General features: G+C 40.6%; 1 pseudogene; it reads right to left on the bottom strand.

Moving 5' to 3' along the window:
- Window positions 1–45,106: 45,106 nt before the first annotated feature.
- On the bottom strand, window positions 45,107–53,211 carry LOC134375882 (RNA-binding protein with multiple splicing-like; annotated as a pseudogene).
- Window positions 53,212–72,089: the final 18,878 nt, after the last annotated feature.

The raw sequence follows: 72,089 nt of genomic DNA, 5'->3' as shown, positions 1-72,089 counted from the left end.
ACTCTCACGATGATTTTATAAGGAAGAAAGGACTGGAGTAGTGTGATCTCTTTATAGATGAGGACATTCAGGGAAATAATTTTAAAATTGAATCTGGAGTCAGATCCATGTCTCAATTACTTAAGGCTGTTCACTAAGAAAGGTTGAGGAGACCAAACCCACTGCCGGTACTATAACGAGCCTTCGGAATGCAGTATCTCGAACACTCACATCTGTGTAGACGTAAGTTTTCAACTTGTTTGGGTAAATACCAAAGAGACTGATACCCGATCATATTGTAAGAGTATCTTTAGTTTTGTAAAACCTGCCAAACTGCCTTCCACGGTGGCCGCACTTTTTGCACCCCACCAACAATAAATGAGGATGCCTGTTGCTTCACATCCTTGCCAGCATTTGGTGTTGCTGGTGTTTTCACATTTATCCATTTTAATGGCTGTGTGGTGGTATCTCATTCTTGCTCTTTTGTATTATTATTATTATACATACCTGTGGGGTACAATGTTGATTTTCAGTAATTGTGTACCGCGTGTGGTGGTTAGATCAGTACAGTTAGCTCATTCTGTGACATGTGACGCTGAGCGTCTTTTCATGTGCTGTTTGCCAGCTCTGTATCTTCTTTGGTGAGGTGTTTGCTCAGGTCTTTTACCTTTTTTTAATTGGGTTATTTGCTTTCTTATTATTCAGTTTTAAGATTTCTTTGTATATTTAGGGTACGAATTCATTATCACGTATACGTTTTGCAAAGATTTTCTCCCAGTCTGAAGCTTGTCTTTTCATTCTCTTAATAGTGTCTTTTGCATAGCAGAGGTTTTGAATTTTAATGAAGTTCAACTTATCTTTTTTTTCCCTCTAAGGGAAATTCCCCCAAACTACCAACACCGCAGACATCCGGGGTCTGCACGTGGGCCCCTCGGCTTCCCACATGTCGTGAAGGCAGATCTGCCCGTGCTTCCCGCTCAGGCTGACCTCTACACACGTCCACTGAGTTCCATCCCATTTGTGTTAATTCCAACAACTCTCCCCTTTCTCTGACGCATTGCTGATTTTTCCTTTCCACTCATTTTTTCTGTTTGCCTGTAAACATGCTATTATTTCTTCCACTTCAGAAATAGAAAGAAAACAACTATCTTACCTTATGACCGTCTCCACCTGCTATCTCATGACTTTAAAGCTCCTGGAAGGAGATGCTCCTGTAGCTGCTGACAGGGCCTCTCAACGTTTTCTCTTGAACTTACCTTCACCCTAACATCCACATGCTCGAGTCTTAGTTTTCACAGGACCTAACCTTATACAAGATCATTCTTACATTCAGTTGCCTACTGGACACCTCCACAAAAATAATGGGTACTCATTTCAAACTTTATATGCCCCAAACACAACCTCTTATCTTCATGCCAAAGCCTGCCCCTCCCACTTCTCTGGAAATGCCTGTCCCGTTTCAAGTCATCCTTGTGTCTTCCATTTCTCTCATGTCCCTTATCCAATCTGCAAGAAAATCCTGTTGACTCTACTGTCAAAACATATTAACAATCTGCTAACTTTTAAAAGCTTTACTGCTGTTACCCCTGATCCAAGCCACAACCCTGTCTCCCTCAACTGTTAGAATTTTAGTAGCAGTCCAGATGATTCTGTGAAACATAAATGGGTTCATGTCATTTCTGCTCAGACTACTGCCATGGCTCCCTGTCTCTCTTTGAACAAAGCCCAAGTCTTGGCCTTAGCCCGAGAAGCCCAACATGATTTGTCTCTACCCACAATACTTATTTGGTCTCATTTCTTGTCACCTACCCCTCCCTCACACTGCAACAGCCAACAGTGGAGAAGAGCTGCCCCTAAACACACATGGCATGTTGCTCCTCATGATCCAGCACTGGCAGTCCTCTCTGTGGAATGTTCTTCATCAGATATACACATAGTTCATGTCCTCACCATTTCCGCTCTTACCTAAAATGTCACAGTTTCTCAACGAGACCCTTCCTGACAACCTCTTTAAAATTTGAATTGCCACTGCGCCCACATCCCTCCTTCCGTTAGTGTACATGGCTATGAAATACTATGTATTTCATTTGCCCTCATTACCCTGCCTTTCATACGTGCTAGGATTTTGGTCTGTGTGATTTATGCTGTATTCCTAGCTCACCGCCTGCACATGATAGGCGTTCAATGCATATTTGGTAAAAATAAATATGTGAATAAATGAGTGTCTTAATAGCCCGATGTAACATCTAAGAGTCTTCTGAAAGCAACCAGGTTGAGAGATGCAGTGAACAAAACAGTGTCTCCATTAGATACACTGACATACACTAAGCCTAGGGAGATCTCCTTCAAGATGAGTCAAGGGAGAGGATTATGCAAAACAGTTCTCATGCTGCAGAGAGAAAAAGACATTCCCAATAGGGAAACAAAAAAAGTTGGACAATTTCTGTGTGAAAGTTGGACTTTATGATGTAAGAAATAAAAAGGTGATATAAAACATATGTTAAAAGACACCTGGCTAAGAGGAAAGCATCAAACACTATAAAGACAGCAGAACATGCATTTTACTGTGAAGACAGACACGGAATAACAACTCTTTAACATATGTAGCAAAAACTATTACACATATGAGGAAATTGATAAAGTTACGTAATAGTGAGAAATGTAAATACCTCTCTCAGCGTGTCAAAGATCAATTCAGACTGGAAGCTTCAGTGAGCCACTTTTGCTTATCTGTGCATTTCTTACTGACTTACATTGTACAACATTGGGACTTAATAATGTTGAAGGAAGAAAGCAAGGAAGGAAAGAAGGAAAGAAGAGAGGAAGGGAGGAGGAAGAGAGGAAGGGAGGAGGAAGAGAGGAAGGGAGGGAGGGAAGGAGGGTAAATAATCATTAATCAATTACATAGAATAGGATATCACAATCAGTAGGGTTGAGCCAAGATACTCTTACTTATCTCAATCTCCATAGAGTCTCAATTAAATATTTATGAATATCATGTATTATGCTGTCGTGCCTTAAAAACTACCACCACCTTAAGTGACATTACAAGCGGATTAACGTGGCAACCTAAGACAGCCCTGGGAGGAAGTAGGGTGGGAGTATCTGCAGGAACCTTACCTTAGCCCTTATTGGCCAAATACGCGCTTCTGCGCTCGTGAACACTGCGTGATTGCAATAGCTAGGCATTGAGACAGGATGCATGCTCTCGTAACCTTCAAGCTGATTGGAGGATGTAACAAACTTCCCTTCCCCATTTGCCTTTAAAAGCAAGTGCTTGTGTGATAATAAATGGAACTGCTCAACAGAACCCCCACCGCGTCTGAGTGTCCTTTAAACCAGGCTGGTTGGGGCCGGTGGCTGTGCTCACCTCTCTTCACGGCTCTTTTCCCCCATCTCCTCCCAAAGGGGACAGGAGGGAAAGAGGAATCCAGGCCATTTGCTCACCCACCAAAAGGAACGAGGCTAGGGCTGTTCGGGTCGGCCCGCGGCGGACCCGACAGAGTGGTGCCCCATGTGAGGCGTTTTTTAAAACTCGTGGGTGAAAGGTGAGCGAGTGAGGCCCCCGGCTGCTCGGTCCTGAAAGAAGGTCGATGAAGGGTGATCAACCAATGGAGTGGCCCCCGCAACCGCAGTAGTCGCTGTGAAGTAATCTGCCTGCGTGTCAGGGTGAGTACCATAACAGGGGGAAGTCCCTGCACTTCTCTGCCCTGTTGCTCCCTTTGTCCCTTCCTCACGGGGCGGCATGGTAGGTGTGTGTGGAAAGAGTGACTAGACCACCCTCAAGGCTCTAAAGTACATGTTAAAAAGCAGAGGCCTAGAAATATCTGACTCCACCACCATTAATGCCTGGCGTCATGTGGTGAAGGTGGCCAATGGGGCACCTTTGTCCATCTTGTTCTCGTATGAGACTTGGGACCGGGTTCAGACCCTGGCCAGAAAGAATGAGATTAGTCACGGGCTAGACCTCCCCTTAGGGTTCTACCCAACCATCTCTGCCCTGAAACTTTGCTGCCATCCCGAGCATCAGGAAGGGGCAGAAAGGGATTGGGCGTAGTTCGATGAGGAGAGGAAAAAGGAAACAAAGCTGTCAATGCAAGGCCCTGAGCCACTGAGTGATACCTCTGCCCCTACCCTGTACCCTCCTCTCCCGGCATACTCACCCTGCCAAACTTTAGCCAAAGGAGAAAAAGTGGCACCTGAAGAAGTGGAGGAGGCTTTAAAAACATCCCCGGCAGAGCTGCAGGTTTTCCCTGTTATGGCTCGCTGGGAACCCCCAGCCATCCGCAGCCCGTGGGGGGAAGCGGCCCCTCAGGCCTGTCCGGTCAACGTTGTAAAAGAACTGAAAAAGGCTGTTGCTGAGGCCAGGACTTTATCCTCAGCCTTGCAGGCTCAGACACAAAACTTAACTGAAGCCTTCAAGGCGTTTACTGCCCTGATCCCCTCAGGAAACAATACTTCCCCACCCTTCAAGGGACAATGTTTTGTTTGCGGAAGACAAGGTCATTTTAAAAGCCAATGTCCCAAGGCTAAAGGCAAAAAACCCCCTACCACACCTTGCCCCGGATGTAAAAAAGGATTACATTGGAAAAAGGACTGTAAGTCCAAATTTGACAAAGCCCCCGGTGGAAATAGGCCGGCCGCTTGGTACCCTTGGGAAGCTCATGACCTTAAAGAGCTGAAAAAGGCTGTCACAGAGGATGGGCCCAATTCCCTATGGGCAGAAGCCATCCTCCAGGGCTTAGTGCACCAACCTTTCACAACCCAAGATTGGAAAATGCTCTGTAAGGCTGTCCTGCCTCCAAATTTGTTTATCAAGTTCTGCACCTTCTTTAAAGAAGAGTGCCATGTGCAGGCAGAGATAAATCAAGCAGTAGAATTGCCCAATGCCACCAACCCCGGACTCACCTTCCTGTGGGTCCTTGGCAAACGTTCCTGTGTAGGTGCCAACAAACTCTTTTGCAGCACTGTGGCAAATTTCACCGCCCCCAAAACCCGAAATAAGCAGACCCGAAACAAGCAGGCCACAGGGGCAGCTGTCGTGGCCATCAGCTCCCTCTTGGGAGTTATTGGAGCGGGTACCGGGACTGCCAGAATAGCCTTGGCACATCAACAGGTAGCTTCCCTTAGGGAGGCAGTGGACATAGATTTTGGCCGCTTGGAAGTGTCTGTATCACATTTAAAAAAATCGCTAACATCACTTTTTGAAGTTGTTTTACAGAATTGACACGGACTAGACCTGTTGTTCTTACAGCAAGGAGGATTATGCGCTGCCCTCAAAGAAGAGTGCTGCTTCTATGCCAACCACTCTGGAGTGGTCAAGGATTCCCTAGCTAAGCTTAGAGAAGGATTAGTAAAGCGAAAAAAAGAACACGAAGCCAATAGTAATTGGTTCCAAAGCTGGCTTTCAAGTTCCCCATGGCTTACCACTTTGCTGTCCTCCCTGCCAGGCCCCCTAGCCATTTTTCTTGTCTTAATCATCTTGGGGCCTTATGGGTAAGGCTCCGCCCCACCCCCGCTTGGCTGGATAGTCAATGACGGGTAAGATTTCCAGAGGGAAACAATGTAAGACAGGCACAGCACCAGAGGGAATGGAGGCGAGGCTGGGAAGGTTAGCCGCCTCCAGCTGCCTTATTAAAACAAAAAGGGGGGGATGTCAGACCTTAAAAACTAACACCACCTTAAGTGACATTACAAGCATATTAACATGGCAGCCTAAGATGGCAGCGGGAGGAAGTAGGGTGGGAGTGTCTGCGGAAACCTTGCCTTAGCCCTTATTGGCCAAATACATGCCTCCGCACTTGTGAACACTGCGTGATTGCAGTAGCTAGGCATTGAGATAGGATGCATGCTCTCGTAACCTTTAAGCTGATTGGAGGATGTAAAAAACTTCCCTTCCCCATTTGCCTTTAAAAGCAAGTGCTTGTGTGATAATAAATGGACCTGCTCGACAGAACCCCTGCTGCGTCTGAGTGTCCTTTAAACCGGGCTGGTTGGGGCCGGCGGTGTGCTCACCTCTCTTCATGGCTCTCTTCCCCCATCTCCTCCCAAAGGGGACCGGAGGGAAAGAGGAATCCAGGCCACTTGCTCGCCCACCAAAAGGAACTAGGCTAGGGCTGTTCGGGCTGACCGGTGGCGGACCCGACATTATGCCACACAAAAGTTTGATGAATTTCAAACTACATTGTCAGCTACATTGTCTCACCACATACACACAGGCACACACACCAAATAAAACTAGAAGTAAATACTAAACATTAAATAAAACAAAGTCAATTGCTTTTTTTAAAATGTGTTTTAAAATTTTATTTATTGAATCAAAATTGATTATACATATTTTGGGGGTTCAACATTGAGATATGTTGATCAAATCAATATTACTAGCATACGTATTTTTCCAGATCATAATTATTCTTTATGCCCCTTGTCCAATCTCTCCCCATCCCACTCTTCCTCCCCTACCCCCCAATTACCCTAGATTTCTTCTCTCCTCCTGAAAGGATAATGGTTACTCTATTGATTTGTTGCCTAGATGATCTGTCCAATGCTGACAGATATGATCAGGTCCCCCAATATTATCATAGAGCAGATGCTTCTCTGTCACTCTGAAATGGGCCTTGTGGAGAGAGACATCCTCTTCTTTATCTCTGCTCATCACTCTCCTTGTGTCAATGCACTCCAGTAGCTGGTGGACCATTTGTGTGGTGGCTGTGGTGTCTAGCCACTTTCACAGCAACTGTGGTCATTGTGGTGTCTGTGGTGGGCCACCCACATGGAGGTGATGTTTTTGGTGTGCTCCTTGGCACTGGGAATGTGCCTGGTTGTGGGGTGTGTCTGGTCTCTGGCTCCATACATACCTCAGGACCCTGGGCAGGCCCGGAGGCACTGGCATGGTGTGCCTGGTTATGGGAGAGGGATCCAGTCCCCTTCTCCATGACTTTGGTCCCCAAGCAGGTCCCGAGGCACTGGCATAGTGTGTCTGGTTGTGGGAGAGGGGTTTGATCCCCTTCTCCAGACTTCGGGACCCTAGGCAGACCCTGAGGTGCTGGTGTGGTATGCCTTATTGTAGGAGGGGGGGTCCGGCCCCCTTCTCCATGCCTTGGGTGCCTAGGTGGGTCCCAACACACAGGTGCATTGTGCCTGGTTGTGGGAAGGGGGTCCAGTCCCCAGCTTCATGTCTCAGGTCACTGGGCAGGCCCTGAGGCCCTGTTGTGGTGTGCCTGGTTGTGAGAGGGGGGCCTGGTCCCAGCTCCAAGCCTCTGACTCCCAGGCAAGCCCCAAGGTGCTGGTGGTGTACCTGGACTGGAATTAATTTTTTGTCCTTTGCTTACTTCTAAAATAGGGGAACTTCCTGTGGGAAGCAGTACTTGAGCTCAGTGGTTGAGCTAAATTGGTGCTTTGCTGCTGTTTCCCTAGGGATGGATTTTTGTGCAACTCAGGGTTTAATGGTTGACCTTATAGGTACTTCCAGCTCTCCTGAGTCCCAGTAGATCTGGGTTGTGTAGAAACTCTGATCTGGGCCTGAGGTTTTTCATCAAACTGCACCCCATACAATTCTGCTTTCCTGACCAGTCTCCTCTGAGTGCTCCTGCGCTGATTGGGGGGTGGGTTGGCTGTCCTTGCTGTGCCCCAGTGTTCCCCCAGTGGGCCTATCTCCCCCACCGCCCTTGCTCCAAACACTTCCCATGGGACGGGCCCTGCACCTGTCCCTTGTGATGACTCACTGGCCTCAGAATGGCTCCCTTTTTACAGTTGTTCTGGCTCCTGCTCCTGCATGGGTCCATGGGAACCCTTATAGTGGTCTTGCTGACCTGGGGGCCACCAAGGCCCTCTTCTCCCCTCCCGCCTCTATGTAACGCCATCTGAAGCGCACAGCTGTGGCTTCTGCCTGCTCCTGGTTCAAATGTTCTGCAGTTCCAGCATTAAAGTGGTCACGGCCTGAAATGCTCAGAGCAATTTTTTCTTTCTCTCATCATGGTTTTTCCTGCCTTCATGAAATCCGTAGGTCTCTCTACCTCTTCTCCTGAGCTCCAGCAGCCCCAGCTTGGCTGATGTTACATTTTTATAGATGTAAATTGGTTGATTTGTGGGAGACAGTGACGCTGGGAACCGCCTATTCTGCCATCTTGACCAGAGCCTCCAAAGTCAATTTCTTAGACTTGTGGTGGGGGTCGGGGGGTAAGATCACTTTCCCACATAACTGAGAAAAGACAAATTCAAGCTACAAGTACGGAGTGTACAGAAATTAATGAGGATGCTACATGTCTGAATATGGACAACACTAAACTCATATGGTAATTCAGAAACATTAAAAATATTCCTCTTTAAACAACATTATATATATATATATATATATAGACACCTAAATAGTCAAATCAAAAAGTAAAACAAAATGAAAGTGGCATCATAAGGGAAGACATAGATTGATATAAAACAATTTAGAATCAAATAATAGTTTAATTAATAAAAAATCCAAGGCAGTACTTTCAACTGTTAAAAAATCAACTTCTTCTGTATATAATCAAGAAATAAAGAGCTTTCAAATTCATGTATGATTAGGAATAAAAAGACATAAAAAGAAATACGTGAGGTTTAAAAAAGAACAAAATAAGCATGTAATTCTGTGTTAATTAAATTTATCAGTTAAACATATATTATCAAAGAGGTCTACAGAAGATATAGTAGGCTTAGATCTGGTCCCAAGTTTTCAAAGGCAGAAAATATTTTCCAACAAAGATACAAACTTCCAATGATTATATTGTCAATTTCTTTTACAAGTCCAAAAAACAGACTCTACCCTTGATATATAAAATATCTCAGAATAGAAAAAGATATTTTAAGAATATGAAAAATTGAAGCAAATATAAATAATTACAGGCTAATCTCACTTATCAATATAGATACAACACTGTTAGCATAAGTCAACAGATTATTAATAGAATAATAACTTATGAGTAATAGGATTTACTTCAAAATTCAAGAGTGCTATGAAGTCATAAAATTAATGCACGATTCATCACATCAATAAATAAAAAGAGAAAAACTATAGTTTATTATAATGAATGACAAAAAAAGCCCTGCTGGATAAAAGAAGCCATTTAAAACCAACAGACAAAATATATTTCATAAGGTAACATTATGAATACACTTCAAAAAGTTTGTGGAAAAATAGAATTAAAACTTAATATGAATCTTTCCATGAACTTTTTGAAGTACCCTCATATAAGAATTCGATTACAGTTACACTTGAGTTAATAATGCCTGCTTTCATCACTATCATATTGTATTTTTGATTTTCTAACCAATTCAATAAGACAAGAAAAAAGGAAATAAAGAAAAGGAGTTGAAAAAAATACAAAATTATTTTTTCTGGTGACATAATAGACTAAGAAAACCAACAGTCAACTGAAACCAGCAAAACATATTAAAACCAATAAAATAATGGTAACAATGATAAATAACCAAAAAATGAAACCATAAGATGACTGAAAATATACATTTAAATGTAAAGAAATTTGAAATTGAAAAGCTCTTTCTAAGCAAAAGGAAAAAACACAAAATCATGAAAGAAATATCTGACAGATTTGACTGTGTCCAAAGGCACATACTATCCAGAAAGAAAATTGGTAAATTATTTGTAATGTAGGACAAGGAATTCCTAGATGTAATATATAAAAATATAAATAAATACAAAAAAACTTCTTCAATTTAAAAAGTGGACAAAAGTCATGAACTGATGATTCAAAAAGAAGAAAAAACAAGTGGCCTACAAGCATGTAATTATCAAAAGTTTTAAAAACATGCTTTCAATTCGATCTTATAAGTCCCCTTTGAATAATCTGTACTGAGGAGTTAATTAAAGATGTGTCAAAGATTTGGCCACTGGAATTTTATACTCAAAGCTCTTAGTAAAACTGAAAATTAGCAACAAGCAAATTTCCAATATTAGAAGACTGAAAAAAATAAATGATGTATATCTTGCTCATGAGAAGTCCAACATACAAGATTTTCAAGATCTGGTTGAGTAAAAAAGCAGGTTATAAAACACCATTCACAGCATTAGCCCATCTACACACACATTAATTTTTGAACCAATATACAGTATTAGCAGTGATCATCTTTTGACTTAAATGAGGTCCTAAATTTTTTTCTTTATTTTGCTCTTTTGCAATAAATGTAGTAGTTTCATAATAAATAGTTATTTTCACTTACAAGAAGAAACCCATCAACTTTTGTCAAATATGGTGCAGTAAATTCTGGCTTTAATTCAGCATAGTTTAAAAAAGCATAGATCCTACATTAAAAATATACTTGTATGTATATTAACGATAAAGATGTCACAATTAGTATAGAAATGAGATAAATAACAGTTACCAAATATAGAATAGAAATGGAAAAAAAAAATGAGCAGGGATAAAGTCACAGTTAACTCCTGGGAAATAAAAATGATTACATAAAAATAATGTGCCTGGCATGTTGCAAGAGCTCAAAAAATGGTGTTTACCTTGTTATGGGGAATAGTTGATCATTATTATTCTGGCAACTGATCTTTAAATTTTTGAAAACTCAGTACATATCTCTTTCAGTCTAAATAAATTTAATCCCTTGTATTCTCTCAACTTATTTTTTTATAACAAGTTACCCTTAATATTCCATTTTTTCCCCCAAGTTCATTTGATTATGTTCTTTTGGACACATTCCAAAGCTTCTCTTAAGGGGATGCCTAAATCTTACACCAATGACTTCACATGAATCTGGGTTACCAAGTACATTGTTCACGGCCTGTGTGCATGGAACCACATGGGTTGGCTCATACATAATTCCTTGACCTACAGTGCTGTGGCCTCTGTAGTTTTATGGTTAGAAGCAAAAGTTCTAGAATCAACTCTCAGCTCTGTGCTTTCCTTGCTGTAGGACCTTGGTCCTCTTCGTTGCTTAGTCTTGCCTCACTTGGATTCAAAGCATCTAGAACCACACTTGGCACATTGTAAGTCTTAACTACTACAATTCACATGCACTTTATAGCCCTAAGCTGGATCCAAGTAGGTGCTTCCATACATGTTTTATTATGGTTTTCTATCTTATAATTATTTTTTATCCCCAATCCAAGTTCATTATGAATTGTAAGTCTGTAATCAAGGGTGCTAGTTTTCCCCAAAGAATGACCTCATCAGTAAAAGTAATGAGCATTTTTCCATCCTAGTAAATATCATTGAATGTTACATAGTCATTGTACTAACCCCAACTGGGTACCAATATTTATGTTCTTGCCTGTGCTCATTAAAAGCAGATAATGTGTCAATTAGGATGTCTTCAACCTCAAGAAGAAAAACCCTAACACAAACTGGCTTAAATAATAAAGTAGCTTAATTTTCCCATATGACGAGAGGCTTCAAGGGTGCCAGTGCTAGTTATTTCATGTCCTTGTTCAGCCACACTCAGGATGCCAGGCTTGTCTGAGTCTCACCCTGGGGTGGCCAGAGCAGATCAGGGTCATATGTGGGCAAGGTAACATCTAGGACAGCAAAGCAATTATTTTGTATTTTATTAGCACAGGTGCAATGAAACTCTTCTCAAAGCCCCCATCCCAAAGAGAAGTTCCATTAGCCAGACACAAAGGGCACCACCATTTCTACACCAAGAGTAAGACATGTAATGTGAATTCCGTGATTGGCACAGACAGATCATTTACCACTAGAGCTGTACAGGATGTACCTCCCCTGAAAGTCATGGAAAAGCACAGACCCACAACCTCATACGCTCTTAAAATTCTCTCCTCCTTTGGCCTAATGACACTGGATTTTACATCCTGTTTCCCCTTCAAGCTCCATGTCCACTGTTTTTAGTTGCGATGCAAATGTTCAGCACACTACATGAAGAAATACCACCTTCCTGGCCCCTGAGTGGCAGAGCAGTTGTGACAATAAGTAAGTGTGCTTCAGCACCCTGGTGTCCTGACAGAAGGCGTTCCTGGCGAGTCTGGCATTGGAAAGCAGCCTCTGATGGAAGGTGGAGGTTGTTTCAGACCATCCCAGGACTAGAGGCAAAAAGATGAGCAAGAAGGCTATGGAAATACACCCAGAAATAACAAAGGTGTTCACCAAAAAACTTCAGTTAAAAGTTTAGAAGTGGGAACAGAAGGAAATGGGAACTGTGAGAACTAAGATGGGGTTGAGTGACGGGACCTACTGCGAGATTGGAGGTGGGAGATGCAGCGAGGGAGGGAGCGCGAGAGGCATCGCCCCTTTCCAGTTTCCTCCCTGGGACCACTTTCTCTGAGACAGGACTACAAGGAGGAGCATTGTGGATGAGATCACGGGCCTGGGGAAGGAAAGGGATGCTGTGAGAGGCTTTCGGGGTCTTCCCCCTGCGGCCCCGCAGCCTCATCTGTTGCCACACTCCGTCCCCGTCTGTGCTCTGGCCTTGCTCTGAACATGGAACATCTCCAGCAGTACAGCAGGAAAGCAAGAAAGCAGACTGGAAACTGACGTGGGAATAAAACTGTCGGCCTGCGTCGTGGACGTTATGACAAGGCTTCCTAGTAGGAGCAGGCATAGAAAAATGCATGGATATCGGCAGATGAAAATGGTTATGGTCACAGAGAAACTGTGAGAAAGAATCGAAGGCAAAACATGGAGCTTTTCAAGGAGGAGGGAGAAGCCTTCCTTGGAGGAGACTAGTGGAAGTTAAAATTGGAAATGCTGCTGGGGCCAGCTCCTGGTGTAGGTGGTGTGGGACCTACAAATGCCAAGGTGGCACTCTGAATTAACTTTTATGGCTTCAGTTATCAAATACTGCCTGGCACAGCTTCTCCAACCCACATATCCAGGCCACACCTCCTCCATTAGCTCCAAACAGGTCTATTTATACGATTGTTGACCCCCGCTTCTGTGCCATTATGGCTACGGTTGTTATTTTGGATCTTCACAAAAGTTGAATCAGCCTTTTACGTGCCTTGTAGCATTTGAAGAGCAAGTGGGTGTCATTTTAGATCTTCATGAGCTTAATTGTGATCTGGATTTAATACCTATTCTTAATCACTTCCCAGACTGTTGAAATTAAGTGACTACTTTGGCTAACAACAGGTGTCCCTTTGCTCCCCATACCTTCGACTCACCAGAGTAACAGAAATATTCATCTCCAGACCTTAATAAAAGTTTTAACTATTAAAAAGAAATACATTGGAACTTGACATTAAAGGCCACAATCTGCATTTTGATTTTATTTTCATAGAAACAGTGATACTGTTGGTTGTGTTGACTGGCCTGCAAATTCCAAGTTTAAGATGACAGTTAGGTTACGGGTGCAGCAAACATTAGTTTGGGTTTCAACTGGAGTTTCATAAGATTTTTGTCAGCATGCTTTTCTTCCCCTCTGTGTGGTGAGACCTGCTGCTCTGGATTTTAAAACAGCAAAGATTAATCTTAACCTCATTTCCATAAACACGCTGGGCACATAGGAAACACTGAAATGCACTGCATTCCTGGCTGAGATGCGGCGGCTCAGCCCAAGGAACAGTCTGTGCTTATTGTGAGGTTTCCCACGAATACTTAAGCTTCAGCAAGGCGCAACTTCCTTCAAAAAAGACTTTGGTCAACAGATTTACAGTGAAATAAACTTCATGAGTTGACATGAGCTTAATCAGAAAGTGATAAATCTCCCTCCCCTCATCTATCAGCTATTTTTAAATGAGGAACGTCAGGTTCTCGCTAAGTCACACTATTTGGCACTTCTAAGCACAATTTCCATGATATGTTTTATATCTGAGGAACAGGGAGCCCATGCATTTTTTTCTTCAAGAAAATGTTAACTGTGTTTTTATATATTATTTTCCATTGTTTATATTATTCTTTAATTCTAGGGAACATCTTGCTGATGAGTAAATGCTGGGTTTACGTGATTTTAGTGTTATGTTCTCTTCCCTACAGTAAAGTGAAATGACCTGAAAAACCTAACTTCTAAAGTTCTAAGTATATAACAGTGTGCCTTCTCAATGCAACAATTTAAAAAGCTCAGTGCCTCTTATGACTGTGGCTGACACCTCAAGCCATCTGAAAGGCATCTTCATATATGGGAAGGGTCTCACGCACGCCCCTCTTAGTCTTGCAAGAGCAAGTGCAAGAAGATCGGCCACTAATGGTGAGAAGACTCCAAAAGCAGACGGCAGTGTGTGCAAGTGGCCTCATAAAGGAGCTAACTTTTCCTTCCTCGTGATACGGTGTTTATGAGGGTGGAAGGGGTGGCAGGGTAGAAAGAACGGTATTTACATCCTGAAAGACACTGGAACTGGCCCCAGCCTTGTGCGCTTAGGGCTGTCATAAAATGTGGAGAAGTAGCTCGAGGTGCCATGTTGTGATCCTTCCTCCACCCTCCTACATGCCACCCTCCTGTGGTCTTCAACCCTTCAAAGGGCCAGGTCCCAATGAGGATCTCTTCCTGGGATCTCACTGTTACACCTCTCCAAATTAGAGAGAAAATTCTCATAGCTTCAGCAAGTGGCTCTTAGGTCATCTCATATAGCCCACTTTAGAACAAGCTTCCCTCTTGAAATTCCAGTCTGTTTTTCAAAGAAGGAAAGAAACAAGCCCGTCTCAAGTGCCTGCTCGTGCAGCTGAGAGCATGGACTTCCAGACGTAACTTTGAACCTCAGAACCAGGAATCCTTGTTCTTCTACATCTGTTTGTGCTTTCGTTCCCATGAGAATACACAGGCACTTCACAAAGGTCGTGGAGAAACAGAACTGAAAGATAATATAATCATTCCAAGAACTTTCTGAAGTACCCTCGTGTGTCTGTCTCATGTACTACCTTTGATGGAGGGAAGGATTAGAATAAATGGAATTACCTTTTATAAAAGGAAATATTACATATTTTAAAACATTCCCCTGTACAACTTTATATTTAAGAAAGTGAGATCTTGGTGTATGTAACTTAGGTTTGGATAACCATGAATAGCCAAATAAAACACAAATAGGTTCATATAAATCAAGAATCTTCTCAGATGTTGCCTTCTCCCTTCCCTTTAACTTAAATCAATTTGTTTTATAAATTTAGAAAAGTTTAATTATCTTATCTCACTTTGTTCCACGGAAGGAAGAAAAATAAAGATCCAGCAATGCCAGTTTCCAGATTCTCTGGGTGCTTGTCTTTCTGGTGCATTATCTGTAGTCATATTTACCATACATCTGAATACAAAATCACTATACATAGTCTAACAAAGCATTTTTCTCTCATTTGTCAATTTGCTTATATGAAAATTCAAATATGAAAAGCTATAAGTTTATTTGCTTTTAATTTTAAGCAGATGAATTACACTTGTTGAGATTTAATTTATCAATAAAGTTCTGTGATGTGTGGTTAGTTTCCCTACAGTAGCATTTCATGGTGTTCTGAAATAACATAGCTGACAGAAACAACACCGCTCTTCCCTAGCCTCATTCCTTTCTCTCCTGCCAGGTCACCATCAAAATAAGCATCATGAGGTTATATTCTACAGATATTAATTTTAATTACTCTTGTGTATCAACTGGATTTCTTTAGAAAACATGAAAGAAGATCACAAACCTTTATGACAGATAGTAGGTGATGCAGTTTCTTAAGTTAACATACTTTATGGTTTCTTTATACATACAAGAAAGAAAAAAGTACTGGCCCCTTTAATCTTCCTGTGTATTGGGTGGGGGTGAGTGAAAGGCAGTTTCAATCTTCCCAGCCATGCTAATAGAAAGCGCAAAATGATTTTTCCCAAAGAATGAGTTCCTAGGATGCTAAAAAGGCATTAGGACACTGTGATGTTTTGATGTGCAGAGTGGAAAATTAAGCTGTTGTGCAGATTTGTGATGTGGGAAAGAACGCCGAGCAAAGATATTTAGTACAGAACCAGGTAAGTAATTTTCATCCCCTTCCTTCTCTTTGTTATAACAAAAATCTTCTTTAAATCCAATTTTACTAATGGAAATTCTGGCAATGGCAGTGTAAAGAGGCTGGCAAATTGTCTTCCATGTACACAAATAGGAACAAGTATAAAACAACTAATACAGGGCCCTGGAGATTGACCATATTTAAGCAACAAACTGAAAAGTGTTTAATCATTTAAAAAAACTTCTAAAATTGGGTGAAACAAAACAGTAGTAATGTCTACCCTCTTGCCTGGGACTGCTTCCACTCGCTCACCCACACCCAGCTCATGATATGCTACTTTTACCAGGGCTGGGCTGGTCCTGATAACCAGCTACCTTGCCCCTATGGGTGGTGGTGGGGGGGTGCGGAGTGGCAGGGGAGAGGGAGTTGACTTGGAATCAAGTCTAAATGTTTGAGGTTGCATTGTCAGTAAATGTAACAAAATTTATAGGAAATGAATGGAGAAAACCCACAGTTCTTCCATCTTGGTGTTGCAGTTCCAGCTGGGATAAAGTTTAACTGGGAGATCCTGAAGATTACAGGCCCAGAGAGGGACAGAGCTAAGCCTTGCACTGATGCCTGGCTGACATAAACAATGCCTATGTGCAAGGAGACCTGAGAGAGCTGAGAAGAACGTAAAAGAGGAGGCATATGGAGAAGTGACTACACTCTGAATGTGCTCCCAACCCACACCCGGGTCAGTCAGCAAGTACGGAAACCCTACAGATGCAACGTATTTCAGTACAACCTCTGCCCAAACCACTGAATGATCACTAAGCCATGCAGACACAGGCGTGATTCCACAGGAGCCAGGCTAAAAAATAATAAAGAAAATAAAGAAAACCTTAATAGAAACATCAGTGGCCACACACACCTCAGGAGAGAGAGACTTCACAGTTTTATACCACGCAAGTTACTGCAAAAAGAGAGAAAATAAGAAAAAAAATCTGAATAGCTGCATTCTATCTATAATTGAAATACTTCTATCTTTAACTCACTGCATGGTTTTATAGCTCAGAAATGGTTTTTCAAGTTCATTAGAAAGTCTTCATTGTTTTCTGGCCAAAAAATGGAACAAAACAATACAAACCAGAGAAGTATTCATATAGGCCCAATACCTCCTGAAAAGAGAAGGCTTGTGATCCACATATATAAATATAGGGAAGATTAAAGGAAAAAATAAAAAAGCCTCATGGGAATTGACCCATTAAGTGAATATATATTGGGGCACAGTGAATAAAAATGCTGTGAGATTTTAGTTAACAAGAGCTGGCTGAGACCATAAAGCCAGGTTCTTCCCTCTCGCACTTCTCCTTCAGAGTTGGCTTGTTATCTTCCCAGGCTGGACAGTACACCAGCAGGTCTGTCTCTCAGTCTCTTCTCCTCAAAACAAAGATCAAAGGCTGCATTTGTAAATCAAATAGTTGGAGAGTTTTGGCCCAGTTTGATGAAAGCCCACTTCAGGTCTCTTGGGAGATATTACCTTCCTCATTATTCCACTGATTGACCTTATTTCATCCAGATTGCTGCACATTCTCCTGATGGCTGATAAGCAGCTTTATGAATATACAAAATAATCTGGAGGCACTGGCCAGTGCTGATTCCTATTGTGAAACTCCAAGGAGCTGCTTCAAATGAGCTGCTGGAGATGGTGGAACTCTTCCTTCCCATTTTCCATCTGAGTTAACCACGGGTGAGACAGGATAGGGTTGGCCGGTGAACCAAACCAACTCCATTTTCCCTGCAGAGGACATTATATCATTTTTCCTTTCTCAGTCATGGGACCCCTCAGGGCACATGATTACCCCATGTCCTGCCCTGATGAAATAAACTGAGATAAGAAGGAACAGATATTCACTGACTTGCAAAACCCCTTCCCCAAGCCTTGTTCTTTATTTAAAACTTATTGTTATCTACCCATTTTTTATTTCCCTGTGATTGTAAAAACTAAATTACAGGTTAACCTTGAGGCCCATTTGGGAGTTGCATGCAGGACACTCCTGGAAGTGACACCTCCCCCATGACCATGACCATGTGAAGATATCAGAAATCATCAAAAGAAGATACTGATGTCAACTGACGGGCAGCTTGCTTTTAAAACCCTTCCCCAACTTCTCTCTCGGAGAGACAGCTTTTCTATTGTTGTCTCTTTTGTGCATAAGTCTGTCTCTTCGTAATAAAGTATGACTTGCCTTAAATTCTGCTGGGTGCTTTGTTCATTTTGATGCTATTGTGACCCAAGAGCCTAATTCAGTAACACAAGGATCCTTATTAGGCCATTTTTTACATGTCTGTAAGAGAAAGACAAAGAGAGAGAGAGAATGAACCTAGTTATAAACAATGAGGGAATTCTGGGTACCAGAATTTTTGCTTAATATTGCCAAGTGCTTTTTATTAGGTTACACTGAGCACTTACTAACTACAGTTAAACTGCTTTGCTGAAATTCCAATGGGAACAGTGCCCTAAATAGCTTTCCTGTTTTTATCTCTTCCTTTCCTTTTTGTGCACAATCTCTATTTGTACGTGCTTATTTGTGGTGGCGTGTGTGTGAGGGACTTGATATGTCAGTTGAGAGAGGGGAACTGTGGATATGAAATTATCAAGGAGTATAATACGCTGACCTGAAATAATTTAGCATCACACTGAAACCCAGTCTCTTTGGGCAGAGAATTTGGCTAAGGTGCTAATGAACATTAATGACAGAGGACAAAGTTGTTTATTTTCAGATTCAGTCAGGCTGAAACAGCTTAGACACAAAGTACCTCTGATGGCTCCAGTCTCCTCTGATGGGTTCAGACTTGGGTTGAAGCTACTTGTTGGTACAGAACCTTTCTCTCCTTTATGCTGATTGTGACAAGCCTGTGGGATACTGTGGAGAGAACTGCCATGATCCCCAGAAAGCAGCTTCTCTAGAAGACTAGTTTGGAACAGTACCATGGGACCCTTATACTTCATTCCCAAAACATTATGGTAGAAAACAAATAAGAAGGCAGGCCTCTTGTTGCTTTGTGTTGCTTCACCCCCCATGGAATTGTCACCCCTCTTCCCCTGGGTGACGGAGACGCGAAGGATTACTCAAAGCCCATCTCTTCCGAGCAGTGAGAGGCCCTGAAGTGGTTAATCTCCCTGGGAACTTGAGAGAGCCAACCCTTCCATTTGGGAAATTAACACCAAATTGGGGTTCTCTTCCTGCATTTATTTTCCAGACCAGGAAGTTACAGGAAGAGAACAAAGGTGGGTTATAGTTTAACACTGTAGGCTGGTAACTTTCAGTGAGATAAGCCAGATGACATTCCAGTAGACAATTAAGTGGTCCTATCAACAACAGTTTGATCTTAGCAAACATTCCTTCTTAACAGCAATTTATCGGTATCTTTACATAACAGTCAGTAACTAGTCTGTCTTTGAGCCAGCAACCTGCTCTGCCACAATTCTTATCTTGCAACAGAGACTTATAGCCTGAGAAAAACTTCCTGTCCTTGCAAGGTCAATATTTGAAACTGCAAGGCTTTGGAAAACCAGGCCCTGTGAAGTACATATGCTTTATAGTATATTCCACAGCCTATGATTGGCTTCTACTTCCCTTTAGACCAGTAAGAATCCTTGATTTACAGTATTTAACAATACAATTTCATATAAATGAGGTCTTGTGATTGTCATTTATAGCTGAACACACTTGTTTTTATTGATTGTGAACTGCTGACCTTCCCTGGGCAATAAATGTCTTATCCTGCATTCTGTAAAATGTCAGCTGAAATAAATAACCAAATGAGTGACTCAGCCTCTTCCTACCGTGGTGGTCAGAAAACTGGTCAGTCAGATGTATTTTCAGAGCAAAGGAAGAGAAATCTGCCCATCATGATTGACAAAAACAAGTTTGCACTGTTTTAACTAAGAGGGAGATACCTATTGGTGGAGACAGCAGTTAGTGAAAGGTGAGTACAATCCAGTTCTAGATGAGACTACAGTTGGCACAAACTTATTTCACAAGGTTTACTTATTCTGTTCACATGGTTGCATCTTTCCCAATCCATTCAACTCTGGAGATACAGCTATTCTGGTGATACATGTGAAGCATTTTTAAACACAGGAGACAATATACCCATGTAAGGTATTATCATTCTGATTATATCTACATCATCATTGATACTGGAGAACAACCACCCATTACCATTTCATACTGAGAGCAAATCCTATGTAAGTTTTCAGAAGCATTTGTCTGGTCTTATGTCTGGAAGGGGTCCTGTAAAATACCAGAGTCCTAGACAGTTTCTGGTCCAGTCAGAAAACATACTTGTTCTTTTAAACAGAAATGTCTTTAGCGTTGGTGTTGGGAGGAAGCTGTCAGGAAGACTGGCTCTGCAGCGTGTTGATGACTGAAGCTGAGCTACATGTTCAACCAGGCTCCATGGAACCACCCAGCACAGTAACTTAATGAGTCTACATTTCATGACTGAAGTGATAAGGAGGAAACATTTTAAGATACCCAAAAGGCAGACGCTCCAAAAAAGCCTGATAAAACATTAAAACATTAAATGAATGTAGTGTAACCCATTATCTTTGCTTCTGCACATCCAGGCCTTCCCTTCCTTACTATGTTCTAAATGATCATTCTGGTAAATACTCTAATTTGCAGGGCCTGAGATACACTTTTGGTAAAGTGCAAGGACTGATTCCTAAGTTTACACATCCACTGCCTCTTTCCTTAAATTTCCTGAATTTCCTTTACTAACATCCTCCACTGGTCTCCATGCTGCTATCCCACCTCCAAAGCCTACCATTGGCCTGTGCCATTATTACTTCACTAGAAATTTGGCTCAGGTAATGTTTGACTTGATGTAAGATGATGGCTCCTGACTAGACAGTTATTTAGAGTGAGTTGGGGGATATTTCACCACGTGGTTACTATAAAGCAGCTCAGACAGCGGGCACGGTGCTGTCCATTTCTGTTGCTATAACAGGACACCTGAAACTGGGTAATATATAAAGAAATTACATTTATTTCTTACAGTGTTTATGGTCCAGGGAACACATCTGGTGAGGATCTTCTTCCGGGTGGGAGCTCTCCACGGAGTCCCATGGCGAACATATTATCACATGGTGAGAATGGGCCGAGCAAGGAGCTAACCTCTTCTCTTGCTCTCCTTATGAAACCACCTGAGCCATGCCCACTTTGCTATGAATGGATCAGTCCATCCAGGAGGGAATAGTCCTCACAACCTAATCACTCTTAAAGGCCCCATCTTTCAAATACCTCAGTTGGATTTCCCACCCTCTTCACACTGCTACAATGGAGATCAAGTTTCCAGCTCATGGACTTTTGGGGGACACATTTAACCCATAGTGTTGCCTAAATAGAGCCAATGTGGTCCTAAAGTCATCAAAATTGATGACGCTCGAGATAATCTTTGAATAAACAGTCCTCTTGCCTCTCACGTGATTCAACCCACTGTCATGCCACTCTTTCTCAAGAGGGTCATTTTGCCTATCTGGAGATAGTAAATGAGAGAAGCCCTGAGAAATCATAGAAACTCATGAGTGTAATAAACATACATTTTAAGCTGTGCAACACCATGATTTATTTAAGGGATTTGATCATAAAGGTCATTATTCTTTTTGCTTCTGTTTTGTGGATATTTCTACAATATACGAAATAAATAATTATCCCAGAACTCTCTGAATCTTCTTTATCACAGGTGGCATCAGAAGGTTATGAAACTAAAAGAGAAAGGAGAGATTTTTGAAGTAGTATGTACTGAATCTGGGATGAGTTAAGGCGGAGACAACCTCTCAAGTAAAATAAAATTTGACAAGGAGAAGAGCATCCTGGCTTATGGTCCGATGAGGGTCTTGGCACAGAGAATACATTTTCTACCCAATTTCTAGCCATATCTCCTATCATCTTCCTGGCTAACACAGAATCAAATTTTGTTCACCTTCCAAACCCCCTATCTTTTAAGATTGGGAAGGGAACATGGTCTTTTACTTAGGCAAAGCCAATCATTGTGATCTCATTCTAGTTGTCATGATTGATTTAGGTCTCGGCATGTGGTACAGTCCCGGCCACTACTAGTCTGCTGGGGTGGGGGATGGTTGGGGAGAATTATCTCATCCCTAAAATGGGGGCATAATCAGAACACTCTATTCTTATTCCTCTGGGCATTTTCATCTGCATATGTTGTCTGGGTTTGTGAAAACCATCCTGACCAGGTCCACAACATGAGGATGTCAGAACAGAAAGACTGAAAGGACCTGGGTCCTCAGTGATGTCCTGAAACCACCCTGCAATGAACTTCTTGTTATGCACAATAGTAAATACCATTATTGCTTAGGATACTTTTAGTTACATTTTCTGTTATTTGTAGCTGAAAGCATCCTAAATGATGCAGGTTTATAACAAGAAAAATGGGGGCTGACTAATAAGATGGAGGAGAAAGATTTCAAGTTAGGGAGGATGAATGGAGAGAGGCAACTGAAGCAGGTAGAGTAACTGACAGGACAACAAGGGTGAACACAGAGTGTGGAAAGATTGGGAAACCTCCTGGAAGTTCCCTGCACACCTCTCCCTATTCTGCTGGATTGGAGTACCCTCAAAATTGCTGCAGAGGTCCTGCAATAGGAAGCTAGTGGGATTCTTGATCTTATCTTGGAGATGGTGATACATATGGACACATGTAACTGTGTCTTGCTGAAAACGAACTACATATTTCCAATTTGCAAAATATTAGTGCAAGTAATTTCCACATAAAGAAAAAGGCTCATTGGGATTAAATGGCACATTGGAAGTAGAAAAATAACTCTTTGTAATTGGTTTGGGTAAACTTTCTGAAGGAGGTAAATTTCCCAAAGCTCCGCAGAAAACCAGCACCTCTTTCCCCAACTTGCCACCTATTCATCTGTTATAGATTACAAACTCCTACAAGGTGTGCAGGTGTTTTGTGATTAGTTTCATGCAGCCCCCAACATATATATGTAGCCAAAGCCAGTCTTCCTAAGTGCTGTGCTTCTTTTCTGTTTAATGATGATAACCTGAACAAAATCCCATAGACTTCTGGCTTTTTCTCATTTACTTGCCCTGTTCTGACCACAGCTTGCTACTCTTAGGGTAAGCAATGAATGGTAACTAAGGAATGAGTATCAGACACTGCTTCTGCAGTGCTGGACACCACTAGGGGTTCTATTTCCTGACATTAAATCTTTAAACTGAGAGTACTTATTGAGAAAAACCACCAAGTCTCCCCAAGAGGCACAAACAGCAGAAATTCATCAGGGATGGAGATGGAGGATTTGCCTCCAGCTCCTCTGAGAGGGGCAGGTATAAGGCAAAAAGGTATCCACAAGTGAAGTTTCAGCTGGTGGAGGGTGCATGATGTGGTAGAAAACATGCTGTACTAGCACATTAGTACTTATGAAAAAGAGTCTGAACTGAAGATCCAGGGCCACTGGAAGACAAATGCTATCTTACAAATCAGTTTGAATGTGACCAAACAATACATATATGGAAAGTACTATCCCTATTATTTTGCCCTGTATTTTCTAACTGTGCATACCCATAGCCATTGGCTGATGCCTTCTTCCCATAATTTTATGTAGAGAAACCTGATTATGGATTGGCTGCCATTTCCAGTCATTGCCTTTATTCTAAAACTCAGCCAATGCAGCAGACTAAAGGATATTTTCCCTCTCTGTTCTCCACCAGAATGTTCTGAATTCAGGAGAAACCCTGGAACGTTTTGTCTAGGACAGAATGAAATGCCTTATTTTCTTTAGAAATTGAGGGCAGAACTGCAGTTACATTTCAATGTTTTGAGCTAATCCTAAAATTGTGTTACTTCCATCTTCTGTGTGGTTTTCTATTAACAAAACTCCACATGATGTCATAAGACAGTGACGTAGAGGAACGTGTGTGGCCCAGGAATGATAGAATCTGCCTTCTTGCCCTGCCTCTTACCCTCTGTGTGATCCTGAACAAGTCATTTAACCTCTTAGTATCTCATGAACTAACTAGCTCAAATCTAGTATGTAAGAAAAGGTACTTGTCTTTTCTTTTTTTCCTTAAAAGTCAAATTGAGTTGAATGCAAAGGATTACCCTGGCAAGAAACCTACTACTGGATTTCTATCCCCCTTACCCAGGGTTGTGTAAGAAAGAGTCCCTGCCAGTGTTTGGTCCTTGGTTTACCCATGACACGTACAATGAATAGCCAATGCATTCCTTTGGAGTGGTTTACTCTGCAGCCTCTGGGCACCCCAGGGACACAAAACTCTACAAGAAGTTTGGGGAACCCAGTATCCAGAGCCTAGCCACCATCACTCTGAGTTCCCATCACCTTCCTGGAGTAACACCAGAAACCCAGAGGACATCAGGCCAGGACACCCTATGACCATGCCTGGCTCAACCTCCTCCCAGTCAGGGGAACTCTCTGTCTGTTCTTGTCGAGCTTTCTTCAAGGGCTTTACTTCTCTCCCCTTGCAGCAAGAGAGGCCTCTACGCAACTTGATAGCCCCATTACTCACCCCTCCTTCTCTGCTAGCAAGAAAATGCAACAAGGGTGGGACTTCTGATCTTTGCCTAAAATAGTATCTAACTCATAATAGCATTAAAAAAAAATACGCATTAAAAAAAGTGAACTAATGAAGAGGACTGGAAACCTAGGGCAACAATAGCCAAAGAAATTCTGAAATATTGAGGAGAACATATTTAGACGGACTCTACAAGTTGTAAGGCATTTTAGCATATATCACCATTTAATCATCACAACAAAATCTGAGAAATGTGTTGTTACTCTTACATTACAGATGAGCAAACAGAAGCATAGGAAAGTGAACCACTCGCCCACAATAGCTGATGTAGTCAGGGGCAGAAATAGAAGTGATACTAAGCCAGATTTCTTTCTACTACTCTACCACCTATTTCAAAACAAGAAAAAAGCTGGCTCTTCCACCTTGCGGAAGGGATACAGAATCGTGTGAAACTTTCTAACTCAGCACAGAGTTAAGAAAAGAATCTAAAATACTTAAACTATGGAAACATTCATATTTTCTCCAAATCTTGTGCTGACAACAAGTACATAAGTAAATATGATATACTTACTGGAATTTAAAATGTGTTTCTCAGATTTCAATACCAAGTCTAAGGGAGTGCGGATTATGTATGAAAGTGAATATTTGTAGCATTTTTATTCATATTTCTAAGTACGATTTTTATTGTTTGTTATATATTAAACTTTGAATAACCAAGTGGTTTGTAAAAGCTTTTATTAAAACTCCCAGCTTCTGGATGGATAGCCAAATTGAATCTGGACCCTGAGACAGCTGAACCATAGGATGAATTATTTTCTGACGTAATCTCATTTAAAAAAGTGAGTTCTATTCTGTAGAAGGCAATTTTAGTGAAATGCTCAGGAACCGGCATTCTTTAATTACCTTGACATTGTCCTGCCGAAAGAGACATGATTAGGAAAGTAGGAAGAAGGGAAAGAAGGAATATGTTTAGAAGGAAAATTGAATAAGAAAAGAGACTGCTTTTACTTCTTTTTGGAAATAGTCTGTGTATGAATAATAAATGAATGAATGAACAAGAAAAAAAAAAGAAAAAAGAATAGAGTACAGTGGAACAAAGAGGAGAAAGGAGGGAGGTGACAGCAAATCAAGGAGGCTACAAGAGAGGACTTTATATTTAGCGATTCCCTATAGCCAAGCTGGAGAAAAAATAAGAGCAACGCGAACTCATTTTATTTTCTCCTATGTACCTGGGATCAGGTTCTAGGAAACCAAACCAAGGAAGAGAGAAGAGAGGAAGAGGGGACGGTAGAAAGGAAATTAGAGAGGGAGTAAGGGAAAGAAATAAAGAATGAAGGGAGAGGGGGCTGGAGGGACGGAGGGTGGAAGCTGATTTGGAGACTGAGGTAACTTCACATGCTTTTTATCACTGTGGAAAGATGAGGCACTTTGCATAAGCAAGTACGAATTTTATAAAACTAATCTACAAGTTTCAATATTTGGGCTGAAATTTAGAAAGATTTCTCATCACAGACCCACTGTTTTGGTGAGGAAAAATCATTTGAGTGGCTAAACCTCCATGTTTCTCAGGTCATAGCGCCAAGGTGTCCAGAACGAGCCTCCCCTGACTCTTCTCAGAACCCGACCCTCCCCATCTCTTAGGCTCCCAGAGCTTCCTCCACGAGCCTGGCCTCACCCTCATGTCCACTCTCACCCAGGGCAGCCCTCACTGCAGCCGTCTCCATCTCATCATTCTGCTCTTCCTGCCAACACCGCGCTTCCTAAGTATTTTGAGCATGGGTGGTTTTCGTGTTTTTAGTATATTGCTCATGTTAGACTGTAAGATTATGAAAACAGAACCACATTTGACTTATTTGTCATTGTTCCCCAAGTGCCTAGCAAGATCTGGAATGTACTAGCCATTAGTTAAATACCTGTTCAATACATTTTGACATTTATCAGGGAAAATTACACATCTAAAATTAAAAGAACTATTTTTTCTTTTTTGCATTATTGTTGTTACTATTATTATCATCATTGTCATCATCATTATTAACAAGACAGATGATGGAAAGAAAAAAAAATACTGGATCTTACTCACCTTCTATTCCTACATCCACCTCAGGAGGTACTCAATACATGTAAAGAAAAGAAGGAGAAAGTGAAGAAAAGAAAGAAAAAAGGAATTGTGAGTGGGAGGAAAGAGAAAAATGAACGAAAAGTTTAAGGTAGTTAAAATACCATCAAAGAGCAAATCAAATGTGCAGAATACTTATTAGCTACATTATATGCCAAAAGAAAATGGAACAGTATTTTTAAAGTGCTGGTAGAGGAATTTGTCAACTTGAAATTCTGTACTCACTTAAAATATTATATGCAATTAAGGGCAAGTATTTTCGCATATGCAGACTATAAAAAGTTCTAGTATGCACAGACTCACTGAGAGAACTACTAAAGGATGAACTTCAGACAAAATGAAATTGGATTCCAACAATGAAGAGATGTGCATACTGCAAAGGTACACAAATGTACACAAATGAACTGGTCAACATAATGGCAAATTTAAACAAGCATTGACCATAGAAGATAATCATATTGAATTTGGCAGGGTAAAAATAAGGTAGAACTAAAATACTGAAAACTAAACATGAAAGACAGAAGGTGGCAGTTATAGTTAAAGCTTTCTAAGTTTCCTCATCTTGCTCAGGAGGAGGATAGAGAAATAATTAACTTTATTTAATAATAAATTTAATAATAATAATAAATTCTGATCATTTCATTTCTAATGTTTTATGGTTTAAAATAGATTGGGGCAAATCTGGAAACATTTTAGCATTCTTTAGTACTTATATTGCTTACAGGTGTTTGTTATATTGCCTCCACTTTTTTCTATTTTGAATTTCATATAATTAAAAAATAATCCTTTGCACATTAGACAATTGTTTCACCTTTCTCTCTGCACAGACTTTTAACACCTCTTCCCCCACTCTCTTCCTCTCCCCCATTCTCTCTCTCTCTCAGCTGGCAACTTTGTTTCCTGCTCCACTGAGAAAATCCAAGCAATCAGAGCAGCACTCGCACAGACTCCCCCTTGGCACACACTCACCCCCAGTGCCTGGCTGCTTGGCAGATGCAGGCCGCGTGTCCTGTTCAGAACCTGTCCTCTGCCTCTGGACTGAATACACCCTCCGTTGCCCACTCAGGCCAACGCTCCAGCACCCGCCCCCTCACTCTTCTGCATCATTCCCAATGCACAAAAACATGCCGTTATTTCTCCCATTAAAAACATAAACAAAGATGACTTCCTCTTGCTCACACCCCCCCACCTGCTACTGCTTCATTCCTCTTCTGCCTTTTGCAGCAAAACTCCTAGAAATAATTGTCTGCACTTGCAATCCCTGGTAGCCCTCTCCCCCAGTCTGTTTCAAACACTCTGTGGTCGCCCCCCTATTTCCACCACTGACCTGCTTTTCCCATGGTCACCCAATGACTTCCACCTGGCTAAATCCAAATCTCGACCCCATCTAACCTGAACTCCTATACTCCAAAGTTCAGTCCCTCTCGTCTCCTCTCCTCTGTCTCTTCTCACAGCCTTGACGATCCCCAGTCTCACAGCTTTCATTATCATCGTTCAATACAACATTCATTTACATCTCCAGTCCAGAACTCTCTCCTGGACTCAGGAATTATATATTCAGCAGCCTGATATCAGGCGTGGACATATGAGTGTCCTAGTTCTGCTGTAATAAATCACCAACCACTAGGCGGCTTAAAGCAACAGAAACTATTCTCTCACAATCTAGACACCAGAAGTCTGAAATCCAGGTGTCAGCAGGGTCATGCTCTCTCTGGAGGTTCTGGGGGAGAACCTGTTGTAGGCTTCTCTCCTTGCTTCTGGAGTTGCAGGCAATCCTTGGCATTCCTTCACTTGTGGACGCATCACTCTGATCTCTGATCCTGTCACCACGTGGCCTTCCCTTCTCCTCCCTGTGTCTTCACCTTTTCGCCCTAATCAAGTATGACCTCATCTTAACGTAATTACATCCGCAAAGACCCTGTTTCCAAATAAGGTCACATTCACAGGTACGGGAGGTTGGAACTTGAATATATCTTCCTGGGGGACACAGTTCAACCCACAATATATGCCTACTAAGTATTTTCAAATTAACATGTCCAAACGGGAATTCTGATCTTTCCAATTCAAGTATATTCCACAGGTAATTCTTCTTCATGTTTGGTGTAAAGCCTATGTAACAGTTACCCTGTTCAAAACTCTTGGAGGCATCTTTGATGCTTTTGTTTCCTCAAATCTCGCATCCAATTTCTAAAGAAATCCTGTTCAAATACATATATAATATATATGTAAAATATATATATTTCGAAAGGATTCCTATATTACATGTTATACGGATTATTTACATATTGCATATACTTGTATATGTATTTTATATATTACATATTGATATTGCATAGTACACATGTATTACATGGATTTTATATATATAACATATTACAAATGTATGTATTTTAACATATCTCTATTTATATCTATTATACACACATACATCCTGTATTGGACTCCTCATCCACCTCCGTTGTCACTGCTTTGGTTCAAGGAATCATGTTTTTTTAATTATTACCTAATATCTCATGTGTACCCATACTGTAATTTATATAACTAGTCTCCTAATGGTCCATTTTTACCGCAAATTTTCAGTATTGTAAACAGCACTGTAATGATTATCCTCATGCAAACACATGTTTTGTGTCCTTAAGCAATTATTTCCTACAAGTTAAATCCTAGAAGTGCAGTTGCAGAGCCGAGGGTAGGCATGATTTACATTGTGCTATATCTCACTGAATTGCCTTTCAGAAAGGTTATGTGAACTAGTCCCTTTTACATGATCAATCAGTAATTCACAGCAAGATAAACTTCCTGGCTTTCTTGCCTTTGGAGAAAATGGAATCCATTTGCTTCTTAGATTTACTATTAAACTAATATTTATTGTGTGCCCAGCAGTCATCAGGCACTGCTATAGACACAAGTTCCTGCCATCATGGAACTTGAGTTTTAGTTTGGAAGACAGATGGTAAATAATGAGCATAATAAGTAAATCCATTCTATATTACATTAGAAGGTGGTGTTCACCGTGGACAGCAAGGGGCAGGTTTAGGAAGCTAGAAGTGCAGGAGGCGTGGGCTGCGATTATGGGTAGGAAGGTCTCAGTCTCACTGGGAAGTCTGTAACTGAGCAAAGACTGAGGGAGGAGTGAAGTGAGCTCTGCAGCCACCGGCGTGTGGGGGTGGTGAGGTAGACTCCAGGCGGAGCAAACACCAGGGCAAGTCCCTGAGGTGACAGCATCCCTGGCATGACCAAGGAAGAACAAGGGGACCAGGCGGCTGGAGCTGCGGGGGGAGCAGCAGAAAGTGAAGTCAGAGAGGTAAGGACCCTCAGTTGTAAGTTATTGTAGGCTTGATGAGCCAGTAACAGGACTTTGGCTTTTTCCCACGAGCCACTGGAGGGTGTCAAGCAAAGGAATGATGTGATCATGTCTTAGAGTTGCACAGAGAATAGGCTCGAAGCAAAGGTGGAGGGAAGGAGGACCTGGGGCGATTGCATGTCTTGACTTCCGCTGGCTCTAGCAATCTGATTTCACCTTCCACACTTTGCAGTATACTTCCTGCTGACATGCCAGTAACCTTTATGTCACTAAATGCAAAGGTGAGTGTTCGTTTTTCTTTTTCCCTGTCCTCCAGCAATGCTTGGCAACGTCAACCACCCCCTTCTTTCTGAAGCAATCTCCTCCTCCAACTTCTGAGGACTGCCCTCACTTTGGATCTCCTTCAACTCTCTGTTAACTCCACAGTCTGATTTCCAGGCTTGGTCTTCTCCGGTAGGTCAGTAATTATGCTGGAGTTCTTTACAGGACAGTCTTTGTACATCTGCTCTTTCTCAGCCATCATGCCCAAGCCTAAGGCTTGGGTATCGATAATAATTTCCAAATGTCTAACTCCAGCACCAACTATTCCTCTGAGCTTATCACCTGAGTCCAGCTATTATGACCCCTACACTGGGCATCTTGGTGGAACCTCAGACCTGCCCTAAAGTGCACTCCTCATCTTCCCCCCACAAACCTGACCTTCTCCATGTGTCCCCACCAGCAATCCAGTTGTGTAAGTTAGCACATGTATGATCATTGATATCTCCCCCCTAATACTTCACTAATTCTGTCAATTTTCCCCTCCTAAATATCTTGAATGTGTTACTACTTTTCATCTCTACAGTCAGATTCCAAATCCCAGTGATCACCGTCTTCAGCTGAATTACTCAACCCTTTGCCTTGCCTTCATCATCCCTCTTTGCTTAAAATAGATGGATAGCCTCCAATCACTTTTTTTTAATTTTTATTTTTTATTACTAGCATATTCATTATTAAAATTCGTAATTTTCTTTGTGCCCTTTACCCTGCCTGTCACTCCCCATGACTCCTCCCTTCCTCCCCCCAACTCTAGTATCCTTAGGTTTGTTCTCTCCTTCTGAAAGTTCAACTTATTATTGTGGTCTTTTCTTTCTTTCTTCTTCTCCAGGCTCCATCCTAGGTGAGCACCCACTTGCCACACGTCTCGGCACATGTTCCTTCCACTCCCTTCTGTGCTCGTGCTTCCCCATCCACAGTTAACTCCACTCACCCTCCAGACCCCAAGCGTAGGATAGGTATTTTTGTTTCATGTTGCCTGGAACTTCCCCCATTCCATCACAGGTTTTAATTTAGTTTGTAATGATAGACACATTTTAGTAATTACTGGATTAATGTATGGCTCTCATAGAAGACTGTTACTCCCAATAGCAGGGCCTGTGCTAGGTCTGGTTTTTCCCACCCCAATACCCCCAGTGCCTCTAGTGGTGACTGGCAAATAATAGGTGATCAATAAATATTTGTTCATTGAACACATAAATTTCTCTTTATAGATAAATGATGGATAGAGAGGTCTTAAAAAAATCCACCAAAATGTTAAGAGTAACTGGTTAGATTTAGGATGATTTTAATCTTATTTATATTCTAAATTGCGTTATTTGAAAGTTTTACAGTGAACAGGCTATCATTTTTATAAAAACAGTAAGATGATTTTCAAAAAATAATGTTGACTAAGTGGTACTTATTTAGGTAGAATAAGTAGAAGTCACTGGAAGAGTTAGTGAGTTGGACGAGGAAAGGAGAATGTATGCTCTATGCTAAATCTAACTGGTAAAACAGTACAAAAATTTACTGCCTTCCACTAACTCCATTGCAGTTCTGGGCAAAGGAAGAAATAAAATGTCATATGGAAGAAAGTTACTAAGTTCTGTATACCCAGTATTAAGAAAGTCCATAGATTCTTCCTTGTCTTGATATTCAGTGGTCACTCCTGGAAAATTCCCACCAGACTTTCTCTCTCTCCCTTTCATAGATCTGGACATGGACTTGGCTGTGAACCTGTGAACCATCCCCCACCTCCTGAGTTTCCCCTACTGGTTCTGTTGTCTCAAGCCCCTCTTTTTTATGCACACACACTCACACACTCATTCACACTCACACACATGTGTGCATCACTAGAGTTCCCTCCACCAAGTGCATGGGATATGGAGGGTATGACTCTTCCTCTGTGAAGCCATCCCAGAGATGTCAGAGCCACAGGTGCCTGCCTACCTTGCAGCCGTTTTAAGGGCATGGGCATCTGTTCTAACCTCAGCTAAGGAGGCCTGAAGAAAGAAGGGGAATTCTCTCATGGCCCAGAACTTCATGTCTTTATGTAACACCCTTCCACACTGCACACCCACCAGCTGGGGGAGCAGGGCCCCAAGACACACAGGGCATCGCAGCAGAAAACTGAGAAACGTTTGGTGTATTTGGTTGCATGCCACTCATCCTCTTCTGTCAGATGTGGAAGGACACTAAGAATAGAACTACTTGATGCCAGAAACACTGGCTACAAATGAAATTATTTAAGGAGACTTCCTGCTACTTAGCCTGAAACATTTTTCAAAGCTGGCTTTATTGAATTGAATTAAGAGAAAAGAAGAGGAGGAGAATTTCACAAATCGGCTTGTGTAGGGGATGTAAATATGGCCTGAGTGGTTCTCCCTGGCATGCACTGCCATCACCAGCACAGGAGTGATGTTCCCATGGCCATCAGGCATTTCTGTTGTATTCTTTAGCCCGTCAGATCACATGGGTCAAACTGGTGAACTGTCACCCAATCAAACCTAAAGACAGAAAACCCTATTGGCCTGATCCTTCTGTGGGCAGACCAAGTGCTACCTGTAGAAATGACTCGTTTCAGAGGAACATGTGCACCAAAGAACACTTGGGATGGTCCTGGGAGTGGTTGAGGTGTTGTGTAACAAGGAGATGAACAGAAACTGGCATCTGTCTTGTTGACGAGGACATCGCATATGTTCAATGAGAAGTAGAAATTAAAGGGGGTAAAGATTTTGGAGAACTCTTCCTCAGACTTTGAGCTTCATCTCCAGGGCACTTCATCCTCGAAGCCTTTCCCATTTCCCGTTCCCTGGGCAGCCCTCTCGATCCAAAGCACTTTGTCCCCACCTCTCTGTTCATATATGAATCAAGTGTGTATTTCATGCCTCGGCCAGAGAGGGAGCCTTTCAGGTAGGGACTCCATTTTTTCATCACTTTTACATTCCCAGAAGAGCCTCGCTCAGAGCTTATCACAGGGAAGCTGCTCAAAAAATGTTGATTGTAATGGATGATAATTCATAATAACATAAACAAGTTTAATAATATTTTAAAATATCAAAATTCCCAAATATGAAAGAGAGACACCAATAAAACATGGTAAAAAGGAATTATTCTTCTATGAACTAGCAGAAAAAGATATAAGGAAGCAAGACCAATTACAATAGCCATCAAAAAAAATAAAATACCCAGGAATAAATTCAACCAAGGAGGTAAAAGATCTCTACAATAAGAACTACAAATTACTACTGAAAGAAATTAAAGAGGACACCAAAAGACGGAAAGATATTCCTTGTTTATGAATTGGAAGAATCAACATAGTGAAAATGTCCATATTACCTAAAGCCATCTGGAGATTCAATGGGATCCCTATCAAAATACCAATGACATTCTTCACAGGAATAGAAAAAAAAACAGTCCTATCATTCATATGGAACAACAAAAGACTCCGAATAGACAAAGCAATGCTGAGCAAATAAATTAAAAAATAAAGTCAAAGGCTTTATACTTCCTGATTTCAAGTTATATTACAAAGCTATAGAACCCAAACATGGTACTGGCATAAAAACAGACACATGAAAAACAGAACAGACCAGAGAACCCAGGAATAAACCCATATATTTATAGCCAACTGATCTTCAACAAGGGCACCAAGAACCTACAATGGGGAAAGGATAGCCTCTTCAATAAATGATGCTGGGAAAACTGGATATCCATTTGCAGAAGAATGAAACTAAGACCTGTACCTCTTGCCGTATACCAAAATCAACTCAGAATGTATTAAAGACTTTAATATAAGACTTGAAACTTAAAAACACCTGAAAGATAACAGAGGAAACACTCTAGGATGTAGGGCTGGGCAAAGGCTTTGTGAATAAGGCTCCAAAGTCACAGACAACAACAAAAATAAACAGATGGGATTGTATCAAGCTAAAAAGCTGCTGCATAGCAAAGGTAAAAATCAACAGAGTGAAAAGACAACCTACAGAATGGGAGAGAATATTTGCAAACTATGCATCCAACAAAGGATTAACATGCAGATTATACAAGGAACTCAAACAAATAAACAGTGAAAAAACAAATAATCAGATTTAAAAATGGACAAAGGAGCTGAATAGACCTCTCTCAAAGAAGGACATACAAATGGCCAACAACTACATGAAAAAATGCTCACTAGTCATTAGGGAAATGAAAATCAAAACCACTTTAAGATATCATCTCACCCAAGTTAGATGGGCTATTATCAAAAACACAGAAAATAACAAATGCTGGCAAGGATGTGAAGAAAGTGGAACTCTTCCTTCTGCACTGCCAGTGGGAATGTAAATTAGCACAGCTATTATGGATAACAGTATGGAGGTTTCTTAAACAATTACAAATTGAATTGCCATATGATCCAGCAATTCCACTCCTGGGTATATATCCAAAGGAATGGAAATCATCATGTCGAAGGAATTCCTGCATTCCCACATTTATCACGGCTCTATTTACAATAGCCAGACTATGGAACCACCATAAATGTCCACCGATGTATGACTGGATAAGGAAAATGTGATATATATGCACAGTGGAATACTACTCAACCGTGAAAAAAGAATGAAGTTCTGCCATTCACAGCAACATGAATGACTCAGAGAAAATCATGTTAAATGAAACAACCCTGGTTCAGAAAGAAAATATTTGCAAACTATGCATCCAACAAGGGATTAATATCCAGATTATACAAGGAATTGGGAGCTGAATGAATAAATAAACAGAAAGAAAGAAAGAAAGAGAAAATGAGAGAGACAGAAACAAAGAAACAACAATCACAATAATAACGTTGCACTTTTAGAAGGAGAGAATGGAATCGTGGCTGCTAGAAGTGGAAAGGGGGTGGGGTGGTGGAGGAGGGAGATTAATGGGTAATTAATAAAAAAATGATTAACAGACAGAAAGAATGAGTAGGTATTGTAATGGTGAGTAAACTAACTATCCTGATCTGTCCATCACATATTGTACCCAACTATTGATAGTCAACTTTGTACCCCATAAATATGTATAATTATTAATTTTTCAATAAAAAACAAATAAACAAAAAAGTAGATATTCTTAAATGTCATCAATGAGGGTGGATTGTTTTTCTAGGTATTAATTTGTGGCTCTGGCCCATTTACTCCCAGTAATACTAAACAAGAAAAGGAAGAAAATGCTATGAATTGAATGTGTCCACTCCAAAATTCAGGTGTAAACACTTAATGGCCAATGGGGTCTTTATGAACCGATGAAATCCTGAAGGCTCCTCCCCTCACGAATGACATTCAGGCCCTTATAAAAGAGGCTTCATGCAGCATCCAGCTCATCTGCCCTTCTGCCTTCTGCCATGTGGGGACACAGCATTCCTCCCCTCCAGAGGATGCAGCCCTTACCAGCCACCAAACCTGCTGGCAGTGGGCCTTGGGCTTTCCACCCTCCATAACTATGAGAAAATGGATTTCTGGTTTTGATAAATTATCTAGTCTCAGGTATTTTGTTGCAGCAGCAGAAATGGACTAAAACCAGCAGAAAGACTGACAACACTACACGAGTGGAAGGATCAGTTGCACCCCTGCAAAGACAGATTCCCCAGAGACTAGACAACACCAGCTGATGAGACGGGACCATGTGGCCCTGAGGGAAGGTATGGACGGCCCGGCAGAGCTCTAGGGAAGAGGATTTTCCACCAGAAATGCCTGGGGGCTGACTTAATACCAAGCAGACAACATGATACTGCTGTCCAAAAATGACTGCCGGCTACTTGCACAGGCAGCCATGTACTCACTGAGAATCAGGACTGGGGGGCACTCATCAGGGCTCTGTACCTGCCTAGGACACTCTCAGAGCATCCTCCCAAGGGTATGACTTGCAGTCCTGGGCCCCATCAGGGTCTGGACACTGCGCAGCACAGACTCCGAGGGTACCTCCCAAGGGGACAATCGACTTTCTGGGTCCTAGACGTTATTAAGCCCCAGAACTGAAGTGGGGACTTGGATTATCTCATAATTTGATGGCAGTATGAAGAGAAATCCTCAGCCAAACAAGAAGGGGACTCAATGGGACAACCTTATCCTTACGCACACCAAAATCACTCAAAGAGGATCATGAATAGGGCTCTACAGTCCGGACAGATTTCTGCAAGTGTGAATTTTTTTTTGATGTTTATTCTATAAATTCATTCATTTTTACATGCTAATATATATATAATAAATATAAGGTTTATGGGGATTTTCCTCCAAAACTTTTAAGTAAAACTGAATCTCTAGGAAGATGCATCATTTTTATCTTGTATCTATACTTGAGTGGTACCCCTTCTGCCACTCACTCACTCCATGGGAACATCTGTAGGGAAGGGGAGTACAGAGCTCTGGGCTGTAGTTCAACAGAAGCCCCAGAAAGTAGATGGTGTCTGGGTGGGCAGCTCCGTGGGTGGGGTGGGCCACGTACCTTCAAGAGCAAAACAGCCTCCTTTCATTGCAAGCTCTGCTCAGTGTATGCCAGATGCTTGGTCTACCACATGAACTAGCTCAGCTGAACCAATTGAATCAATCTGTCTATTTCATCAAATAAATTCACCAAACCCAAAATTATTTTAAACGAATTTTTGTAATGGAGCAATTATGTGGCCAAGTGTATTAGAGTTGTTAAAAAAAAATAATGGTACCAAAGAATCTTGCACTCAAATTGTATTTTACAGCATCAAAAGTCTCATAGACATATGTAATCTAGTTGGATTGTCATAACATCCTCTTAGGGTGGTCAAGGAATGTGTTACTGACTTCCTTTCAGAGATTGAGAAATGAGTGGCTGAGCAGCTTTTCTAAAGTTAGCATGTAGCAGAGCCACCCTCAGACTCCATTGTCCAAATACATGTCATGTGGGCCTTGCCCCCCCAGCCCAGGTTTATCCATGTAGAAACTCTCTCAGTGTGGGGATGATCCCACCAGAGTAACTGTCTGGAAAATGTCGTGGGCCTGTTCATGATTACAGTAGTGTTGGAAACCCAAAGAATTACAAAGTTCTTTGTGATGACTGTTACATATACAAGGGGAGAGAGAAACTTCATTAGTTTAATAATAAAATTGAAATAGCTTCACATCAAAGTCACGAAGCCAGATCCACTCTGGAGCCTACCTGTAGATGACAAATGTGCTACTTTAAACTGTGTTTTCCATACCCTTCTCGTGTAGCATATTGAACTTGTAAACATTAGTCATGGCAGGACTGGGAAGTTTAGTCAAAATTCCTGCCACAGCCCTCTTTGGCCAAGAAACAGTTAGTGTGCTCTGTGTGTTTTCTTATTCACAGTTGGGATGTGGGCTCAATTGAATTGTATTTCCAAACTTCTTCCTTGATTACGTGTTTCCAAAATAAATACATGGAAATTGCAATATACTGTCTGTGGATTAAGTTCAACGTAAAGAGTAGACATGGGTTATCCAGATTGACAGATTTCATGATAAGAAGGCACAGCACTTGTTCATGTGTGTACTAAACAGATCTCACCATAAAGCATTTTCTTCATCATTGACAACTTTTATTTCTAGTCCAGCTTGTGTCCCACATAAATTGCCAACTTGGAGTAATCCCTTCTTACCACACTCCTGTGTTTGGCCTGTTGTTTGTCACTCATTTGGTACTAAACATATGGCACTTATGCTGTTGTTCGACCCCTGTGGTAAATGCAAGTGGTCTTCATTTAATGGGCAGCATGGATTACTTACCAGGAGCAGTTCTTGAAGTCATAGCTTCTATGCACCAAATGCATCCAGTACCTTGCCAAACTCAGAACTATTTAAATAGAAGGACTCGTTTTTCTTGAAAAGTGGCTTAGTGACCTCTTTTATTGATTAAGCACGTCCTTAGGGTGTTGCCTCCCATCTCAAACATCCCATCAAACTTTTTCCATTTCCAACAACAGCTATATTGAATAATATCTCTCCATCCCATTGTACTTGCAGGAATTATGGTGTGTCCATTTTTGTCAGTGTCCTAAATTACACACCTATGCTAAGAAAGCCCATTCTAGACCTGTGTACCTGGACTGCGTTTTCTCTCCCACTCCCCGATTCTGATTTGAATTGCATCTGGGGTGATGCTTTGGAACAGCATTGAGGTCCCTTGTAATCTAGAATCCATGGGACCTACTTGTGTACTGACATGGGGAGGGCATTGGGCTTACATAGTTCACTCTTCCTTTATGAGGAAACCGGACAGACTGGGGGACTCAGGGACCTTCTTTCTACTCTTAGTGTTGAAAAGACAGTGCTTCCTTAGAACGTTTGTATTGCTTTTCTTTTAGGTATTGACTTTTTTTCAATGGTCTAAATTTCCTTCCTTGCATTGTCCAATAATCAATTTGAAAATAAATTTGTGTGTGTCCTCCTTCATCTCCTTAGTATGCTATCCAGCTCATATATTTGAAAACCCTCTTAGACTTTTCTTAGAACATGGTGGGGTCTAAACAAAGATACCAATGGATAAACTATCTATGAATTTATCACTCTTGTGCAAATGCTGCTTAGATGGAATCCCTGCTCCACCACTAGCAACTCAGTGACCTCAAGCACCTGTACTGCTTCTAGGTGTCATATCTCCTATATTTGCAGACTAAAATAAAATGTACAGCAAATCTCTCACAGGTTTTTTTATAGGAGTAATTAATCTAAAATAGTAAAAGTTCTGAGCTTACTGGATGATACATTAAATAAGTCAATGAGTGTTGGAGAAAATGAATTTTAGGCAAATCATATCCCCTCCTTTCCTTTTATTTGCTTCCACTTCTACTTGTTTCTCTATTTCTTTCCTTTATTTTCTATTTCTCTTGAATCACCCATTCAATTGTCTTTCCTGTACCTGCTATTAAGGACACAGACACTAAACACACACACGCACACATGCTCATACACACACGCACACATGCTCATACACACACGCACACATGCTCATACACACACACACATACCCAGTCTCAGATCTTAAGTACCTCAAAGAGAAAGAAACGTAATTACAATACAGTGTGATAAGCCACAGGGTAGCTTTTTCATTTATCTGATAAAAAATACATGGGCACAAAACAGCAGTGGGAAAGAGGAGGAAATGGTTCTTTCTGTGTGAGGGTGAGATGGGCCCAAGAAGTTTTCATAAGGGAAACTTTATATTTGTTCTGGGTTTCTAAGCATAAGTGGAGTTCTCTGGGTGGGTAGAAGAAACAGCATAGGCAAAAGCAAGAGATTCTAAGGAGCATCTCTGGGAAAGGTGAGCAGTTCCCTGCGGCTAGAGTGAAGGGTTCAGGCAGGCCAAGGAGTCAGGGCTGGGAGGTGGGCAGGTGGCCGGCCCTGAGGGGGGGTCTAGGCACAGCAAGTTAATCTATATAGCACAAGCTCTAAGGAGCTTGCACCCAGCCCAGGACTCTGCTCAGTAGGGTCTCAATAAGTGCTTGGAGATGATAATGACTGTCAAAAAGTGATTTCCCTAATAGGATCAACAGAATCCATTGATAAGAAAACGCTGATTTTTTTTCTTTCCTGCAGAAGGGAGAACACCCTCTCTGCAAAGCTTTGCATCTCTGAGGGAGGGAAGCAAGATCGGAATTTGTTGAGAATTGAAGTTTTGGTTTAAGGTAGCTCTTTCAACACAGGAACTTAGTGGAGATTGGGTAAGAATCCCAATACAATAGTCATGGATTTGTGGGAATGGCAAGGTGAGGATTTTGAGGTGAGGCATTGAAAGAATCTCAGGGCTGGAACTGTTTGATGCTATCCATTGAAGAGCTAATGGATCCTTAAAGATGTTCATTTAATAAATAATCATACTATTTGTCTGGGCAAAACAGTCCTGGAAAGGAAAAGAAATGCCAACGAAGCAGTGAAAATAGCAAAGTCACCATGTAGACAGTGGGGGTGGCTTCGTCCTAAGTGTCCACGCAGAATGTGAGGTAGATAATTTTGGTTCTCATGACATTGACCTTTACATGCCCGGGACATTTCTTCTTATATATATTACCCAATTTATTCCCCAAATACCAGTATATAGGGTAATTGAGAGGAAAAATTCAGCTTGGTCTATCCTAACTTTTGTATATCCAAACAGAATGACTCTTTAAGTGATACAAAAGGCAATTAAGTTATCTTATTTGTAAGACTATTCATGGTTTTATTTGTGCTTTTTTTAAATGATATATTTTTTTTTATCTGCGGCTGCAAACTAAATGAAAACTGTTGTACAGAATGGCATTATACAAACCATTGGAGATACTAATTATCTCAAAGAAAAATAAAACTTCTATCTACCTGGATATTTCCAAATATACAGTTTTTACTTTACATTCAATGTTTTCTATTACACATGTATAATCTCATAAAAGAAAGGAAAATTATTATAAATAATCTAAATCAGAATCCAGTTAAAGAGAGAAAAATCTGTACAAAGGTTTAAGTTGTGGCAGACTGATTAAAGATATGCTTTCCTACACATTTTGTTTTGCTGAGTTTTGTCATGATTTACTCAACAAAGTTACCAAGCACAGAAAATTACACACAAAGACCTTAGAACCTGGCGTGAGATGCTGGTAGTTTCTGATACAAGATGTATGGCACAATTGCCAAAATTTTAAACACATTTTCCAAATCAGACAGTAATGCAGCGCAGCCTCCATCCAGCCTGGTGCATCACAAGATGAAATGCAGCATAGGGCAGAGAACCCAGCCTTTGGAGACTATCGGCTTGATGCAAGGCGATACCTCTCGAGCTTCAGCTTCTGTTTCTGTAAAATGTGGGTGATGATACTATTTATGCATTATCTTGGCTTCTTTCCTGTGTCCCTGTGTAATCACAGGGGAGGATCAGAGTCAGAGAGAGCAGTTGGGGCTGGGCTAGGACGGGAGCTATGGAGTTTCATTTAGCCTGTAGGACTGAACTCTCGGGGATGGGAAGAAGGGACTGCAAACACTTTGGGCCTGAATGCCCAATGGCTTGTGGCAAATTTGGGGGGACTCTGGACTGTAATTATTATCTGCTTTAGTCTGTGTTGTGCTACTTTAAAAGAATATCTGAGACTGGGCAATTTATAATGAAAAGAAATTTATTGGCTCACAGTTCTGGAATCTGGGAAATCCGAGATCAAAGTGCTGGCACCTGGTGAGGGCCTTCTTGCTTTGTCATAACATGAAGAAAAGAGAGAGAGTGAGACAGAGGGTGGAAGAGAGAGAGAAAAGAGGGCCAAACTTGCCATTCTGTAACAAACCAACTCCTGCAATAACGGCATTAATTCTTTCATGAGCGCAGAGCCCAATGACCTCTTAAAGGCCCCGCCTCCCAATACCATTACATTGGCAATTCAATTTCAACATAAATTTTGGAAGAGATAAACATTCCAACCATAGCAGTATTTAAGGGTTTGGTCTGGTGAGTGAGCAGGAGTAATCCTTCCTGGTCCTTGTTGCATCCTTTTATGTCAAAGGCAAATCTCAGCTAATCATTAATTGGGTAGGATTTGGATTCATCTACTGTCTCTTTCCATGATGCTTAAGTTCCCAGTCCTGTGAGAAGGTGAAATTTTCTTCTTGTGCAGCTCCAACTGAAGTCCTTCAAATGATTCTTGTTGACTGAGCAAGCCAAAAATGAAAAAATCACAATGAAAGGCATCCAATCAAAAATTGCCAGGTGTGGAGAGAATAAGGAAAATACAACGCATAATTAGGAGAAAATAGTCAATCAGCACTGATCCAGAAATGACTCAGGCAAGTCAGTAGACAGGGATATTAAAACTATTATTATAATTTTATTCCATATGCTCAAGATGTTACAGGAAAAAATAAACATCTGAAGTTGAGACTTGGCAGATATAAAGAAGACCTAAATTAAACTTGTAAAGATAAAAATATATTAGCTGAGGTAAAAAAAAAATATAACTGAATGGGGTTAACAGAATACTAGAAATGAAGAGAAGATTAGCAAATTGTAAGACATAGCAATAAAAACTGTCCAAAATGAAACACACAGAGAAAAAAGAATATTTTAAAACAAGAAACAAGTATTAGTGAGCTATTGTGCAACCTCAAGTGGGCTAATATACATGTAATTTAAGTTCCCGAAAGAGATGGTAAGAGGTGAAAAAAAAGTATTTGAAAAAATACTGGATGAAAATTTCCCAAATTTGATGCCAACTAAAACCCCATAAATCTGAGAAGTTGAATAAGCCCAAGCACAAAACATATGAAAGCAACTAAATCAAGGCACATCATAATCAAATTGCTTAAAACAGGAACAAAGTTTTAAAATGAGACAGAGAAAAAAGGCACATTACATAAATAAGAACAAAAATGAATGTGATGGTAGATTTCTCTCTGAAAACAACGTAAGGTAGAAGACAGTACAGTGGCGTCTTCAAAGTACTGAAAGTAGAGGTGTCAACCTGGAATTCTTAGTGAAAATATATTTCAAAAATATTTGTAGTAATTATATTGCTGGTGGTAGTACTTGCATTGTTATTCTGAAGCTTTTGCATGTGTATCTTCAGATAAAACAAGTAATTATACTGATGTCACTAAGAACCAGCATTGTCAGCATAGATTAAAAGGGAGACATGCTACCAATGAAGTCCTGAATTTGAGCTGGTAGTATCAGTAAGAGCTCCTGGAATATTTTGCTTAAGAAAATACATGTTTATAGCCGTGTTCAACAGAAAGACTTAGATCAGTGTAATAAAACTGAGAATCCAGAAATAACCCATACATCTCTACTCAACTGATTTTGTACAACAATGACAAGACCACAGTAAAAGGAAAGAATAGACTGTTCAACAAATCATGCTGGGACAACTGGATATCCACACATAGAAGAATGAATTTGGACCCCTACCTCATAACATAAAAATAATGATAACATAACAATAATGAACACAAAAACGAATCAAAGTACTAACTGTAAGAGCTAAAGATACACAACTCTTAAAAGAAAAGAGGCGCAAATCTTCATGACCTTGTATCAGGCAATGGTTTCTTAGATATTACACCAAAAGTACCAGAAACTTGAGAAAAAAAAATAGTTAAATTGAACTTCATCAAAATTTAAAACTTTTGTAATTTAAAGGACACACCAAGAGAGCGAAAAGACAACCAAGAGAATGTTTGCAACTCAACAACAGAAGGACAATCTAAACAGGTAATTCCCTAAATAAAATATACAAATGATATGAAAAGGGACCCAATATCATCAGTCATCAGGGAACGCTTGATAGGCCACTATTTCCAGTGGTTTGCTATTATTTGACAATGCCTCAGAATTAAGTTTAGAAGTACAAGATGGTTGGTGTAGTCGCCAAGTGAATATTAGTTTTAGAAATGGGGGTATGAGCATGGCTGCCTGAAAATTACCAGGGTTGTGGCTGTACATGCCTTCAATTTTAGAAGACTAAGCTGACCAGCAACTTATATTTTTTAACAAAGATACTACTTTCTCAGAGTGAATAATATGAAAATCATTTTGATCATCTTTTGTCTTACATTTCCTTAGCATTTCCTGTTTGGGATTGGGGGTGGGTTATGTTTTCCAGTGATGTGTATCATGGGCAACTGAACCTATAAAGTTTACCTGACATGACGAACTTTGAGGGGCTTTAGCTCTGGAAAGTTTGCTACTGTAAGTTTGAGGTTGCTGTGACCTACTAAAGCAAGGTCTGATGGAGCAAGTACTCATTTGGGATTCCTGTGGGCAACAGAAAAATCCCAAACCTCCAAATTCTGTTTCCATTCAAATTGGGAGTTGAAAGGCTCTAAATACATGAGAATGAAAGAAAAATCAGGAGAAAGAACTTATCTGTGAACTCTCATCTCTCAGTCCTTTCACAAAGATTTTATACAAAAGGAAAAAAAAAATTTTAAAGCTTAGATTGATTAGGAATTAAAAAGGAAAACATTTTTCAAAAGTACTGTAAAATACTAAGTGTGGGGACTTTGGGGAGACACTTGCCTGTATTTTGCCTTCTCTTAGGAGATGGGCGAGGCTGTGGTTTACCAATTCTTCCCTCATCAATCACACATTGCTGGAGTGGTGCTCGTGGTTTCCTTCCAGTCTTAAACAAGAAGCTGTAACTGAGAAACCCTCGGCTTTCCTTATTAGCCATTGAAAGACACGCTTTCCATGGGCATCGTCAGTGTGACCATAGCTAGGGGGTTCGTGTTATCACCACAGGTCCCAATCCAATTTGGAGAGAGTCTTCACTGCCGCCCAATCATATTCTACTAAAAACACAGTAGAAGCTTTTGGCTTGAGTGCGAATTTATTAAGATTACTCTGAAAAACAAACAGCCTTAGATTAGTTAAGGCTATGCTGAATTAGGTCATAATAACAGAACAGTCTCTTATGGATTTAACTGTATTTGGCCAACATTCTAGACACACACACACACATACAGAGAGAGAGAGAGAGAGAGAGAGAGAGAGAGAGAGAGAATGAAAAGATTTTCTTCTAAAAGGAAAGTCATTTTTGAATGTAGTGATTCTCAGTAATAAGGACAATAAGCTCATCTGTTGTTTTTGAAAATAAATTTCAGTCGTATTCTAATTTGAAAAAAAGCCCACAAATATTCACCGTAGTTCCACTTCATTTTCAGCAAGTATTGCCAACATCACATGGACCCTCAATTCACTGGTTAAAGGCAATTCTTATATTTAAAAGTATAAACTATGGGGAAAATATTTTCCATGTAAATTGTAAAACCGTGTCAGTGAATTGTTCTAAAAGAGAGTGATTAAATTATATAAACACATTGAAAAAAATAACTAAAGTTCCAATTTGAATGATTTATCATTTGTTACCTAGGAAAAACCTGCAATAGCAGCAAGACATAGCAAAACAGATATTACCCCAGTTCAGATATTAATACCTCCCCCTTTTTATGTCTGATTAAAATTTTTACTGAAATCTCTCAAATGTGCCAAGTAATAGTTTTGGCAAAAGGGGGGAAAATAGCTAACAAATTAAACACGGCAGCTCCCTCTGCTGGTCTGCAGCAGGTTGATAGGTTATCCCAGAGACAAATGTAACATGCTGGAGAAGTGGACAAGACGTGAGTGCTGGGCTTTGCCTCAGGAGAGACACACTGGCCATGCAGTGAAGAGGGGCAGGTGGAAGCAGCAGGAGGCAGAGCAGGCGGCAGCCCCGCTGGGTTCACAGGGTACAGGCCGCACTTAGGGCTACTGGGTAAAGTGCAGTTGGCTCTCTGCCAGTGAACTGAGGTACCAGCGCTGGGCAGAGCAGTACTGGGGTTTGCAGTGCTTACTAGTTTGTTCTCGGCCATCTTCGTGTTTGCCGAATTTCAGGATCGAAGCGGATGCCACTCGAAGCATTCCCTGCAGCTTCTGCTTCTGAGCGACGGTGAAAACTGACGGAACCCGGGTGCTTAGACGTGAGCTTTATAAGAGCACCCTCACGGCCCTTAAATGGTCCGAAAAGCAGACAGAGCTCCCGAGGGCTGATATCCAGGAGGAGAAACACAGGGTGCGGCCCTCCTGCTCCTGAAGGCTGGCCCTTCTCAGCTCTGCCGCCGCCGCGCATCCTCCTGGTCCTGCCTCGCCGGGCAGGGCTGGGGCGAGGACGGGAGTCTCCGGAGTGAGCCCAGAGAGGAGGGGACGGGGCTGCGGGAAGGAGGGGACGAGGGGCGCCCAGAGAGCACGGGAGGAGGTGCGCGGCGCGGGCGGAAGCGGCCGACACCCCCCTCCCACCCCGTTTTTATATGTAGAGACACAGATGCACAGAGAACTGAACTGTCCAAGGTCACATAGCCAGTATGGAAGGGTAACCTGGATCTTTCAGACTCGTAATCCTATTCTAAACAAAACAAAATCCTCCTCCGTATCCCACCATGGTTAAAATCTCAATCCCCGAGATAGGTCAGACTCACATCAGACCTGATTCTGCCTTTTATTCTGCCATGATGTGGACTCACTTCCATTGTCAAGTTGAACAGACTTCACCTTGACAATATGTATACTTATCATATATATACTTATCTATATATATAGAACGAAATTGACACCTTCTTCACTCTTGGATTCTTAGGTTAATTCATTCTCCGGCTGGTGGATCGTATGAAACCAAGCAACACTGGAATGAATTGTCCTGCGACCCAGAGAAATTAATGTGATACACTTGATCATTGGAAAGTGCCAAGGAATATATGAGCTATGCCTTTAGTCCTCTTTAGAGAAAAAAAGAATAAAAATGTAGCTGTAAGACATATAGACCATGGATTTTAAAAATGGGATTGATTTTCCTAATCTGGACCAGAGTAGAATAGCTCGGAGAAATTAAAGAATTAAGAGAACTCAGTACAAATGACCACTAACAATGGGAATTGTGGGGAAATTTCTAAAGCAATCATTAACGAAAATATCAGTGATAATACCCCTTAAATTTCTGACCATACAAAGGAGTGGAAGAGCTTGTTATGTGGAAGATAATAGTGAGAGTAATAAAACGATTTATTTATAGCTTTGACACTCAGCAAAGCGTTTATCCATTATTTCTATTTAATCTTCACACCAACCATACTTGCATGTATTTGTCCCATTTTATAGATGTGGAAACTGAGGTTTAGATAATTTATAAGACTTTGCTAATGTCACAAAGCTAGTGATAGTAAGAGGATTTGTACCTGCTCTAACACCAGAGCCCATGTTTTTAATCCTAATGGCCTGCTAGTGTGTAGGGCAGGACCAGTGAGTTAAGGACTGTGCAGAAATTTCACACTCACCAGGCTTTTATTCCCACAATGTTTTTGTCTGTCTTGAATCTTCATTATCCAGTATTTATTTATTTGCCTTAAATTTTGTCCCTACTTAAAAAAAAATACAGAAATATACAACATATTAAGCTTCATTGTGCCTTAGTATAAATTAATTTCTCAATGGGTTTTGGTTTGGGAGAAAACAGACAGAACCCATGGGAGTCTAGGAGATTAATTGGAAGGGCTGCAGAGGGGTAGGAAGCAGTGGAAGAAAGGTATTAAAAAGATGGTATGAAGACAAATGGAAAATAAACATCACTTTCCATATTAAGGAAGATGGGCTGATATTCTGTAGAAAAAAATCCCATTATCTCAATAGCTTAACATTAAAAATTTATTCTTTTAAAAAGTTTTAAAAAACATTTTAATTGACAAATAATAATTGTATATGTTAATGGCATACAACATGATGTTTTGATATAAGTATTAAATCAATCTAACTAACATACCCATCGTCTCACCTATTTTTCATTTTTTTGTAATGAGAACACTTGAAATCTACTTTTTCAGCAATTTTCCAACATGCAATATGCTATGGGCTAAATGTGTCCTCAAAAAGTTTATGTATTGGAAACTTGATATCTATTGTAACAGTGTTAATAGGGTGGGTAATCCAATTATGGTATTAGAAAGGTAGGGCCTTGGAGAGGTGATCAGATTGTGAAGACTGTGCCCTTCTGAATGGATTGGTCCCCTTGTGGAATAATGGGCATGGTTCTGATGGCTTTACAAGGAGAGAGAGAGAGAGAAAGTTACTTCTCTTTTGCTCAACAAATTCTCTCCATGGGGCACTCTGCATTGCTGTGGAAAAAAGGCCCTCACCAGTTGTGTTCCCTCAACCTTGGACTTTGCAACCTCCAAACTTTGAGAAATAAATTTTTTTTCTTTATAAATTACCCAGTTTCAGGTACTTTGTTATAAGCAACAGAAATGGACAATATGTTAGTACTAACTATGGTCACCATACTGTGCAATAAACCATTAAAACTTATTCTTTTCCCCATCAAAATTCCAAGGAGATTTTTCTCAGAAATGGAAAAAAAAAAAAAAAACAATCCTAACATTCATATGGAATAACAAAAGACCATGAATAGCCAAAGTAATCTTGAGCAAAAGTATATAAATAAATAAAGCTGGAGGCATAAAACTACCTGACTTTAAACTATACTACAAAGCTGTAGTAGCCAAAACAGCATGGTACTGGCATAAAAACAGACACATGGACCAATGGAACAGAACAAAGAATCCAGAAACCAACCCATGTACCTACAACCATCTGATCTTCAACAAAGGCACCAAGACCACACACTGGGGAAGAGACTACCTCTTCAGAAAATTATGCTGGGAAAACTGGACATTCATATGTAGGAAAATGAAACTAGACCCATACTTCTCACCATATATGAAAATCAACTCGAAATGGATTAAAGAATTAAATATACATCTTGAAACCATAAACTTCCTTAAAGAAAACATAAGGGAAACACTCCAGGAAGTAGCATTGGGCACAGACTTTATGAATACAACCCTGAAAGCACAGGCAACCAGAGGAAAAATAAACAAATGAGATTATATCAAACTAAAAAGCTTCTGCACAGCAAAAGAAACAATTAACAGAGTGAAAAGACAACCAACAGAGTGGGAGAAAATATTTGAAAAATATATATCTGACAAAGGAGCAATATCCAGAATATAAAAGGAACTCAAACAACTTAACAGCAGAAAAACAAGTAACCCAATTAAAAAACGGGCAAGGAGCTGAATAGGCATTTCTCAAAGGAAGATATATGAGTGGCCAACAGACACATGAAAAAATGCTCAACATGACTCAGCATTCGGGAAATGCAAATCAAGACCACTCTGAGATACCATCTTACTCCAGTTAGGATGGCTAATATCCAAAAGACTGAGAATGATTAATACTGGTGAGGATGCAGAGAAAAAGGAACTCTCATACACTGTTGGTGGGACTGCAAAATGGTTCAGCCTTTATGGAAAATGGTAATGGAGGTTTCTCAAACAATTACAGATAGATCTACCATATGACCCAGCTATCCCACTGCTGGGTATACACCCAAAGGAATGGAAATCATCATGTCGAAGGGATACTTGTACTTCCATGTTTATTGCAGTGTTATTTACAATAGCCAAGAGTTGGAACCAGTCTAAATGTCCATCATTGGATGAGTGAATAAGGAAAATGTGGTATATCTACACAATAGAATACTACTCTGCTATAAAAAAATGAAATACTACCATTCACAGCAACATGGATGGACTTAGAGAGCAACATCGATGGACTCAGAGAAAATTGTATTAAGTGAAATAAGCCAGGCAAAGAAAGAGAAATACCACATGCTCTCACTTATTTGTGGGAGCCAATAAAAATAAATACACACAAACAAATAAATGGGGAGGAGGAGAGAAGATACAACAATCACAACAATTCCTTGAACTTGCTAAGACAGGTGCATATATATGATGTTGATAGGGGCGGGGGGGTGAAGGATGGGCAAAAGGAGGAATTGGTAAAGGGACATGAAAATCAACTGCATTGTATATTGATAAATTTTTTAAAAATCTTATTCTTCCTAACTGAAGCTTTGTTCCCTTTGACCAACATCTCAACATATTTTCTTATTCCTATTATACATTTATCATGGTTTGCAAGGTGGGGCTGTGCTCATCACTTTAGGTTCCTGAGTGACAGAGGAGCCACAACCTCAGACATGTCCAACCACCATGGCAGAAGAGAACTCCACAGGGTCTTACCCAGGGCACTCAGTGCTCCAACCCAGAAGTGAAACAGCTCTCTGCTCCCAATTCATTGACCAGAACTCATGGGTGCTGATCAACCTGCGGGGAGAGGTGGCAGGACGTGCAAACTTATTGAATGCGCAGAAAGTGGGCAGCCAGAAGAATTTCGTGATGCATTCGTGAATATTCTCCCCACGAATATGTCTCAATATTCACCCACTTCTCAGCATGGCCCAGATCTGGCTATGCTCTTTCCTTCCAACACATTCCACTTCATGGCCCCATTTGCCGGTCACATTCCTTTCTAAAACTGTCATTTTTCAGAAGGTCAGCTTCTCTTCCATCACACAGACACATCATATAACCAAAGTAAGTCAAGACTATGTCTTTTAAATTTGTTTGGGATGAGAATAGCACAGGGAATGATGGGTCCCCTACTTGTGATGGGAGGGTTTTGTCATCTTCATTAAAGGGAGAGTCTAATGTGCTGCTTCAATTATGTGCTTTCCTTATACATTATCTCATCAGAGGCATCTTATACACCTTAGAATCATGAATTTCTGAGTGATGTGAATGATTCATCTTATTGTAATTTTCTGTGAATATTATGATAGCCACGTGCAAAAGGCAATTCATTTGTATGCTCTGAGATCTTTGAAAAATCAAACTTTACTTTAAAAATAAATTTTTATTGCCATAAGGCATTCCTTTTGTGTCATTCCTAAACTTGATGATAAAGTGATGGGCTCTTTGTAATGAGTAATATTTGAGTCATGCTGGAAGATGTCAAAATAAAATGAAGATTTCCAAAAATAATAGCTTTACATCATTTTGTAAAGAAGAAGAAGAAGAAAATAGTAAATCACATCTCGGTTTTAGTAATCAAATATTTTATTTCCTGTGATACACAAATATATAATCATTTGAAGTGTGTTAAAATGATCCAAGGATTGTGTTGAGACTCTAATGGTTGTCTACTACACCTAAGCCTTGTACTGCACATAATGATTAAAAACTTAAGAATTATAAGAAACCGTCTCAGTTCTCTAGGGTCTTACATCCTGGTTAAGAAGAAAAGACAGTGTCATAGATGAGTTTTGCCAGAAGCAGAGCCTGAGATAAGGCTTCAGGTGCAATGATTTATTTAGGAAGGAAGGATGTGCTCCCAGCAGAAACTGATGAAGGAGAAAAGGAAGCAGGACAAGGAAGAGAGAAAGGTCAAGCCAGGATGTGATTTCAGACAAAATCCTGTAGTGGGTAGATTCAGCTCGACCTGAGGCAAAGGAGCTGTGTTTTTGTGCTCCCGAACTTCTCAGTCATTAGCTAAGGTCTGCATTGGGGAACACAAACTCCTAGACACTTTCGACTCTCTGCACATGTAGTAAAAGTGACTCCAGTCAACCAAGGGCCATCCTCCAAAGAATTTTAGGCAGTGGTCATTGAAGGTAAAAGCAGCCAGATGCTGGGGCGGGGGGTGGGGAAGGGTGCCAGACAGGACAGAGATTCTAGAGAACATCGGGGGGAGCACTGACACTAATGGTTTCACTCCATCCCTTGTGCCACTCAGGTCCACTCACATCTAGTTTATACCATCAGGACACCTTCAAGATGGTTGTTAGTCACCATTTCTGGGAGAATTTACAAGGAGGTTAATGGGATGACCTGTAGTTCCCATTGCTGCAACTGGCCCCCAGGCTGCAACTTACATTCGTCATCTGCATGCTCTGGAGAATTTCCTTTTGCTCCCCTGAGCATTGTTGCTGTGCTTGTCCAACCTTGTGATGCCATCAGCCAGAAGCAGGTGGCTCCTGATGAGCAGCTCTCTTCCCACGGGCAGACACTCAGTCTCCACCAAGACCCCGAACAATGCCGACACATGCTTTGCACATGGTCCTCTGCTGTAGGCAGCATGGCTTTGGTCCAGAACTCTAGGTAGGGGCGCTGCAGTCCTCAAATTGGGACCAGCCAGAGAGTCCTCATGTATCTGTATCTACCACGGATGTTTCCAGCAGCACAGGAGAGAGTGAGTTACATGACCCAAGTGACAGGCTGTTTGTACCACAGCCTGGACCTGCTACAGAGCCTCTGTTGCTCTGGAACTATTCAAGACTGTTAGTGCTGCAAGTCATTTGATAAATGGGCCAAAAGAGTATTTCCAAATATAACGTATGCTGTTCTCAAATCCCTATCAGCATAACAAGCCTGGCTTCTTTCCTAATGGTGGAAACACCAAGGTGTCATAACATGTCTTTTACTTTAGAGCAAATGACCTGGCCCACCCCAGATTACTGGATCTATAAAAAATCACCAGCAGGGCAGAACCCTAAAACTTTGTAGAATTTTAGGGTTCCTCCCACCCTCTAAATTTAGGGTTCCTCCCACCCTCTAAAGCAAATCCAGAGTATCTGCCACTTTCTGCTCTTCATGCCCCATCAACATGTCATCAATATAGTGGACCCACAGCATATTTTGGAATGACCAGATGGTTCAGCCCCGTCAGACTGGATTGAGCCAGGATAAGAGAGTTAACCTAGCTATGAAGCAAGACCATGAATGCAGGTTGCTATCCATTCCAGGTGACTACAAACTAACTCTGATCCTCATTCTTGACGGGTATTGAAAAAAATGCATTCACATAGCACAAATCAGAGTGTAGCAAGGATACCACATCTACTATGTGTCTGAGGTTGTAATTGCCACTTGGCTAAGTTGATCCACCAGGTTTTTATACTGGCCAGATTGAGAAACCCAATGTGTGTAATGAAGAACACCACACTACATCTTTGAGAGTAGCAACAATCCAGCATTTCACTCAGGTTGAGGTCATTTTTCTCCTTTACTATCTTGGCCTGGGCCAAGGAGAGTTGACGGGCTTCTGCTTGGCCTTTCCAATATGGTACCTCTTACTCCTCAGGTCAAGGAACTAGTGAGGGTACTGTATCCTGCTACTGATGGCCATCCTAATTATGCATCCGAGAACCAGGAAGTGACCACCTGGGTTTGTGGATCCATTAGTGTGTCAGACCTGAGTTAGGACTCCATATATCACCTGACCTCCTCTGACAACCTGTGATGGTACTTTGGGTTCCCTGGAGACAATATCACCAAAGATCCTATGTTCAGTAGGCCATAAAAGATGTGGCTACTCCTTCTTCTAGATGGAATGTTATTGAGATAAATGTCTGCGAGTCCCATTGGAGAAGGACCATGCGAATCACTACCGCATTGTCTTGTGGTGAGCAAGGTCTATCCTCAAGAACAACCAGCTTCTCCTTCAGTCTATGAGTTCTGGTTCTGAGAACTAACTCAGGTCTGAAAATTGGATGAGGGGTCCTGTCTTTACATTGGGGCTGCTGGCATTACCTGACTGTCCATCATCCCTGATTTTTTTTGATTATGTAAAGTAATCTAGTGTTAGTTGTACATTTATCTTACCTGCAGGAACACTATGGTCTGTCATCCACCACCACAGGCGACTGAAGTTGTTGTTCTCTGGTTGACTTCTGCTTCTGCTGTCTACTGCAGCAATCATGTTCCCCTTGACTCTGATGGGCAACAGCTGCCTCCTGGCCACTGCTATGGGGGAATCCTATCAACCCCACTGATACTAGGAGGCCCAACTACTTAAGAGCAATCCCTATCATCAACCATACTGGAGTTTCTCAATGATTCTGGTCTCTGTTACCAGTGCATTCCTCATTACCCAATTGGAAAGAGTGTCCTCTGAGTTTCCCAAGAAACACCGTTGGCTGGAGGGTTCTCAAGTCTGATATAAATCCATCTTAGCACGCCCATTTCTGTGGTCCTTTTGATCCATTTTTTCAACATTCTGCCAAGTCAGTTCTGGTAGCCCAGTTATAATAGGCAGTCATTTTTTCCAAACTTCCTAGAGCCAACCTAGCAGCACTTCAGGACTGATCCAGGAGTCCTTTCCAGGGTATTAAATCCTGAGTTAAGGATGCATATGAAAAAAGTCCCCCATATCAGTTTTATGTTCTGCCCCCCCCACATACACACACATACACATACACAAACACACACATACATGCACACATATGGAGGTGTACACACAATACACACAGACACATAAACACACATACATACACACACACAGGCTCAGAACACTCAATATCCATTTTGGGCAGGCTCTGCCAGTTTCTGTCTGTACAATTCAGCAGTCCTAAAAGTCCTTATGTGAATAATCTCTGTTCTCCCATCGTTGGGCCACTATTTCCCCCATCAGGCCATTAAGCAAGTTGGCTTTAGACATTGCTCTAATGGTCATGGTGGGGCAGTGGAGGCAGGCCATGGGGAGGGTGAGTGTTCTCTCATACACCATATGCCTTAGCTGAGGCCCCCACATGGTCTTCAGGCTGGGAGGGTTGCAATGAAAGAAGGACAGGGCACATTCTGCAGGCTCAGGAGCTTCCAGGGAAGTGGAGCCCTCGGCTCTGGAATGCATGTGCCCTCATTCCAAGTCTCCGACTCTCTCTCTTCCCTATTCTGGCCCTGATATTGGTCGAGACTTGCCAAGGCTGAAACTGCAGACATCCTCAAGGCTCTAGTTCTCTTAAAATTAAGTCCCGATCTTGTAGTTCAGCAGTCTTCTCTGCGACTACCAAAAATGAGTGTCTTTTATATGTTCCTCCAGCTTCCTCTCCCTTTCTTAAGTTGGTACTTGAAATCCATCAAATCTTCTTTGCAATCCATCAGTATTACACAAACACAACAAATTACACTTTCATTAAAGAGATCATTTCCTTCATCCTTCTTAAATGATAGAGATATCACAAAAGTCGGTGCTGACTCTTCATGTATATCTCATTGAAAGTCATTGCTCATGAAAATCTTAGTAATTGCAGTGCTAGCACATGCCACAGATGATGAATACTCCACTTACTGCCAGTGAGAAGGTACTGTTACCCTCTGGCCTGTACATGATCAGAATCCCATCCTCAGAGTCAGTTTCCAAGTCTACTCCTAGTACCAACTGTCCTTGTTTGAGTTCTTCAGAAACAGAGCCTGAGATGAAAATTTGTGTGCAGGTGATTTATTAAGAAAGAGCTCACAGGAGAAAGTGGCAAGGGATTGAAGGTAAGCAGAACAAGGAAAAGAGGAAACCAAGAAGGGATATAAGTTCAGACCAAGACAGAAGAGTAGCTTAAGCCCAACGCTGCAGGGGCATTCTGGAGTGTAAACCATGTCTTACAATTACCTCAATCTGAGGCAAGAAGCTGCAAGGTGAACATGAACTCCTGGAAACTTCCAGGTCTCTTCACGTGTGGATAAGAAACCAGTAGTGCAAGGACAATCTTTCAAAAGGATCTGAGGGATCTGGGAGGATCACTAACAGTGTCCACTACAAGTAAAAAATGGTTCAGTAAGAATACAAGCCATTTCAAAACAAATAATTACCATGGAAGTTCAAAGTAGACCACGTGAAATACAGTCAAAATTTGAGGGAGAGATGGAATTTGAGTTGGGTCAGGGAAAATGAATAAAATTTGGATGGATGAAAAAATGGAAAGAGGAACATTACTGCTGTAGAAAGTACACAACAAATAAATTCTTGGAGTCACAAATAAGATGTTTTGGGATGCCGAACGCAAGAAAAGATGTTCAACATAACTAGCCAAATCAAAACCATAGTAAGATATTGCTACATACCTATTAAAACAGCTAAAATAACAAATGGTGGCAACACCAACGTCTGGTGAGGAGGAAGGCAAACGAGACCTCTCATACACTGCAGTGGGAATGTACAATGGTACAGCCACTCTGGAAAAGTGTTGGTAGTTTCCTGTACAGCTCAACATGGCTTTATCCTACTACCCTACAATGGCACTACCGGGCATTTTTCCCAGTTTATGGTGACATAAAAATTTGTACATAGAAGCATTATTCATAGGAGTCCAAAACTGGAAACAGCTCAGATGTCCTTAAACAGATGAATAATTAAACAAACTGTGGCATATCCATGCCATGGAATAGTACTCAGCAAGAAAAAGTAACATATACTGTGTGATTCCACTTACTGACCTTCTCAACGTGGTCAAACTGGAGATAGTGAATCGACCAGTGACTGCTGGGGATGGGGCTGGTATTGCTATAAGAGGGTGTCACCAAGGCAGTATTTGTGGTGGTGAAGAAGTTCTATACATTTATCACTGTGGTTGTTACATGAATTGGCACATGTGATAAGATGACATAAAACTATACACACACATTGTACTAATGTCAGTTTCCTGCTTTTGACAACATGTGATAGTTATCTAAGTGTAACCAATGGAGAAAAATGGGGAAAGCGTACACAGACCAGCTCTGTGCCATCTTTGCAACTTCCCGTGAGTATACAATTATTTTTTAAAAATTGTTTTAATTAGAAAATTGCAATGCTCTTGAAGAATGTAAGTCATCAATCTGGCTGAAATGAAAGATGCTTGAGAAGAAATAATAGGTTGTCTATTTAGATAGGTAAGGTGGGATTGGACAACTGAATACATTTTATATCAGACCAAGGAGGTGACTTTAATGCTGAAGGGAATGATTGACTGCTGCTGACTTTGAGCATGAAATTAATGAGATGATATCAGAATCATAGAAATATTAAATGTGGAACGGTATGAAAAAGGAGGCAGAGAAAGGTGAACACCAAAAAATTTAGTGAAGAGTTGAGGTACAGACCTCAAAAGCTGAAGAACTGGAATAGGCAAAGGCCAGTGGGAATGGGAAAAAAGCACCAGATTCAAGAAATATTTCACGGAATAATTTATAAAATTAGAGAGTCAATTAACTGAATATGGTGTAAAGACAAGAATTGGTGTCACTTCCTGATATGTTCTATATAAGCAGAATTACTTCATTTTATTAGCTGTGTGACTGAAGTTATAAACTTACCCCCTGAGGCTCAATAGTTGCATTGATTGCTCTTCTGTTGGTTTCTCTGTAAGCCATGAGATTTAGGGAGAACTGCTGACATTAATTTCTATGTGTAAAAAACAATTTTGGGGGGATGACAGAGTTATGAAATACCTTCTTGTAATCAGTGTGAGCCCATGTGAGGCTGGAACCAGGTAGGCATATCCTTTCCCAATTCTACAATCAGTAATATCTCCTTGGTAGCTGGAAATCAGCCACAGTAGGAGTATTTACACCACTAGAATTGGCAAACAATGTAAATGAGAGCTTTCTTTTATTTTTGAGAGTGGGCTGTTAAACATTCAACAGTGTAGCACTGGCAAGAATTCAGAATGAGAGAATGTTATATCTGTTAAAGGAGATCTTGCAGATTATACATGATGGGACCTCAGATCAGATAGGACACCCATAAACATTCCAAAATGTCATTGACATACAGAACTAATGTTCATCAATATTGTTCTTCTGTTTGTCATCTAATCAGTTGAAATTAATAATGAATGGAATCTGAATTTACCCTTAAAGGGGAGCTAAACTAGGAAGTGTTCTGTGAATTTACACTTAGAGTATTTTACTTAAATGGACATTAGCCCAGCAATCTTCCACCCTTGGCCTAAATTTAGTTTTCTCTGCAACTTGCTGTATAAAATGCAACCCTGAGGACAGCATTCCCATCTGCACCATTGACCATCGTGTCCACAATGCTTCAACAGTGTCTGGCACTGAGAGGGTATCAATACACCTTTGATGGCTTAGCATTAGTTATTTATTTATTTTGTTTTCTTTTTATTATTGAAACAGAATTGATTATACATATTTATCTAATTGGTATTAAAAGCTCTTTATTGAAGCTGCTCCATGTATGGTGGTGCCCCAGAATCTTGCTCAGGCCCACAGTTGCATGAGTGTACCAGCAGGCCAAGCACTGGAGGGAAATGCTGAGTGTTGGAGCCGCAGGTAGCCAGCTGGAGCAGTAGCCCATTTAGAGAATCAGGCTCTGTGACCACCAGAATAACAGAAGCAGCAACTGCTCTACCAGACTACTAGACATCAACATGGATAGACTAAAAATATGATAAAACAAGGAAATACAACACCACAAAAGGAAAACAATAATTCTCAAATACCAGATCCCATAGAGCAGGAAACCTTTGAAATATCTGAAAAGGAATTCTGAGTAACAACCTTAAACAAACTCAGTGAGATAAAAGAAGACTCAGCTAGACAACACAGTGAAGCAAGGAAAATAATCAAGGACTTGAAAGAGAAAATTTACAAAGAGACAAATAAAATAAAAAAGAATGTGGCAGAACTCTGGGAACTCAAAGACTCATTCAATGAGATAAAAACTACAATTGGGAGCATAAGCAGCAGGCTAGTGCATGCAGAAAAAAGAATTTCTGATCTTGAAAACAGTCTTTTTAAAATAACCCAAGCAGAACAAAACAAAATAAAAAGCAAGAAAAAGAAACAGGAAAGAAAAAGAAAAAAGAATAAAAAAAAAATAAAGAAAATCTAAGACGGCTAGCAGACCAACTTAACAGCACAAACATTCAAATCATGGGCAATCCAAAGCAGGAGGAGAATCAAATAGTGGAAAACTTTCCCAGGTATTGGTAGAGATATGGACTTCCAGGTCCAAGAAGCTCAAAGGTCCCCAAACAGGTTCAATCCAAAAAGGGCCTCTCCAAGACACATTATATATATATATATATATATATATATATATATATATATATATATATATTTGTTTTTTTTGTGACCGGCCGCACCGCAAGCGCACCAGCCATCCCTATATAGGATCCAAACCCGTGGCTGGAGCGCTGCTGCGCTCCCAGCGCCACACTCTCCCGAGTGCGCCACAGGGTGGGCCCCAAGACACATTATAGTTGAACTGGCAAAACCCAAAGATGAAGAGTGACTCTTAAAAGCAGCAAGAGAAAGGCATCAAGTCAAATATAAGGGAGTCCCCATCAAACTAACATCAGACTTCTCAACCTAAACTCTACAGGCCAGAAGAGATTGGAATGATATACTCAAAGTACTAAAAGAAGAAAACTGCTTGCCAAGAATACTATGTTCAGCAAGGGTATCTTCCAGAAATGAAGGAAAATAGTGCATTTCCACTACAAACAAAATCTGCCAGAATTTACCAGTACATGACCAGCTCTATGAGAAACCTTTAAAAGAATCCACCTGGAACACCAAAAACTATAATTACCACCATGAATACACCAGAAATAACAAACACCACTGGCAGAGAAGATATGCAAATGAGAAAGAGAAAGAAACTATACCATACCACACCAAAAAAACAAATAAACACCAATGGCAAACAATAAAAGGAAAAAAATATTAAAATCAACCATAAAAAGCAATTAAATGTCAACAGTAAGACAATACCTTTTAATAACAAACCTAAATGTAAATGGATTAAATTCTGCACTCAAAGGACATAGACTGATCAACTGGATTAAAAGTTAGACCCAACTACATGTTGTCTACAACAGACTCGCCTCACCTGTAAAGACACACTAAGAATAATAGTGAAGGGATGGAAAAAGATATACCACACAGATGGAATCCAGAAATGAGCAGGAGTAGCTGTTCTTATTTCACATAAAATAGACTTTAAATCAAACACCATAAAAAGAGACAAAGAAGGTTATTATATAATGATAAAGGGATCCATTCAGCAAGAAGACATAACAATCATGAATACATATGCACCCAAAACTGGAGCACCAGATATACAAAGCAAACATTATTAGGCCTAAGGAGAGAGAGAGAACCAGATATGATAATAGCTGTGAACCTGAACACCTCTCTCTCTTAGCATTGGGCAGGTCACCTAGGCAGCAAATCATCAGAGAAACATACTTTAGAGAAATTGGACTTGACAGATATCTACAGAACATTTCATCCAAGAAGTACAGAATATAAATTCTGCTCTTCAACACATGAAACATTCTCCAGGAGAGACCACATGTGAGGTCACAAATCAAGTCTCAACTAATTTTAAAAAACTGAAATCATTTCAAGTATCTTTTCAGACCACAATGGATGAAAATAAGAAATCAGCAACAATCAAAACTCTGGAAACTATACAGACACATTAAAAGCAAAGAACAGGGTCCTAAATGACCTATGAGTCCAAGAAGAAATTAAACAGGATATCAAAAAATTTCTTGAAACTAATGAACATAAAGACACATCATAAAGAACCTGTAGGATACAGCAAAAGAAATACTAAGAGGGAAATTTATTGCAATGAACGCTTACATCCATCTATCTATGTATACATATTTATTCTCGTGAATATATATTAATTCATCTACCTACATATGAATATGAATGTGTCTATGTAAGTAGATGGATTCATGTAGATGAATATATATTCACATAGATGAATATGTCTACTTAGAAAGATTCCAAGTAAACAACCTAACATTACATCTCAAAGAACTAGAAAAACAAGAACAATCCAATCCCCCAAATGGAAACAAATAATTAAAATCAGAGCAGAACTAGATGAAATAGAGACCCCCCCAAATACAAAAAATTAATGAAACAAAAAGTTGGTATTTGAGAAGATAAACAAAATAGGCAAACTTTTAGCTATGTTAACTAATAAAAGAAGTGAGAAGACCCAAATAATTAAATCAGAAATGAAAGAGAAGACATTACAACCAATACCACAGAAATACAATTTATCATTAGAAATATTATAAACAACTATACACCAACACATTTGAAAACCTGGAGGAACTGGATAAATTTATGGACACATACAAATTACCAAGACTGAACCAAGAAGACATAGAAAACCTGAGCAGACCAATAACAAGAATTAAGACTGAAGCAATAATCAGCAGTAACCAACATCGAAAAGCCCAGGACCAGAGGGCTTTACAGCTAAATTCTACCGAACCTTTAAAGAGGATTTAACACAAATTCTTTTCAAACTATCCCAATAAAATGAAATAGAGTCCACTTTCCAAAACTTATTCTATAAGGCCAGCATCACCCTGACACCAAAAGCAGACAAAGATGCAACAATAAAGGAAAACTACAGGCCAATATCTCTGATGAACATAGATGCAAAAATACTCAACAAAATATTGGCAATCAGAATACAGCAACACATAAAAAAAATTATACACCATGATAAAGTGGGATTCATCCCAGAGATCCAATGATGGTTCAACACATGCAAGCCAATAAATATGATATGCCTTGTCAACAAAATCAAGGACAAAAACCATATGATTATCTCAATAGACACAGAAAAAGCATTTCACAAAATTCAGCATCCCTTAATGAGAAAGACTAACTAATTTGGTATAGAAGGAAAGTATCTCAACATGGTAAAAGCCATATATAACAAAACCCACTGCCAAATCATCCTGAATGGGGATAAAAAGCTTTTCTTTCACGAACGGAAACAAGACAAGGATGGTCACTCTCACCGCTCCTTTTTTAAATGTAGTATTGGAAGTACTAACCAGAGCAATCAGTCAAGAGAAAGAAACAAAGGGCATCCAGATTGGAAAAGATGAAATCAGACTGTCCCTCTTTGCAGATGACATGATTCTATATATAGAAAAATCTAAAGATTCTACAAACAAAAACAAAAACAAATACAAACAACAACAACAACAAAAAAACACCTTTATAGCTCATAAAGTATTTCAATAAGTTTCAGCATACAAAATCAATTACACAAAAATTAGTAGTATTCTTATACATTAACAATGAAGAAGCAGAAAAAGAAATCAAGAAAACAAGCCCATTTGCAATAGCTACCAAATGAATAAAATGCCCAGGAATAAGTTTAACGTAACAGGTGAAAGATCTCTGTAATGAGAACTACAAAACACTGCTGAAAAGAATTAAAGAGGACAGAAACAATGGAAAGACATTCCCTATTCATGGGTTGCAGGTATTAACACTGTGAAAATGTCCATACTACCCAAAGTGATCTACAAATTCAATGCAATCCCCATCAAAATACCAATAACATTCTTCACAGAAATAGAAAAAAAAAAATAGAAACAACAACAGTCAAAACATTCATGTGGAATAACAAAAGAACCCAAATAACCAAAGCAATCCTGAGCAAAATAAATAAATAAATAAATACAGAAATACATAAATACATGAATAAATAAAATCGGACACATAACACTACCAAACTTCAAACTGTACTGCAAAGCTATAGTTACCAAAACAGCATGGTAGTAGAATGAAAATAGACACTTGGACCAGTGTAGCAGAATATCAACCTACAGACTTACAGCCAATTGATATTTGACACAGGCAAAAAAATTTAAAAAATTAAAAAGCACATTGGGGAAAAGACTGCCTCTTCAATAAGTGGTGCTGAGAAAATTAGATACCTATATGGGGAAGAATGAAACTAGATATGCACCTCTTAGCACATACTAAAATCAACAAAAGTACATTAAAGACTTAAGTATAAGATCTGAAACTGTAAAACTACTATGGGAAAATATACAGGAAACACTTCAGGAACTAAGTCTGGGCCCAGACTCTATGAACAAGAGCCAAAAAGCACAAGCAACAAAAGAAAAAATAAACAAATGGGACCATATCAAACTAAAATGCTTCTGCACAGCAAAGGAAACAATCAACAGAGTGACATGACATCCTACAGAGTGGGAGGAAATATTTGCAATCTATACATTTAAGGGATTAATATCCATAATATATAAGGAACTCAAGTGATTACACAGTAAAAAAACAAATAACCAAATTAAAAAATGGGCAAAGGAACTGAATAGACATTTTTCGAAGAAGGACATACAAATGGCCAACAGGCACTTTAAAAAAATGCTCAACGTCACTAATCATCAGGGAAATACAAAGTAAAACCACACTGAGATATCACCTCACCCTAGTTAGACTGGCTGTTATCAAAAAGATGGGGAATAACAAATGCTGGTAAGGATGTGGTGAGAAGGAAACACTCCTACACAATTGATGGGACTGTAACTTAGCACAACCACTATGGAAAGCAGTATGGAGCTTTCTCAAACAACTACAGATAGTTCTTCCATATGATCCAGCAATCCCACTTCTATATATATAACCAAAGGAATGGAAAACATCATGTCGAAGGGATACCTGCACTCCCACGTTCATTGCAGCTCTGTCTACAATAGCCAAGATATGGAACCAACCTAAATGTCCACTGACATTTGACTGGATGAGGAAAATGTTGTATATATACACCTTGGAATACTAATCAACCATAAAAAAAGAATGAAATTCTGCCATTTGCAGTGACATGGATGAGCTGGGAGAAAATTATGTGTGGAGTGAAATAATCCTCACTCATAAGTGTGAGCTTAGAGAGAAAGAAGGAAGGAAGGACCACAGTGGTGTTGATGTTGGAGGTAGGGTGCAGTAGGACCTGACAGTCAGCCTCAACCTACCCAGCTTTTTTACCAGGTTCTTGACTCTGCCTCAAGAAAGAATTCAAATGAAGAGTCACAGCAGAAAATGAGAACAATTTTAATGCACTAGATAAGAAATACAGGTTCCATAGAGAAAGTGTGGCATAGTTCCAGAGATTGAGCAGGGCCCACACCAAGTTTAACACAAAAGCAAGAAATACATACTTAAAGCTCAGTACAGAATGCAGGCTGGTTCAAGAGAGTGAGAAGCCACTTGCTGAAAGTAAGTTTGACACAAAGTAAAGTATCCACACCTCAGCCAGCTCCAGTTTCCTGCACGAAAGTGAGCAACAATCCTGCTTTTGTATGGATTTAGCTTTTATAGTTCCTCTATCTAACAAATATTCAATTAAGAGGGTGGCTCCCAGTTATGTAACATTTAGTCTTCCACATGTTCAGTTGGTCTCTTCCTGGAGCATGTTCATTGGTCAGACCCTATCACACGCTCCAGGTATATTCAAGAATATTCAGGAATATTCTGTGCTTTCTATTGTGCATGCCCAGCAATTGGATTTGCATAAGCCAGCCCCCTGTGATCTCATTTTCCTCAACTTGGTGCTGAAAATAGGTCTAAGTAGCAAAAGTAACTTTCCTCTAGGGGAGGGCTTAGAGGAGGGGGTCTGAGACCTCAGAGAGTGGCTGGAAACCGAGAGGCATATCCTAAAACTTGAGCCCAAGGAAACCGAGCACCTGCTATAGCAGTGTGTTGGACTTGCCGAAGGAAAGAGCACACCTAGAGTTGTAGAGTGGGGTGGGGTGGGGGGAAGGGAGAGGGGGAGGGAAGTTGGAGATTACTTAGGTGGGGAACATGGGAAATAATCTCAATTTCTGGTAATGGGCATGGTGAAACTATTGATCTGGCCCTCACATCTTGGGCACAAGTGGTGATGGTCAGCATTGTACCCCATAAATATGCATAACCAAAAAACAATGTCCTGACATTTATATGGAACAACCAAAGATACTGAATAGCCCAAGCAATCCTGATAAATAAATAAATAAATAAATAAATAAATAAAAGTAGGAGGCATAACACTATCTGGCTTCAAATTATACTACAAAGTTATAGTAACCAAATCAGCATGGTACTGGCATAAAAACAGACATATAGACCAATGGAACAGAGTAGAGAATCCAGAAATGAACCCACATATATACAGCCAACTGATCTTTTATAAAGGCAACAAGAATATACATTGGGGAAAAGACTGCCTCTTCAACATATGGTGCTGTGAAAATAGGATTTCAATGTGCGGAACAATCAAACTAGATGCATGTCTCTAACCATATACCGAAATCAACTCAAAATAGATGAAAGACTAAAATGTAAGACCTGAAACTATAAAACTTCTACAGGAAACATAGGGGAAATACTCCAGGACAGAGGACTAAGCAAAAATTTTATGAATTAGACCTCAAAAGCATAAGCAACAAAAGTAAAAATAAACAAATGAGATTACATTTAACTAAAAAGCTTCTGTACAGCAAAGGAAACAATCAACAGAGCAAAGAGACAACTTATAGAATGGGCAGAAATATTTACAAGCTATGCATCTGACAAGGGTATAATTTCCAGAATATGCAAGGGCCTCAAACAACACTCTATAGTAAAAAATCAAATAACCTGATTAAATAACAGACAACCGAGCTTGATAGACATTTCTCAAAAGAATACATACAACTGGCTGACAGGTATATGAAAAAAAGTTCAACATCACTAATCCTCAGGTAAATGTAAATCAAAGCCACATTGAGATACCATCTCAGCCCTATTAGACTGCTTATTATCAAAAAGACAGAGAATAACAAATCCTAGCAAGGGTGTGGAGAAAGGGAGCCCTCCTACTCTGTTGATGGGACTGTTAATTGTTGCAGCCATTACAGAAAATGATACAGAGCGTCCTCAAACAACTACAGATAGAACTGCCATATGAAGAAGCAATCCCACCGCTGGGTATACACCCAAAGGAATGGAAATCATCATGTCAAAGGTATACCTGCACCCCTGCGTATACTGCAGCTCTACTTACAAGAGCCAAGTTATGGAACCAACCTGAGTGTCCATTAACAGATGACTGGATAAGGAAAACGTGGTCTATGTACACAATGGAATACTACTCTGCCATTCACAGCAACATGGATGAGCTTGGAGAAAATTATGTTAAGTGAGATAAGCCAGGCACAGAAAAAGAAATGCCACATGCCCTCTCTCACGAATGGGAGCTAATAAATAAATAAATAGAAAAGAAAGAAACAACAATCACAATAATAGGATGAACTTTAAAAAAAAAAAGAAGAAGAGAACTGTGGTTATTAGAGCTGGGAAAGGGGATGTGAGAGGGGAGTTAGGGAGAAATTGGTTAATGGTCACAAAGATTGACTATGTTTTGTAAACATGAAAATACTAATTGTCTTGATTTGACCACCACATACTGTACACAGGTATTGATATTCAAATCTTTACCCCAGAAATATGTATAATCAACTATGTTTCAATAAAAAACTGTTAAAATAAAATAATTCAATAGTCATAACACCGTATATATAACTCAGTGAAAATATAAATTGTTATTTTAATACAATATAAAGAAATAAATAATTACTGGGCACCTAATCTGGGTCATCTCAGCAGTTTTATGTCCTGCACAGCAGGGACTCAGTGGTTGTTGACAGAATCAGTTTTGGGGGAGTAAAACTGGTGCCAAATGAGACTAGTCAGTAATAAATTTCTAGGTAGAAATTTATGGCTCTGTACCTCGGCATTTTCTGGAGGTTAGTGTTGAGAACCCGATTAACTCTATATGTTTGTGCAGTTGTAAAGACATTTTTAAATGTTTAATTGTATTAGTTGTTAATGGCTAAAACAAGAATGGTGGAAAATGACAGTAACGAAAATATAGACAATAAAATCTAAATTAAAAAAAAAATATTCTCCCTTATTCTGCTAGTTGAGATGTAAATGTAAAACTTAAAGTACAAAAAAAGACCCTAAAACTCAGAAAATAAAAAGCTCTTTCTCATCAGTTTGCGGTTTAGATGGACATATGAGCTAGATAAGGAAACTGTAGCTATTCTACGAAAAAAATAAAATTAGGTTCTAAGCAATTCAATTGCAAATTCACTCTGGAAACCAAAACTGTCACAAGTCAGGGATTGTTTGTACTGTCCTATGTCATTAGTTACAGTGGGGGAGTCAAAACTCCCGAGGTTCTGGGGCTACTCACGGCTTGTTCCCTCTATCTCTGCCATCAAAGTTTCCCATACATTAGAATTCAGTCCCCAAACCAACCTGAAATGGACACCAGCAGCAGCAGTGTGGAGGAGGCATCCACCCAGTGTGGGCAGGTGGGGAGGAGAGCTGGAGAAGACGTTTCTTGTCTGCGGTACTCGACATCTGTGGCCACCCTCCCATGATTTTAGTTGCATCATGATCCTCAGCTTCCCAAGGAAGAAGCCAGAAAGCTCACAGCCCAGGTTCTGCATAGCAAGTGCGGCCACGTGACCTGGGTTCCATGAATCAGAAAGGAAAGCAAATCTGGTGAGCGGAAGCAGCAAGCACAGATGTAGAGATTATGTTTCTAAGGAGTGGTTGTATTCATTGAACATCTGTCCTCCTCTCCTGAGGTCCCTGAAGCTGAGGGACAGAGGCCATGGTTGTCACTGGAAGTCCCTCTGGTGAGCCTGGGCATGCACACTTCACAGGCTGCCTCGCTTGCTCTCCTAATGTGCCTGACAGCCACCTCATCACCCTCTAAACAGTCCTCTTGTTAAAAGAACTCTGACACTCCAAAGCCTAGAATGCATTTACCTACATGATGATACTAGAGTTGTGCACTGTACCCCAATGTGCAGCTTCTCCCATCCTTGTAAGTCCCAGTCTCCTTGACGTTCTTCACTAGAGATGATGGGGACTCCATGGAGCTCTTGAGAACCCCACAAATAAAATTCTGCCCTCCAACCCCAACTGAGTATAGAACTATTGAAGAGTGACCCTGGACTTTCTGGTCATCTAATATCCACCAGCCCTGGTCTCCTCTCCACTGGGTCCTTCTCAGTTACTGGATCTCATGACCTCATTCTGGTCAATGTTGGCCACATTGGTTACACTCTGGTGAGGTCACTGACACCCCCATGGCCAGTCTAACTCATCTCTGCAAAGTGTGATGGCTGCTACTTCTGCCCCTCCAACCCTCTCTTACAGCAAGCAAGCTCCCATGACTCACATTCCTGAGACCATGGCAAGTTCATCTCCAGCACTTGCCTAAAGAGAAGGAAAATAAAGGAGCAGTGATCCAAACAGGAGTCACTCCTATACTTGATTAGTTGTTCAGAAGTCTAATCTAACTCATGTAAACTTATTTATCAGTCCATTGTTGGTACATTTATTGGTGTTCAATAAATGCTTCTGAACTCAATGATTTCAGTTACTTTGGAAATAGAAACGGCTTAGCTCTTGTGGACCATACCAACCATGAAGAACTGTAGAAGAGGCCCCTGCCAGGGACAGTTATGGAGCTAGTGCATTGTACAGACAGTGGCAGCAGGTGCCCTCGCAGGTGTGCTGTTGGTGGTTGTCATTGCTGGGATTCACAAGCTGACCATCCGGTGTTATAGACTGGGTTGTGTTCCCTTAAAAAGATGCTGAAGTCTTCATTGCCAGTGCCTCAGAATGTGACCTTATTTGGAAACAGTCTTTGCAGATGTAGTTAGTTAAGAGGAGGTCATACTGGAGTAGGGTGGGCCCCTATCCAGTATGACTAGTGCCCTTATAAGATCATCACATAAAAACAGAGACACAGAGAGATGCCATGTGACAATGATGGCAGAAACTTGGAGTGATGTAGCTGCAAGCCAAGGAATGCCAAAAGCTGATAGCAAACACCAGGGCTAGAAAAGGCAAGGAAGAATACTCCTCTACAGGTTTAAGAGGGACACCTTGATTTATACTTCTAGCGTCATGACACCTTGATTTCAGACATCTAGTCTCCAGAACTGTAACAGAATACATTTTAAGCCACCCAATTTGTGACAATTTGCTGCAGCAGTCCTAGGATAATAACATACCTAGGATAGGACATTTAAGAACTTCCAATAATGCAATACATGAATTCAGATACATGATAGTGAAAACAGAATTAGATAAGATTATCTCTCCAGAGTAAGTTTTGTTTTGATTGTACACGTTCTTTGCTTATAATCAATTAAATTTTATATTGCTCCTTCCTGACTTTTCTACCCCTAAAAAGTGATAGCATTGTTTTTTTAGTATTGAGTAGCAGTGAAAGGGGTTGTGGATAGGAAGCAGGTATCAAAAAGCCAAAAAACAATGTGAGGAGGCCAACATGATTTTGAACTAACTCCACCTAAATAACTGGCACATATGACTACAGAGATTAAAAAAGGAACCAAAACTTTAGCAACAAACCCAGAGCCCCCTGACACATACACTAATTGTGCAAAGATCTAGAGGCTGATTAGCACTTGATTCCTGCCCCTCTTAATTCCAGATACAGTTATCCCTCAGTATTGGTGGAGTATTGGTTCATGGACTCTTATGGATACTAAAATTCAAAGATGTTCAAGTTCCTGATATAAAATGGCATAGTATTTTCATATAACCTAGGTACATCCTCCTGTATACTTTAAATCATCTCTAGATTACTTACAATACCTAATATAATGTAAATGTGTGTAAATAGTTGTTACATTATATTGTTTAAAGGAATGACAAGGAAAAATGTCTGTGCATGTTCAGCACAGATGCAAATTTTTAAAAATATTTTTAATAAGCTGTTGGTTGAATCCATGAATGTGAAATCATAAATACAGAGGGCCAACTGCAGTTAATCTCCAAGAAAAGAGGAAGACAGAGTTCAGCACCTGCTACAAAATCTACAAGGTGAATACCCCCCCAGCACAGATAGCCAATTAAGTAAAAACCAAGGTATTTGCATATCATGTTCTGTAAAGAGAAAACAGAATAAATGAGGTAGAACAACACAGCCCTAAAGCAGAGGTGGAAAGGGAAGGAGCATCCTGAGGCTTTCCTCGGGGGCCTGCAGGAGGCAGGAGGAGCAGGACGACAGAAAGAATGACCATCCTCTGAGGCTGGCATTGGGAAATGCAATCAGCCAGTTGTTTCAATGCAGAACAGACCAAACCATGAGGAATATAAATACAGTGTCAGAATGAGGCATGTGGGTTTAAACATGGAAAATTATAGTATACCTTCATTTTAAATGAAGAGCTCAAATTATTTCCACATTTTTTAAACAGACCCTGAAAATTAAGGGGTTGACACATTCAGAAGATCATGTTCTATTCTTTTGCTCACTTTCCAGTTAACCATATGTTCTATTCTTCACACACAGTGTTTCAGGACTAGATTACGTGAATTCAGGGGCAATTCCACCCAATGGAGCCCCCAGAGGGAATGTGAGGATCTGAGCTTTGGGGACTCAACTGAAAGTTCTCCTCCTCATGGGGAGGAGATTCCAGAGGCCCCGCCTTCATTTACCTTCCAGCACTGTGTCCTCTGTGATTGGGGTGTTGCTTTGTCTCCCACAGGATGACAGAGATACAAAAAGGATTACTCAAAGCCCATTTCTTCTGAGAAGTGAGAGACCCCGAAGGGGTTAATTTCCTGGAACCCTCAAGAGCAAGGCATTCCTTCCTTTGGAAATTAACGATGAATTGGGTTTCTCTCCCCAAATTTATTTTCCAAACCAGGAAGTTTAGGAAAAAGAACATAGGTGGGGTTATGGCTAAGTACTGTTTAACAATAGAGGCTGGTAACATCAGCGAAACAAGCAAAGTGACCTTCCATAATGCAATTTGCAAGGGTTAAGTCGATCCACCAACAAAAGCTTGATCTTAGCAAACATTCTCTTTCCTTACAGCAACTTCCCCACTATTTTACATATCAATTAAGTAACTTGTCTGTCCTTGAGCCAGCAATTCTTTATCTATAACAGAGACTTTAGCCTGAGGAAAGTTTCCTGTCTTTTGCAAGGTTAACATTTCTACATGTAATTCCAAAAGGTTAGGCTAAACCTGAAAGTACAGAGCTTTTGAAGCCAGGCCCTGTGAGATATATTTGCTTTATAAACGTAAGTATACTCCACATTGGGGGATCCCATCTGAGGTCTCATTGCTTTGTGAATTTTTTTCACTTGATACTGGAGATTACAGCTCACAAATTAAAGAAAGCCTTGTCCTTTGCCTGTGACTCCATTTGAATCCTTGCTTGCTTTGCAGCTATTTCTCAGTCAGTCCAAGCAGCCTCTGTGCTGGGTTCTCCTTCCTTCCCTCTGAATTCACACCCCTGCTGGCTTGTCCTGGTAAAGCTAAGTGCCAGGCAAGCTGACACACACAGGATGAGGTGTTATAATTGAATGGTTTGGACAACTGGAGACTTAAGATGTGATGAACACTTCAGCAAAAACCCTCCTCTTCCTTCCCTTTCACCTATGCATGATGTAGGAGGGTTGATACTTGTATGACTAGTTACCCACAAAGCCTTGCCAGTAATCATTAATGCCTGATCTAAACAGAGCAGTTCTTTCAGGACTGAGGGCGAAAATAAGAAAAAAGAAACAAACAAAAAAAGGCCTCACTGGAAATAAAGAAGCTCTTTTTTTTCCCTCTTTTATTTTTAACCTGATGTGTTGCATAGTACTGAATGTCACCAGATTTTCATTAATGTCACTTTTCCTCATGTTCCATATATGATGTGACATAGCATCTGACTAATTAAATCCAATGAACAATATGTAACATAAAGGAGCATGCTAAGTCACATTAAATTGCTAGGAAATGAATACTGAATATACTGCCTTGGAGACCTAAACAACCAAAATACACTGTTGAATGACTTGTAAAATGCACATAATCAGCACATATTGATAGCAAGGCAGCCAGATGAATACAAACCAGGACTGAGAAGAATTACAAAGGGAAATGAGGCTTGCCTTGAAAATGGAAACCATCATGGGAATGAGCCAAGCCACATTAATAAAAAGCATTAATAATGGAAGAGGACCCCACTATTCTGGCTTAACTGTTAAGTGATATTGTTATATCTGGCCCTCTTTTGTCCTCGTTGCATGAACACTACTGATACAATGTTATGTAAAACTGTGGCTCCTGAGCAAAGACCACAGGGCTCTGGGCTTGGCCTCCCTGGCCCAGTGCTGGCCTGGGTCCGCCATCCCATGGGCTGTCTCCTCTCAGCCCATGGGCCTATGACCCGCTGAAGACAGCCATGAGGTTGGCTGCACTGTAAAGGGCACAATCCTCCCTCAACGAGGTCTGCTGCAAATTGTCATTATGAGAATGAGCTGTAAGCCCCTCCCCCCATCCTTCTTGCAACTTCTCAGAAGTTTGGACAGTTTTCTCAGACTTGAACCCTAGCCCCGGACTTTTTCAAGTTGTTTTGCCTCCTGCATAGAAAAGAGAAGCTGCACTGATGCTAACTGGTTGCACTTACCTTCTTCTCTGCATGTTGGTATGCTTCTGCTTTCCGTCTTCCTTCTTGTGCTTCTCCTCCTCTTCAAGGCTAATGCTCACGGGTGCCTGTGAGAGCCTTGTCCTCCACCCACCCTGGCCCATTTCCTTTGCTCTTTCTGTGCCCAGGGCCTCCCTTGCTGCTGCTCCCTTAGAGTCTCCAAGGCTGGGATTCAAAGAGTGCTCTCTCTCCACCTTCCTGTATTTTTCCCTCCGCTTTTGGATCCCTCTGTTGATACAGATGCTTACAGGTGATCACCATCACTCACATCCATTGTCCAGCCTTCGCCCTTCATCTCCCGTTGTTGGGCAGTCCCAACTTTCAACAATTGCTCTTCCCTTGGTTCCAGTGATGACCCCTCATCTCCTGCTTACTCACTGTTTCTTGTCTTCTTTTCTGCACCCTCGCCTCTCTTTTGATGAATTTAGATATTTCACAACAACCAGCCCTTGAGCCTTTTTCCCTCTCGGAATATACTTTATTCACTTCTGTGGCATGAGAATCCCC

The sequence above is a fragment of the Cynocephalus volans genome, chromosome 4 (genome assembly GCF_027409185.1).
Source record: "Cynocephalus volans isolate mCynVol1 chromosome 4, mCynVol1.pri, whole genome shotgun sequence".
Classification (NCBI taxonomy): Eukaryota; Metazoa; Chordata; class Mammalia; order Dermoptera; family Cynocephalidae; genus Cynocephalus; species Cynocephalus volans.
The sequence above is the reverse complement of the archived record's forward strand: the minus strand, read 5'-3'. Positions and strand labels throughout refer to the sequence as shown.